Below are 72,089 nucleotides of genomic sequence, written 5' to 3' on the forward strand. Positions count from 1 at the left end.
ATATAAGTAAAGCTGAGTTTCTAAATCAAATAATAATGCACAAATTTTTTATACTGGTTCACTCGTTCTAAGCTACGTCCAGTCTCCTTCAACTGAAGGGTTCCACTAATCACAACAGATTACAAGTATTCTTAACCACTTCTGGCTTGTCAACTCCACTCATTGACGCTAGTATTCTTAAACCATTTCTGGTTGCCCGAGTATTCTCAACAACTCCTAGTTCGTCAACTTCACTTGTTGACGCTAGTATTCTTAGACCACTTCTGGTTATCCAAGTATTATTTTACTAGCCTCTTCAGGATTTACAGACGATAGATGTTTTGAGTGTGTATATGACTCTCATAGAGAGGATGGAATGGTTTCCACACTCACTGAGGTATTCAAACTTAGTTTTACAAGAATGTGTTTAGAGTGTGTATGTAACTCTCATAAAGAGGATGGGGTAGTTTCTACACTCACTAAGATAAACTATCTTAATTTTACACGGATATTCAAATATGAACAAGAAGAGATGTGAGATTATTTTGACACTTGCTTTTGCTTATTACTTGTTGCTTTCTCAGGTCTTGATATTTATGGCCTTGTGATAAATCTGCCCGTTGTTTGAATTTGAATGTTTTCGTTAAGGCGAAGCTTTCCGTTGGTGTAGATGATTGCTTGTTCATGGCTACACAGATCTTTTTCATTTAATGTGTTTGATTTTGCATTAAATATTTTGCTTGCTAAATCTATGTTACGTGAAGTCCTTTGCATAATTTGTTCCCTTTTATTTATGACTTCAATCATGACCTAGGTATGTTTGTCTTTTTTCCGTCATTATAGCTGTAGAGGCGTTGCCTTTCTTTGAAAAGTAGGTGTACTTGTCCTGACACACGCAACTTTGACTTGTGAATTCGCGCTCTTGAATTTTTCTTCTTTCTTTTCATGTCTTTGATAACTCCGTGTGCTTTTCTTATGAATGGAGATTGTAACGTAGTAAATTATTTTAGAAGGCCCAAAGCCTAGTATGGGTGATTTAGTAGTCCAGAACGGGCCGTTCCCAAACTAGAACGGGCCGTTCCAAACTACTGAATTGACCTATAAAATGTAGTTGAGAACGGGGCGTTTCAAACCCTAGAACGAGCCGTTCTGAATGGAGAACGGGCCGTTCTGGATGGAGTATTGGTCGTTTTGGAGGGAGTACGGGCTGTTCTGCTTGGAGAACAGGCCGTTTTGGATGAGTCCTAGAACGGGCCATTTTGATTTTAGAACGGGCCGTTCTGCATGTGATTTTTACACATGATGAACAGGTGCAGGATGGGCCGTTCCAGATTCAGAACAGGCCATTCTGGCCACTCCTGAACTTCTATAAATAAAGTTGGGTTGTTGAGGAGAAGAGGAGGTTTTTAGAGAGAAGTTTTAGAGAGAAGGACTCTGGACTAAGAAGCTTGCTTTGGGTGGATTGAAGTTTCAGGTTGAGCTTCAGAAAGGGAATTCCGCTTCTTGGCTATTCTGAGCCAATCTTCAGGTAAGGGAAGCTAGATTGTAAAGTTGTTGGTTGTATGTGAGTTGGGAACTCCTTTAGGTACTTAGGTTGATTAGTATGAGTTGTGTTATGTGATGAAAATATTGTGGGTTGCTAATATATGATTAAATATTTATTAATGATGTTGTTGGTGATACTTTCATGATGAAAATGGAATTGAAATGAGATGTTGTGTTGTTAAAACGTGTTGTTAAATAATGTTGATGAGTTGTTGTGCTGATATACCATGTTGTTTAAGTTGAAAGTTGATTAAGATGATGAGTTGAAAAGTTGCTATGTTTTTTTAAAGTTGTTAAAGTTGAGATTGATGACTATAGTTATTTATTGCTATAAAATTGTTAAGTTGCTTATTGTTGTAAAGTTGTTAATTTGCTTATTGTTGTAAAGTTGTTAAGATGCCTATTGCTGTAAAGTTATGTTGTTGAGTTGTAAGTTGATTAAGCTGTGATGATAAGTTGTTGATCACTAGGACTAGGGGAGATGTTTTCGAAGTTGCTCATCCCATTGTGTGGATTGAGATAGTTGTGGTGTTCTGAGAGCCCAATTTGTTGAAAAACCCTCCTTGGGAAGTTGTCCCTTGGAGTGGTCGTTGTGTTGTTCTCCTCTAGGACTTAGTTGATCCCGTGCGTGGGCAAGGTCAAGGCACATGTGTACAAAGCGACCACGGTATAGGGGCAAGGTCTAGCTGTACCGATTATAAAGCGACCACGGTATAGGGGCAAGGTTAAGCTATACCAATTATAAAGCGACCACGGTATAGGGGCAAGGTCGAGCTATACCGATTACAAAGCGACCACGGTATAGGGGCAAGGTCGAGTTATACCGATTATAAAACAACCACGATATAGGGGTCAGGTCGACCTATATCGATTACAAGTGGTCAATTTGAGTAAAGTACGAAGTCTGGAACTTAATTCCTAACCGAGTACTATACTTCCTTGTTTAAGTGGCAAAGTCTGAGAAACCATTATCGTGTTGTGGATTGATATCCAAATGTGTTGTGTTGTCGGTTTGGTAGGACCTAGCCACTTAGACTACTTATCATGTTCTAGGAGATCTCCGAGTTGAAATGCGTGACGACGCATAAGTTGTTAATGATTTGATTTGTTGTTGATATGAGTAGTACATACGTTGTTGTGTTGTTAAGTTGTAATTGTGTTGTATGTAGACCTTGTTGAGGATGATGATAGTGCTGTTATATTGTAAGTTGCTTATTTGTTTACAAGTTTTGTGTTGATCTATGATATTGTTGAAGCTAGTTGAAATTAAGTTGATAAGGTTGCTATATGCCATGTGTTGAAAAGATATTATTTTATGATGATTTAGTTGTAAATTATGAGTTGAGCTAATAAGATGTTGAGTTGATTGTGTTGTTTAAAGTTGAAATAATGTTTAGATGTATAGTTGTTATGTTGCATATTAAATTATTATTAGTTGTTTATTGTCTCTAGCTTATCCTTGCATGTTTCCATGTGGTTTGGACTGCGATGATCATACGTTGTATGGGAGCAAGGCAGGGATAGACTAGAGATAGCTGCTAGAGGCCACAGGAGGTGCCTGGAGATGGATATTTTTTTGTAGGCTACCTTGTAGTAGCATATTTTGTTGTATATAACTGATTGATGTTGGTTGCTTGATTATCAACTTGTGTTGTAAATATTTATATATATATATATATATATATATATATATATATATATATATATATTTCAGTAGTGTTTAGTGTTGTTCGTAGTGTGACGGCCATGGCGAGTCGTTACACTGATGATATATGATCTTCTTCATTGTGACTAGTGGACTTCAGACGTTTTTTCACCATGTTTTGTTTGCGTATGGAAATTTGAGTCTGCGTCTAAGAGTTAGACTTTGACTTTGTCATTTCGTCTAATCAGTCTTAAAGGTGAATGACTTTTATTCCGTTTGGAATGTTTCTTCGTCTTGTGTTATCCAACAATTGATGATTATTTTGTTGACCTGTATGTTGTTGACCATTGAGCTTCATTTGATGTTTATTTGGTTCTGAGCCAACTTTGTTTTGATCTTGTTTTGCTTTTGTTTCTGATTTCTTATATTGCGCTCTGGATTGTTCTTGGCATATCTTTGTTTGGTATTCGTTGTCGTCTGGTGCGCAAGTCATGATCTTTCTATCATTTGGCTTGATTTGTCTGATCTTTATTTTGCTCGACCCTGCTTCATGCTTTAGTTTTGCCTGTTCTTATGCATATCTAAAACACTACTACACAGGTTAGTAATAACAATATGTATTATATTTGTTATATTCAAAACCTTGCTGGGAATTGCTTCGTCTGACTTAACATTAATGGATACAGATAGATTGTATGCTTCGTCTAATTTTCTTCATCTTACAGATGATATATATATTTTTTCCATATTTAGTTTGATAAAGTATATCTTTGTAGATATTTAACTTTGCTTAAAAATAAAATCTTTTGTTTGTTATCATTAAAACTTGAGGAATCCAAAATCATCTTTTGACTTAATAGTATATTTATTTTACTTAATAACTCATGGTTCTACATCAAATTTCAACAATCCAATTATATGATCAAGTCTACAAATTTTTAAAAATTTGAAAAGCATATGATACTTCATTATATAAATTTAAATCAATGTATAAAATATTTTCAAAAATTTTTCATATTTTTTTAAAATTTGTAAACTTAATCTATGCATTAAATTTTTTTAATTCAACATACGGATAAATCGTTAAAATTTGATGTAGAACATAAATTAATGAATAGAGCAAGTGGATCCCTCCTCATTTTATATATAGTGTAGGTGAAAATAATTTTTAATGATAAGTAGTATGTCACTATAAAGTATGTATCACTACATGACAATTTTTTTTAGTATTAAAACTATTCCAAAACTAATAAGAAAAACTAGGGTATTTTAAAATAATGAATTAATTTTTAAAATTTCTTATTATTTTAATTTAATTCAAAATGAGTTTTACATAAATAAAAAATATTTGGATTCTGTTCTTACCGGAAATCGGTCGTAGGGACGATCCACTGGGCAAGATAGGTGAGCCTCATTCACTGGTATGCTGGTGGTTCGAGATGCGGGGGTGGTACGTGCAAAAGAGACTCCGATGCTAAAGTTAGGGTTTGTATGAGTATGAGTCTCGTATAAGTAATGCACGTACCTTAGTGTGAGTTAGGGTTGCGTTGGGCCTTGGGCCTAAGATAAGATATGATATGATTAGATAACAGATCTCATCTGGAGCGAGATCCCCTAAGATCGGTTATAATCTATTTAAGTGCCGAGCTGACGTCGTGCAATGCGCGTCCGAGGTCATTCTCCGCTACAATGCCGAGCTCGAGCTCGGCGTGGCGGTATGAATAGTACACTAGCCCCCCGAGCTCCGAAGACCGTAGGTCGAGGAGTTTAAGACCGAGCTCGTTAGGGAGCAGTGACCTTTCGCGTACGCCTGCTTGTTGAGGTGCCATGTGTCATAGCTAGTCATTTCCCGAAAACGTGCAGGTGGCGCGTTTATGAGGATGACGGTTATGCAATGATGGTTTCCAATTAATATGTCGTCAGATGTGCCATTTGGCTGACACGTGCCGTGACCGTTTTGAATTTGGGGAGAAACCCTTTTCTTTCTCTCTCCCGCGTCTCTTCTTATTCACTTTACTTTCTTCCACTCTTTGGCTTCTCGAGTACGATAGTTCTCTTTGCTTTCTTTCTTTCGTTCGTTCTCCGTCTCCATTTTCACAGTCCCCGTCGTCGTTTTCGGTAACCCAGTCATTGTTAGGGTTATTTTCTGAGGAAGAGTACCAGGTACTTTCTTTCTGCAGTTTTCTTTTTCTTTCTTCCTCACTCTTCTTTGGGTCTTTCTTGTTGTCTTTATGGCTGGAGGGAGTGGTGCTGGTTCCTCCGCGCCTGCCAAGGGCAAGGCATAGGGTAAGGCGGCGGCTGTCGGAGCATCCGCCGCCACGAAAAAGAAGGAGGTGGCTCCGCCATCGGACATCGTTCCAGGCATTCCTGGGTATGACTAGGTTCGGTGCGAGATGGCGGAGGCCCAAAGCATTTTCCGGTCCTTTCGTGAAGTCAATGCGGTTTTGAGATCGCTCAGAATCTGTGACCCTTCTGTGTCCCGAATGATCCGTCTTGAACCGTGTCAGGCCGGAGAGGGCGTGTATATGGGGAAGTCCACTGACTCTCCCCATTTCTATATGTACCATTGTTTTTTTTAGGGATTTAGGTGTCTGCCTTCCCTTCACCCAATTTGAGTGTGATTTTTTGAATTTTGTCAACTCGGCCCCTTGCCAGTTGGACCCCAATAGTTGGGGTTTTTTGAGGGCTTTTCAAGTCCTCTGTTCAGTGCTAGGGGTAGAGGTGTCCCTTCCCGTTTTTCTTCATTTTTATCAGTTGAAGATAGGCGTTCCGCCTTATGGCATACTGTCCCTCAGCGGGAGTAGGGATGGGGGTTTGTTTACCCTATACGCCTACTCATACAAGAATTTCAAGCAAGAGTTTTTCCGGGTCGCTCTTGTGGGTGTCGACCCATTGGAGGATGGGGCGTTTTACTTCGGCGGGCTGCCGAAGTTCCCTTTCTATTGGTGCTCCGAACCGTCCAGGTTTCATGGGGTTGGCCAATTCAAATTGACGGCTTCGGAGGCGACCGCCGTTGAGAATCTCGCAGCGCTTTCTCGTCCGCTGGATTGCAAGCTCGTTCTGTCGCTTGCGAACTCAGCATATAGGGAGAGGGGCCTGGAGAGTGAGTATTTCGCCCTCTTTTTAGATTATTAGGGTTTGTGAAAATCCTTTTTCTGATGTGCTTTGGTATGCTTTGTTTGTAGGCATAATGGGTAGGAATAAGTGGCGCGAGCTGAAGCACCGCTACAACGTGACCGAGCTCGAGGTCCCTGAGCCTCCAGAGGAGGAGGTTTCCCCCCTTAAGGTCAACCGAAAAAGAAAGAGGGGCGATAAAGAGGTCGGGGGGACCTCTGCCCTTCGCGGAATGAAGGAGGTGACCTCCAAGGCTGCAGATGCCGATGCAGTCGATCTCACTGGGAGCCCTTCGCCTGGGGAGGTTCCCCAAGTGGCTGTTGCAGGGACTTCTGAGCAAGCTGATCCCTCTGCCGAGGTAGGTGTTTTGTGCATTAATTTATTTTCTATGTTGATTTGGCTTGGTTTGTTGAGGTGATGTCTCTCTTTGCAGGCTGGGGTAGTTGCCGAGGTGGAGGTCCTGGTTGCTGAGCAGGTCACCCAGGCTGCCAAGGTGAGTACCTTGCTTTTCGCTTTTCCCTCTGTCTTGTATGTTAGATTCTTGTTTCTTGACATGAGGTCGATTTTTGCAGGAAGGGGGCGCTGTCGAGACCCCGGCGCCTCCGAGGTCGGAGGTGCCAGACGTGGACCCCCCTGTTGCCGAGCGGGGACGTTGTCTTCTGCTTCTGTTACGGCTCGCGGCAAGGGGCCAAGTTCCGAGGTCCCTCCGGCTACGCCCGTGGCCTCTGCACCATCGTCAGGGTCGTCATAGGGGGCTTCCCGGAGCTGATATATTGCTCACCGATTCGGGAAGGGTCGCTCTGATATGCGCCTGGACCATGTGAGCGCCTCGGCTGACATGAACTCGCTGTGGAGCGCTGGGGTGACCGCCGAGATTCTTCCCCGAGGGCACGCTGAGCTCGGAGGATCAGGGGATGATCGAGGAGGCCGGGCCTGTGGAAGGCTTTGACACTGCTCAAGTCTTCTTTCAGAGGACTATGGCTATTGTGGACCACTGGAAGCACAAGTGGTCCAAGCAGCAGGAGGACCTGGCCAGGCTGAAGGGCCGAGTTAAGCCCTTGAAGGAAGAAGCCAAGGCCCTAAGGGAGGGGAGCAAAGCTTTGAAGGACGAGAACCGGGCCTTGGCAGGTGCTCTCAGGGAGGCTAAGCTGCGTAACGAAGCCGAGCTTCAAGCTACTCGAATGGAGGTGGAGAGGCTTCGGAAGTCTCTGGAGATTTCCCTGCGGTCGAACGAGATCTATGCTACTCAGGTTCGTGACTTGCAGGAGCTCTCCAGTTCCTCCCGAGTTCGTATGCATGCCTTAGAGGATGAGGTCACTGCGCAGAAGGCTGAGCTGGTGGCGGCGACCGAGAAACGTCTCTGTGACGAGGTGGTTCTTGGCGGCCAAGTGGAGGAGAATGCCGCTTTGAGGGTGGACCTCGCGAAGCTGGAGGAGGCCAAAGCGGGGCTGGAGAGGAAACTCGAGGAGACCGAGCACTCTGTTGTGGTAGAGCATAAGAGGGGTTTCCTCGAGGCCGCTCGCCAGGCCAGGCTTCTTGCGCCGGGGTTTGTCTTCTCCGCTATGCATGTGGAGAAGGTCATCTGCTTTGGGAAGCTGGTAAGGGAGGATGATGTCGAGGACAGCTCTAGCGAGAAAGCCTCTGCGTAGGCCAATTTTATAATGGCTTAGCTAAATTTTTTCTGCTTTATCTTTCTGTTTCGAATTCGAGTGTAGAACTCTGGAAACATCACTTGTATATATATATTTTTGTCTTGTTGTTGCGTTTTTCTTTTGTTTAAGCCTGATTTTTCTTTTTTGCGCGTTTTGAGAGATATACCCAGTGTCTATTGTATCTTTGTGAAGGTTCGAACTCGACCTCCGATATTTTGTTAACTAATTCTTGTGAGGGTTCGAATTTGACCTTAAGTCGATCATGCCGAGGTCCTCGGAAATTGGAGTAAAATGATTTTATTAAGGTTCGAACTCGACCTTGGATAAGAGTATTGAGGTTCGTATTCAACCTCAAACTTTAACGAGGTTCGGACTCGACCTCGGATAAGCGTGCTTAAGGTTCATACTCGACCTTAAATTGGAGCGAAATGATTTTATTAAGGTTCGAACTCGACCTTGGATAAGAGTATTGAGGTTCGTATTCGACCTGAAACTTTAACGAGGTTCGGACTCGACCTCGGATAAGCGTGCTTAAGGTTCGTACTCGACCTTAAATCGGAGCGAAATGATTTTATTAAGGTTCTAACTCGACCTTGGATAAGAGTATTGAGGTTCGTATTCGACCTCAAACTTTAACGAGGTTCGGACTCGACCTCGGATAAGCGTGCTTAAGGTTCGTACTCGACCTTAAATTGGAGTGAAATGATTTTATTAAGGTTCGAACTCGACCTTGGATAAGAGTATTGAGGTTTGTATTCGACCTCAAACTTTAACGAGGTTCGGACTCAACATCGGATAAGCGTGCTTAAGGTTCGTACTCGACCTTAAATTGGAGTAAAATGATTTTATTAAGGTTCGAACTCGACCTTGGATAGGAGTATTGAGGTTCGTATTCGACCTCAAACTATAACGAGGTTCGGACTCGACCTCGATAAAAACATAAAATAAGAATATGGATTGAACAGAATGAGTCATTTTATTGATTATGTCTGTGTGCCTCGTTAAAAACCCTCTCAGTCAAAACAAAGACTGAGGCGGGAAAAGAGTGCACAACTCATTCATGCAAAATTAGTTGAAATGGAACTTAAGGTGCGTAGCGTTTCGAGTTCGCGACATTGGCTCTTCACCGTGTTCTAGTAGTCGGGGAGCTCCGGTTTCTTGAGCTTTGTCTTCGGGCTTGCTAGCGGGGCTCGGTTTTTCACTACAAGGATCGGTCTTTCGGCCAAGGTCAGTGGCTTCCCTGTGGGTGATGTGAGCTACGGTGGGGGGATCTCCCTTGCTTTGCTTGCTGGACGAGGAGATCTTCAAACTCTCGGCGTTGCACTGCCGGGCCGTCTTCTGATTTGCTTTGACAGAGATGATTTTACCATCGCTTCCTGGGAACTTCATGGTGAGGTGCGGAGTGGATACCACTGCCCCAAGCTGGTTCAATGTCGGCCTCCCAATGATGATGTTATAGGAGGTGTTTGCCTCCACAAGGAGGTATCGAACCATGATTCTCCTTGTATCCGGGGAACTTCCGAAGGTGGTCAGTAGGTCCACGTATCCTCGAGTGTGCACTCGCTCTCCTGCAAAACCGACTAGGGGCTCTGTGTGAGGTTGGATGAGAGAATGGGGGACGTCTAACTTGAGGAATGTCGACCAGTACAGGACGTCAGCCGAACTCCCTTGGTCAATGAGTGTCTTCTGCACCTCCTAGTTGGCTACTTCTACAACGATGATCATGGGATCATCTTGGTTAGGGCTGACGCCTGCGTAGTCCTCGTCAGAGAAAGAGATCGGTGGTGAGCTCTGGTGCGAAGCCGAGGTGGTAGAGTGGACGCAATTGATGTTCCGTAGGTGTCTCCTCCAGGCCGAGCTGCTGGCGCCTCCCCCAGCAAAACCACCTGCAATTGTGTTGATTACTCCCCGTAAGGGAGCTGACCCTGTTTCCTGGCTTATCTCGGCTTGTACTGCGCCGCTGGAATTTTTTTGGGAGCCCGAGGGTTGGTCCGTGCGAGCTCCTGAACCACGACCTCTGCCCCGTCCTCGTCCACCATAGCCCCCTCGGTGACCCTGCTGTCGCTGGACATACTGGCCAAGGTGACCTGCCTGGATGAGTTCTTCGATACGGTCCCGGAGCGTGCGGCACTCCTTCGTGGTGTGACCGTGGTTCTTGTGGTACCGTCAGTGTTTGGACTTGTCGGCACTGTTAGGAGTGTGACCTGGTGGTGTAAGGGTGAGTAGGTTGTTGTTGCTGGCTTCCTCCAGGATGTGGACTCTGGGTGCGTTCAGGGGAGTGTAGAAGTCATATCTCTCTCCTCTATTTGCCTTAGTCGACTTCTTGAACTGGCTTTCGTTATTGACTTTGATTTTATCCTTGTGCCCCTATTCTGGCTTCGCTGGTCCTTTTTCGCGAACCTGGTCACGGAAAGCGGAGTGTTCCTCCATCTGGATGTAGCCCGTCGCGCGAGCGCGAAGCTCGTCCATGTCGCGAGGAGACTCACGACATAGGCTGTCGATGAATGGTCCGGGCTTGAGTGTCATAAGCATGGCATGCAGGGCGACCTCGGGGTTCAGGTTTCTGATCTTAACCGAGGTGGCGGCAAATCGCTCCATGAACGCCCAGAGTGGTTCATCGTCGTTTTGCCTGAGACTGGCCAGGGCGGCTGAAGTGACATGGTGAGGTCGGCTCGTCGCATACTACGCTGTGAACCTTCTGACTAGGGTGTCGAAACTATCAATGGACTCGGCAGGCAGCTGGGTATACCAGTTGAGCACGACCCCCTTGAGGGAGGTTGGAAAAATCCTACACAAGATAGCGTCATTGTTAGTGTAGAGGTTTACCTGTGTCGTACACAAGTCGATGTGCTCATCTGGGTCCGTCGTGCCATCATAGCGATCAAGGTGGAGAGGCTTCCACCCATGAGGGAGTGGTGTCTCCATGATGCCATCCACAAAAGGGTGGCGGTGGAAGGTTGCCTGATCCCCTGGGACATGAGTAGGGGCCTTGCTGACTTCATGGCCCGACTTGTGCGTCGGTGCATGAGACCGATGCGTGGAAGGTCGTTGAGTCGGTGCCCTAGTCGCGGTCCGGGGTTGAGAGACTGAGTGCTCCTCCTCCTCATTGTGGTTGCTCGTGTGAGGAGGATGATCAGAGTGTCGCCAAGGGAGTTGGGCACGAATCCGCTCGTTTTCCGCGCGTAGCGCCGCTAGGTCAGCCTCATTAGTGGTATGCATTGCGGCTAGGTCGGTTACGTGCTTGGCGCGCATGTTCTGCAGATCGGCGTCGTGTTGTTGCCGCATCTGTTCGACCTGATCGATCAACCTCGTCAATGCTGCTTCGCTATCCATGGCAGATGGATGATCTAGGTCGTCTGTTGCACGTCTGCTATGGCTTCTGGTGCAAACCATAAGCGTGGCCGATAAGAGCTGTCTTGATCGGCCCCACGGTGGGCGCCAAATGTTCTTACCGGAAATCGGTCGTAGGGACGATTCGTTGGGCAAGATAGGTGAGCCTCCTTCACTGGTACACTGGTGCTTCGAGATGCGGGGGTGGTACCTGCAAAAGAGACTCCGATGCTAAAGTTAGGGTTTGTATGAGTATGAGTGTCGTATAAGTAATGCACGTACCTTAGTGTGAGTTAAGGTTGCGTTGGGCCTTGGGCCTAAGATAAGATATGATATGATTAGATAACGGATCTCATCTGGAGTGAGATCCCCTGAGATCGGTTATGATCTATTTAAGTGCCAAGCTGACGTCGTGCAATGCGCGTCCGAGGTCATTCTCCGCTGCAATGCCGAGCTCGAGCTCGGCGTGGCGGTACGGATAGTACAGATTCTATTTGTTTAATGTTGTCTTTCTTTCCAAATTAGTGATAAATTAGACAAAAGAATAACATTACATATTTTTTTAAAATTAGATGACCAAATTAAAATTTTTAAAAATAAAAGGATAAATTGAATAATATAAATAAAAGAGAGACAACAAAATAATTTAGCATATATATATATATATATATATATATATATATATATTTTGGTAATATCTTCTCGTAGTTTATTTGTAAAAAACGTATGCTTTACAAAATTTTATTACAAACATAATTTTGGTAGATTAAAAGTTTCTTATTAATTTATAAATAAATGTGTGATAAATAAGGACAAAATTTTATTTCAAACATAATTTTGATAGATTAAAAATTTCTTACTAATTTATAAATAATTGTTTGATAAACAAGGACTTAATTAGTAGTAAGGAAAGGATAATATTTATAAACAAAATAAAAATATGATAGGATAAGAGCATGATAAGCTTTAGAGTTTGTTTGAATATAAGTTTAAAATTATTTTTGAGAGCTTTTTTAAAGAAAAATACTCTTTATATTTAATAGAGAATCTCTCAAAAACATTTCTAATTTGTATTCAAACAGACTCTTAATCAAATTCAATATTCAATGTACACCAAAAAAAATACTATTGTGTCATCTTGTCTTGTATTCTAGATGATCCAAATAATGAAAAGTGGTGGTGGTGGTAGCAATAATATAATGATAGTGTTGGTGACAATGGCAATGGTAACATTGATAGTTGTAATGGTAATGACAATAATGCTATTGGTGGTTACAATAATTATAATAATGACAATAGTGGAAGTAGTAACAACAAAAATTAGAGTTGTTAATTTCAGCTCGACCCAACCAACCTAGAAATAAGGTCATGTTAGACTTAAAAAGGATGACCAAAATAGAGTTAAGCCATTTAGGTCCATCCTTCTAAGCTCGATAGGCCAAATAGGCTCAAGCTAAGATGACCCATAGGTTTACGAACTAGTTTGTTAATATAATAAGTAAAATAATTTGAAACATCATCATTGTTAACCTATAATATATAACAAAATAATATAATAAAATTAATATGATAATAGTAATACTTTTTCACTTTTTTGTGTTTACTTACAAAGTTATGGTTACAAGCTTAAAGTTAGGATTAACTATTGTGAGAGGTTATTCGCTCCCATTTTCGGTATTAATTATTTAAGATGTCATATTATTAAATGTATTGGATCTTCTAAGTAGTAAAATGTTGGAGTCATGTTGGATAACAAGATTAGTTTACTAAAGCAATGAAAATTTGATCCTAATACTTATAGAGATGCACTTGCTAGGTGTATTATCATGTATGATCTTACACATAACTATCATGAATTTGAAAGGGCTTGGATGGTGAATAAAATGTTAAATCCTAATTTTAACTAATTTTAAATCCAATTGCAAAAATACTTCAATAGTTGATCACAATAAAGTATTTTTAACAGAACAGGAAAAGGTAAAGAATGTATTAACTACTATTCTAGGTAGAATATATTTGACTTCTGATACATGAACATCTATAACTATCTAAGACTATATGATTGTGAATGGTTGACTACTCATTTGTAACTATTATATAGTATCAATTAATTATATTATAATAATTTTTTTTTCATTGTAAAAAAATAAATTTAATTTTTTTTAATTAAGTCATTTTGACCCCGTGGTTTGATGACCCAACGTGAGTTAGATTGAACAACAAAATGTCAACCCGAAGAAAATATAGGTTAGATCAACCTAATCTAAAATAACATTTGACCCATATATATTAGGTTGGATTAAGTCAACCTGCCTTATTTGACACCTCTAACAATAGTGCCAATGAAACTAGTGTCACATTGTTGGTGGAGGGGGTTATGATGGGAGTAGGGACAAAAATTATGACAATGACGACGAGGATAGTGAGAACAAAGGGGGAAGGAAGGAAAGAGACCAATTATCATATCTTTCTTGTCCAACTTCTCTTTTAAATAATAAATACATTGCACTAACCAAATATAATAGGCAATTGAATAAACAAATGATATCTATTGGAGACACCAAATAATTAAGTACAATAGAATATGAAATTACCCTATCATATTTTTTTACCACCAAACAAGCCTCAATGACATACAAAATTAACTGTGTTTATTTTTAGATTGTATTCTTTCTAATGCAACTTTAAATAAAAAAAAGAGGAAATGTTGGATTAGTGATGAACTAGGGTTTATACATGAAAACAAATACAATGAGAAGTTAAAAATAATATAAAAACTTGTTTGACACAAAAACTTTTATTAATGGCTTCTAAATTATTTTCTTTCGTTACTTTAATCATATTGTATTTGGTAAGTTATTCTAATAGCCTATAAACTTTTTTATGACAAGGTTAGCTACTAGTGTTTTTCTTTTTTCATTTTTATCCTACCTAATTTTCATTATATCCATTTTACCACCCCCTCCCTCTTTTTTCACATTTTACATTTACATTTATCAACTATCTTTTGAATGTTTTTTATTATTCGTCAAAACTTTACTGATGACGAGATCCTAAATATTACGTGAATCCCCACTAACTAGTTTTTTTCAGTTAAGCTCACAAAATATTCTTAATTCAATCAACTAACGTATAAAATTTCAATTAACTTATTAGTTTTCAACTTCCTTATAAAATACTTTTATCAAATACACACGCTAAACTTTTATTAAATTTTAATTGAAGTAGCTTTAAAAAGAAAGTCAATCATAGCCTAAATAACAATATACGTGTTCATTTTGTTTTTCATATAAATATAGCTTATCAGCCAAACCTTCATTAAAAGTTTAGAACTAATTGAAAGAAATTGTTAATATATATATATAGAGAGAAATAGATAGATAGATATATTAATATAACTGGCTAATGGAGATGAAAAGTGTGATGAATAAGAGCATAATCGTTTCGAGAAATTAAATGAATATATTTTGAAAAGAAAATATTATTCAAAATTGTGACGACAATAACAAACTACCTCATTTTAATTTTTTTTTCATTACCAATTTTTTTATTTAGAAATGACGTTTTATTATCTGTTGTTATTTTATTTTTCTTCTCTAAACAACAATATAATCCATTTATATTAAAAAAATAGTGATAATGAAATAAAATTAGTTGTAAAAAAATATAATAAGATTGTAACACCATTATTTTACATAAACAATAATAAAATATCAATACTAAAATTTATATAATTATACTAAATTTATTATTATATAACTAACAATAATAAATTAAAATTAAAATAATAATAAAATAATAATAATAATAATAATAATAATTATTATTATTATTATTATATTAGGTTAAAAATAAATAATATGGAAATTGTATATCTATAATATATCATTTTATTAAATGTAAGAAATATATTATTATAATTATAATACAATATATAGGTGAATTAATTCTCATAATTATTTTATTATGTTTTAGTTAAATACAATTTATTAGAGTTTGAATAAATCCTCTCATAAAACTAAAATAATTGTGTAAGCTCCCACATATCACTGGACACTTGGGTTTATATCTAGTGTTATTTATAATTCGATCCAGATTCAATTATTCTGTTAGGCATTACAACTAATAAACCAACTATTTGCCACGTCAGCAAAATCTCAACTAACTACCTGAAACTTTAACAAAAATGGTAAGGGAAAAATAAAAGGAATTGCCGTTGTATTATATTGCAATACGAGTCTGTTTCGAAAAACTTCTCATAATAATTTTGGAATTTTTTATTTATTATAAACTAAAATTAACTTATTCAAAAACTAATTTATAGAATATCACTTATTTGTGTTCGGATTGAATGACACAACTTTTATAGTTTTATAGTTTTGGGAGTAAAGGTAGAGAAGTTCATTGTATTTTGAGTAGCAAGTCCCACAAGACCCAAAAACTGAAGCTCTTGATTCAAGAAACCTAAAACGAAAGAAATTGTTATCTTACAAATACAGTCACTACACTAAAGTTGTAAAGTCATGAACCTTTTCTTGTTTTTTTCTTTTTTTTTTTTAAGGATTTAGTGATAAGTAGGTAGCTAGTACTCCATTCCTTCTACAAAAGTTTGGTGCCTTACGGTTTCATTCTCTCAACATAATCCCTGCATAACTCAACAGTTGTATGGTACTTTTAGGTACCACACACCTTTCCCTGTCCTCTTGAGAAGGAAAAGGGAGGTGCAAAGAACAGATTCCAATGTGTAAAGGAGTACTATAGGTATTATTTACTATATTCATTCATTTATACACTCGGGTTAAGCACCAAGGCTTTCTGTTCTGGGAACATTTTTTCATTTCTGACTCAGCTGTCCTTATATTTTCAATAATGAGTTGAATTTTTGTGGACAGTTCCACTGTTTCCTCCTCAACATTGCTTATGAAGCTGAGCAGTTTTTCTCGATATGCAGCACACAGTTGATCTTGGCGCTCTAACTCCATAGTAAGTTCTGCAATTTTCTTATCTTTATCACCCTACAAGCAGAGGAAAAGATATCTTTTGAAACGGTATTGATGCAAAGATCTAGTAAAATTGGAATAGAACATGGAAGATAATATCAAAAAAGAAACCAAAAAATAAAAAGGAAGTCACAAAAAAGTTTCTCTTTACAAGCATTAATTCCAGAGAGACCAAAAAGTCGAGTTCACATGCTTAGCTTTATTTCCACCCATATACATGGAGATTTTTGATAACTGTATGTACTTCGCATCTAACGTAATGCAATAAAGCATCAAAATCCACCTATAACACCATAACTACATCCGTTACTTCCCAATTGAATTATCCAATTCTTGGCATTTGATATAAGGGATTTAGAGTAGAGATACAAATTGGTTTCGCGAACTTCCTTATTTGATTATTTACCTTTCATTGTTGTTAGAGTAAATTGCATTGATACACCCTGAAGCTTCATAAGATTACATATAACTCCCCTCCTTTTTCTACTCCTACACTAACTTTCATTGTTTGAAATATATTGCATTGACACCCCTTAGACAATTGTTTGAAAAACATTTCACCATGCCCTCCTATAAGAGATGTTGATGTAAACATTAAAAGAGTAAGGGGCTATCTGCAATCCCACAAAATTCAAGGGGTGTTAGCGTAATTTACTTTTGTTATTATTGTTTGTTCACAAGAAAGGCAAACAATCTCTGACTACTTGCACATGTAACACCAAGAACAAATATGAACACTAACTGCGCATCCTGTCCTCCAAGATATGTATTATGTACCAGAAAAATCCAACAAATATGATAGATAACAGACCTCTGTTACAAATGAGTATGTTTTATAGTATCCATAGGTAGTATTAATGTTCAATCCAGACAATTATAAGTTACACAAGTGCATAATTTACCCACCACCAAGTATTCCAGTAATGAAAAACTTCATGGTGAATGATGTTACACACAACTAACTGAATTTCTAGAGAGAGGAGAGGGAAACAATACTCAAGTATGATCTGGAGAAGCAAAAAAAGACAAATACTATAGAAGGGTGTAAAGGTAAGATAGCACTATAGTTCAAGAACAACAACCTCGTTGCTCATTTCCCAGGGGAATCAATTGGTAACAGTCAAGAATAAGTGCAACCAAAATTGAATGTCTAATCATTTGGTCAAGGAGGCGGCTATGACCATATCAAGATCCAATCCAACTTAAAAGCTTAAATTGTTAGGAGGAAGCATATCATTGGTAAGATTTCTATTAGGAATCAAAACTCAAAATCGTATAATAGCAGGTCAATGGAAAGATCAATGAAGGTAAAAAACTGTTTTATTGCTGAAAAAGATAGTAAATGCAGAAGGGAGAATAACTCTAATGCCCACAGAGCTCAACTCCTACAGAGAAAAGAGAATTCTCTGCTTGACAGAAAATGATTCTCAGAATCATATCCTCCCTCTCACTCCAAACCTTCCTATAACCATATTCCACTCGGGACAATAACATCACTTTCTCTCTGCCACCTCATCATTCCATCCTTGCTTCCTTTTATTCTTTCTTCCTGACATAGACTCTCCAAACAGTTGGCCTATTCTGCTGATGTGCAAGCTGATCAATAGGGCATTCATTCTCTAAATGGGTTCTAATTCTATCAATTTCCACCACTGATCTTTGTGAAAATTCCTTGTGGGGTCACACCACAGGGCTTCAGGTAGGGCACCAAGTGTATTTTTCTTACCCAAAAATAGAACACGGGTTAATCTCTTATTCTCTCACTGTCATATCAATCTTGATTTCAATTGAAAGCCTCAGAATCAAGCATGACATCTAAAATTATTAATTAAAAAATTTGGTATTGAAACATAGTTTCCTTTTCAAGTGGCACAAACTACGTTAGATTTTGGAAGAACGGGCAACTAACATAATACCATTCCCTATATTTGATTACAACAACCAAGCTTTTTCCCATTAGGTGGGGTAGGCTATAAATTTATGGATCAAATGATGCATAGTTTTCTAAAATAAATCAAGTTTGTAGGCAAAACAGTAGCCTCTAAAATCTAAATCTTAATGATTTTGCCTATAGTTTGAGTCTCCCTCTCCCTCTAGTGATAGCACTAGCCTCTATCTAGCATCTGCTCTACCTTCCTTTATAGTGTTTTTACAAGTGTTCTTCACACATGCCCAAACTACTTATTCGACATTCTACCATTTTTTCTAAAGTAGATGCTACCTGATCTTTCTCTAATACATTCATTCCTAATCCTATCTTGGATGGGATTAGGAAAAAATACATTAGAAAGAACCCTAAACCCTAAATATTACCTAAATCTGACTATTAATGAAAATTTCATATATATTCCACCCCTATTATGCAATTTAAAATCAGAATTAGTTATGATTCTTATGAATAAAAGACACCAAGAAAAAAATACTCCTAAAGTTATTCTTCTTTATCTCATACTATCATTAAGTAGTTTGTAACATAATAACATTTATAGACTTTAGAAATTCTTCAAAACATCTGCTCAGGTTATGACAGATATTAACAAAATAAACTGAAATGCTTATATTCAGCAATTAATTTTATCGTCAGTTAAAACCTGGGGTCATATATGCACAATTCACAGATTCAACAACAAAGCAGATCCCAAAATGTTTTATAAAAAAAAAAGAGAGAAAGAGACTATTATCACTTACAAATTGTATGAAATAAGTTTACACCTAATGAACAACGAATAATGCAGAATTATTTAAACAAGCAGAAACCTCACCGCTGTGCTGAACCCATTAGCTGTGGCAATTAGGGGATGGTTGTGATCCTTTATAAATCTTGAGACAACCCATTTTCCTGATTTTTCCAACTTCACCAAAATTGTTGCCTTGCAACCTTCTCGCGCACTAGGTCTTGGCTTTTTCTCTGGTCCCAATGTTCCCTTGTTATTTGGTGAGAATCCTTGTTTGTTACATCCAAGCCGGCGAGCAAGAGTCCTCCCATCTATTCCAGAACGTCGTCGTTGCATTATGCGTACAACAAATCCTACCCGTCTAGCATATTCAACATAAAATTTCCTAGCATCTTCTTCAGAATCAAATTCCAAGCCCACATATGGCTCTTGAACGTCAACTCCTTCAAATATACTTGTACTCTCTTCTAGACAGCTATGTTCTGCTTCATTTCCCTTGTCCGAATCCACTATCACAAAATCCATAAAAGTCTGCTCATTGTGTCATTAAGATAAATAATTTCAAATATCCATGGTATTTGATATATAAATGTTCAGTGCTTTTGAATTAGTCAATGCATTATCAATTCCCTCAAAGCGTGTCCAACAAGTTTAGAGAAAAATAGAGAATGAGCCTCAAAGTAGATATATTTCATGTTTATTGAGTTTACTGGTGTCTCCAGACTTTTGAGAAATTTACTTTCAGCTAGACCACAGGCAACAGAACCTGAGAGACAGCTTGCTCTGAAGGACCAAAGCAAATGAGAAATGGAAGGAAGGGTGAAACAGTAAAATGAACTGAGTCATGTATGTTCATATATAATACGACTAGTGTATTATATAGCCATGTTTTTGGCTGGGAATTGGGATTATTTGGGGGGAAATAATAGCATTGTTTTTCAGAAGCTCCCTCAAGAAGATGGAAAAGATATAAAAATGGAAAATGATTATTTCTATAAATAAGTACAACCAAACAAGCACAAGATAACAATTGTACCATGGCAAGATTAAATGACTAAAACTACTGTATCATAATCGTATTAGAGACATGATTAGCTAGGAGTTTGTTAGTATAGTTTGTTGCCTGTACATAGGCCTTTTGTAATCCATTTGTACTTAACGTTTTTCACTAACAATCCTATTTTCAGTTTTACTTTTTCCCAATTCTCTCTTCTTTCAGAACTGAAACATGTATTCTAATAAGATAATATCAGAGTGATACCATGCACCATGAAAATTTGGTTCCACTGCATCTTATTTTTCTTTCATTTCTTTGTTCTTCTTTTTGTGATTCAAGGTTCATTTTTTTTTTTTTGGCAATTTCATAGAAGTTGTCTTTATTAGTTTATGTTATCTAAGCAGACAATGATTACAATTTGATGCTTGTGTTTTTCATTTTTTTTTCTTCAAAACTTTTGGGAAATTTTTCTTGATATGCTTCAGCTTATGAGCTTTTCATTCTATTGGTACTTCTGCCTCAGATCTGAAAAATAAGGAGTTGATTGTATTATTAAATATTAACTAGTCACTGAGCAAATTATTCCAACATAAATGCTGCCGGCTAAGCCCTGGGCTGACATCCAGCTGAACCAGTGTTACTATAATGGGCAGTTATGGGGTCACATCAAGGTTAGACAAGATCACAAACCTGTCTACATTCCTTCAACTAAGAATCTATAGATTAGAAACCCTGTATTTGCCATATCAGTTATGATTGACAGCTATGAATTGGAAGGGAATGACAAATTTCTTCTCTTTCAACCTACTTATGTTATGATTCTTTTCATGCCAATGCTCATACATAAAGGATACTATTATATGAAACATTTAAAGCCATAATTGATTATGGACCAATATGCCCAGCAAAATACCAAGATATTTTGAAAGTCTTATAACCATATACCAAAAAAACACATTACTCACTTTTGTCGATTCATACCAACCAAATTATGGGAAATCAAACAGGTATTTTTAATTAGAAACATATTTTATACTTTTCATGCATGTGGATTTATTCAATTCGAAATGAATAAATGATAAGGGCACAGATCACTCTATGTTTGCACCTTCATGGAGTTGACATTGAAATGATACATGTCATAGTAAGGTGGATGAACTTAGAAATCTTCAAAGTATACTTGTGTCAATACTCTTTCTTGAAAAAATATGACATGGTTATCCCAGAAAACATCACTTATAGATAATCACTTAATTCAATAAAGTTGAGAAAACAGTTACAACTGTGTTCATGCAGGCCAAGGCTGAAATTTGACCTGATAAACTGAATTCAATATACATTATGAGTTTAAATCTATACTTGATTGTAACAAGAACAAAAGTCCATAGTTACAGTCTTGTATTTTGAGAAAAGACCCAAAAGAATAGCTATGGAACAAGAAAAATTGATGTCGAGGAGATATTTTATTTTACATATTTTTATAAAAGAACAGATTCAATAGAAAAAGCTAAGAAAATACAATAAAATTGGAGGATAAGGGGTCTTCCATTACAGAAAAAGAAAAATCTAAAGCAAAGGAAAAGGCATCAATGGAGCTAAGCTGTTCAATCACTCTGCTTATCTATTATAAAATTCCACTAGAAAAGGAAATGACCAAAAACCCTAAACTCAACTTCATACAATAACCAAGTCCAACTTAATCATTAAATTGCTTGGATTGGCTCTATCCAACACATAATTCTTCAAAATCTTCCACATTTCACCTTCTAGTCTGGTATTTTCACCAATTACCAAATTCCACAAGCCCCATAGTCATTTTGTTCAAGTATTGACCATTTGAGCTTAAAATCCATAGCCCGCCACACTCATACCCCATCATCTTCTAAGATGCACTCACACTCTGCTTCTATTATAAGACATACCACAATCTCATGTTCTTTACAAACCCAATTCTTTTCCAAAACCCAATTCTAAGATCTCAAGAGAGTGCGAGAAAAATCATTTTGACAAAGAAATAAGAAAACTTGCATAAAACTCTCTATCACACACATGGACATGGTTGGTAAAGTGCAGAAGGTGCAAAAGTAAGATCTGAACAAGTACTTGTTTGTGTTTTTCAGAAAGAAAGACTGTGCTGGGAAAAAAAACAAAAGCATAAAACAAACACGGCGTAACTTACTGTGAAACTGCTGAGGGTGCAAAACTGAGATCTTTTCACCGTGTCACGTTTTGTCGATAGGTTGGAGCTGTTTAAGAAATTGAAGAAATCGGGATAACTACGAAAAGGGAACGAACGATCTTCCTTGTTGTATTGTATGCGTATTGTTGGAAGAGTGAACGAGGTTTTGGGTGTTCCGTTTTACGGTTTTGGTGTTTTTGTTTTCTCAAGTAACCCTCGCATATTTTTGCACCTCTGGTTCACCTTATTTTACTTTTTTACATTATGGGTGTATATTTATGTTAATTTGTGAATTGGTCCTCCGTCTCGTATTGGTTTGGTCGGGTGCACAGATTTGACTTTGTTCAATGTTCATCACTCTCCCTTGGTCGAGGCTCTTCAAGATGCAAGAGTTTCCAGTCGTTTTATGAAAGGTCAAGATGAAAAAACAAAGAAATAGCATTTTTAATCTTCAATGATATTTAATTTATAATTTTATTCTCAGTTTTTAATTTGGTAATTTGATCTTTTAATTTTATAAAATTTAAAATTATAAAATATGATTGAGCGTTAAAATTATAATATTAGTTATGACTTTACATTAAGTTGATGATATTATAATTAATATTTAAGAATATTTATATAAAAAAATAATTTTAGATCTTATTTTTGTCTCATTTTATTATTTTTATCAACTAAAATTGAGATGAAACCTAAATAATAAAATCTATAAAATTGATGACTAAATTGTGAAATTTGTCACATTCTTCTACCGCTAACCTTCTTATTACTATAATAAGATATGACATTATAAATAAAAACTCATATACAAAAGTAAAATAATTTTTACATGGCTTAGTTCAATGTATAAAACTCAGATATTTATATAATAAATAAAATATGCTTTTAATTTGACTTTACAATTTCTCAAAGAAAATTCAAAACTAAAAATATGATAAAAAGAAACTTTAAAATAAAATATGGTTCTTATAAGCAACATGAACAAAAGGAAAATAAATTAGTCCTTTAAACTTTGGTATTATACTAATCAAAGTAGTCTCATCAAAATAAAAAAGAAGCCTAAGATCTATCTCTCCCAAGCTCAACTCATCTATATGATTTGCCCATTCAACCTAAGTAAGAAAACCAACATAACATAGAAGTGTGAGAATATATCTCACACAAGTATAAACACATACAAAAATATAGATAATGCTTAAACACATATAGTAATAACTTAGGCTTATAGTCATACATATAACAATCAATCAATAATAAACATATATCCACCAAATGCAATGCAACAAAAACCTAAAGAGGCCTAGGGATTGCCTTACTACCCATAGTCACTATACATGCCCACATGAAAAATTAATCTCACTCCCCTTTTTACCTCGAACGATGATCTCCGGTGCGTACAGTGTGATCTCATGCCTTCGAATGTTTCTCCTTTAGGTTCTCCCTGCAAGTTTTCTTTGATCGTCAGAAACTCTAAATCTCTAAATTAACTTATGTGACCTAACCCTTCCTCCTCTCTATATTAATAAGCTAGACTCTGGGTTGGGCTTCTTAGACTCATAGAGAGGATATTAAGCTTAAGTACACTTAAGAAGGTCACTTGCTAAAGTAAAGATAGTCTAATATAAGCTTTTCTTTTGTTTTGTCTACTGGAAAGTTACAAGACTTATAGAATGATAAACAAAGTTTTGAAACAACGAATTTAGATGATGGAATCATGCCTAGGAAGGCAAGGGGTGACACATTGAAAGAGCCAAGAGGAATGGGCTAGACATGAAGATTTGGGCCAGTCAAGGCCCAATGGGCCCGATGGGCTTGAAAGGCCCAAGATGAGCTTCTCATGGGCCATATTTGGTTTTAGCTATTTTCCTTACATCTTGTATATATCATGTTAATATAGGTTTCATCTATTTTGGGTCTTGTATTTTGGACCATCTAGGATAGCATTTTAGGCTATAGGCTTATTGGGCCTAGTTTTGGGCTTCATGGGCCTTTGGGCTTTTGGTACCCAATATTGGGCTCATTTCAATTCTTGTAATTTTTCCTTTCCATTGTATTTGCTTGGCCATTATATTTAGGCCATTAGATTAGGATTATTGAAGGATTACTTAAATAGGTTCATTAGGCTAAACTAGATTTAATTTAGAAGGCATTTAAGTTGAATTTGGGATCACATGGATGGTGCCACTTGTGGCTGAACATGTGCTTAGCCAAATCAACCCTAAATGCTTCCTAAATCAAATTAAGATGCATGAGGGCACCTAGATTCACGGACTTGCACATGGGAGTAAAGATTTGAATTCAAATTTCAAATTTGAATTCAAATCTTGGCGCCACATGTGGTGTTTGAATCTTGGCACCAAATGCTTCCCTAGCCGATCCTATATATGCATGATCCTTCATAACTTGTATTCACTTTTGATGAATGAGAATTTATGAATTTTACTTCAGCCCAAATTCTCTCAAAGGTCACCGAAATCTCCCTTTCCCAAGTTCTAGGAAAACCTCCATTCCTAAACTTGAAAGTGAGCTTTCCTTTGGATCTTTAGCTTGGATGCTTCCATCCTTAGCTTAGGGATTCTTCTACCATTCCAATCATCTTCTTCCATCATTTGAACCGTGACAAGCTCAAGGAAAAGGTCTTCACATTCGGAGAAGGTCAAAAGGAGCAAGACTACTTCACTCGCTTCAACCATACTCCATAAAGTGGTATCATGAGCAAGGTTGCTTCCTTGAGCTAAGTAATCCTTTTCCACCGAATATTTTTGTGTCTTTGTATTCTCCTATGTCTCTTATTGGTTTTGCTGTTTGGATCTAAATTCTTGTTCAAAAATTTTGAGAGATCCAATTGGTGTGATTGTATTTGAAAATCCGGCAATCACATTGAGTCTAGGAATTCTACCTTGTCCGGTTTTCAATTTGTTTGAGTCACTTCTTATTTCATTGTTTTGATTCGGCTAATTTTTGAGTATGCATGTGTTTTGATCTTGTTTTTTTGAATCTTGGTTTTGTCAAGTCATGTTAGTCATTTAAATTGTCAAAATATTTAAGATGTACTTGTGTGTTCACTTGTTGCAAAATTTTTGAGTCTTTTGGAATTTGGCCGAGATTCATTTCTATTCATATGTGCCTTGCTTGTTTGCTTTTCTATTTGCATAATTGAGTTCATGTTCATCATTAGATCATTGGTGAACTCTTAGTGTTAGGTTTCCATTGTGTACTTGAGTTGTCAAATTTACTTTCCATATCAAATATTGAATCATTCATTTGTGTCTTGAAATTTTAAGTGAACTATTCTATTTCTAGTGCACTATTTGTATTGGATTCAATTCTTAAAAGATTTTTTGCTAGAAAACAGAGAAAATACAGAGCATATAAAATCAAAATAGTTAAAAAAAAAGAGAACAAAAGAATCTAACAAAGTTTCAAATTATAGTGCACTAGTTCTTCAAGTTTCACTTGAATTGATCATTCTAGTAGATCCGGTTTCTATACATTGGATTTGTGAAATTTTTGAAACAAAAAGGCAAATGTCTTCTCTGGAAAAGAAATTTGAATTCAGAAAAACAAATGGATTAAAAAAAGAAATATAAAAAAAATTATAGCAAGAAAAGTAGAGAAGAACAATTAGAAGAAAATACACTTTATTTCACAAAGTAATTGGTCTACTAGTTTGCTTTCACTTTTCTAATTGCTTCCCAAATTTTTTTAGTTTTGTTAATCTACTCTAGTGCCTATCTAGGAATGTTCCTAATTGAGTGCTAGCTTGTTTTGAGTCTTAATTTTTGCTTTAATTTCTTGGCTTTCTTTGAGTCTTGTCATAAACACTTAACTCTTCAATTTTGGTATAAGCTTTCTAAATTGTGCTTTTGTTGCTTGTCTAAGTTTTCCTTGAATAAAATTCTGTGCTGGAAGTGGCATCAAATCCTTGCTAAAGAACCAAACATTACTCAACAAGGATAGGAAAGGAGTTTTGAAACAAGGACCTTAAAATTTGACCTAAATTTGGTGACCTAAAACTCCTAAAACTACCTTCACAAGAGTGATCAATCCATTCATCTTGTGAGCAACCTTCTTTCACCTATTTGTTGTGTTCACTGTGCAGGTTCAAGGAGCATCAAAGGACCAAGGTTGGAGGTGGATTAAAGTATTCAAACAAGTGATGGAAAAATGTGGCTGAAAATCCGTCACTAAAGTGGCCACAAAACCGTCACAACTTTGTTTTAGGATTAGTTTAATTTCTTGCATTTTTCTTGTAAATTCAATCAATTTGTAATAGATTGGAGGGAGTATTAAGAAGCTGGTCAGGTATATCTAATCCCTTATAGTCACTCACGTGTAGTACTAGTGGAAGTGGCTTGGAAACTTCATATGTTTCAAGCTTCCACTTAGGGAAAATCCGACTAGTTGCTTAATATTGTTTCCTTTGAGTTGTTTGTTCTTAGTTTGTTTACTTTGCTTTATTAATTCGACTAGCATGTGTAGAATTTAAATTGCTCACGTTTAGTTGTAATAAAAAACACTTGTGAAAATCATCAATCATTAAAAATTTGTGAAAACAATTTGTGGAATTGAGAATACCACAAGGAAGTTTGGTGATTTCCACTTGAAAATGCTTGGTTATTAAGTGGCTCTTAGTAGCTCACCTCCCTTGATAGTGCAATTTGTACACTTAAACTTCCAAGTGTTAGTCTTGTTCCTAGAAAAGACCAAAAAAATATTTTCTTTTGCATAGCATATAAAACTCTTTTTGTTTAATCATGAGAAAACATTCCTTAGGTATTAGTGAATCAAGCTCTTCAAAACATTTTTCGCAATCTACTCAAGAGCTTAAGCCACTAACACCTTGGACAAAGCAAGAAGTGTTAAAAAGAGAAAAAGAAAAACTTGAAAGAGAAGCACAACTTGCAATTTTGGAGGAAGAAATTCTCATTCTTAAACAAAAGGAAGAAAAACTTTTAGCAAAAGAAAAATTGAGAAAAACAAGAGAAAAAGAAAGAAAAAAGGCATTTCTCTTAGGGAAGAGTAAGGAGGAAAATATATCCTCTAAAGGACTTGTGAGTGAAGAAAGTTGTTCTATCATTCAAAACCATTTGCAAAATACTCTCTTCATACATAAAGACCTTAACTCTTACCCTTATACTACCACTAGTCATGAAGTAGAGATTTTAGAACAAAATATTTTAAAGAAAAATGAATCTCAACTTCAAGATGTAGTGAAGAAGGAGTGGACTACACTTAGTTCTACTTCTTGTGCTACTTCCTTGGAGGTGCCCAAGGAAGATAACCTTCCTCTCTTTAGGACTCCTTCTACCATAGTTGTTCTAATAAAGCACCCAAATTTTGGAATATATTGTTTGATAGATACATCTTGTTATATTTCATATTCTATTTTTGATCTTATGGGAAGTTCATTTTTATTTGAACTTAATTTGCACCCTTCCCTACAAGACAAAAATAGTTTATATAAGTTTTCATTATTTCACAAGACATTATCTTTTTATCTACCAAACAATATGTTTCAAAATTTTTTAGGATTTCCTTCTAGGTTATGCTTAGAAGAGGATCCTATTTCCACTTGTAGGGATTTTAATTTCAAAAGTTTAGTTTTCTTTGTTGGGATAGATGGAAGGATTCTTCTTAGGATCCACAGTCCATTTTCTTCACATTTCACCTCTTACACATGGTATGGTATGCATGTAGGTGATGATTCTTATTCCATGGATCCTCATGATTTGAGGACAAATCCTTTTCAAGAGGTGTAGACCCCTAAAATTGTCCGGGTCGGAAATAAGACTCAAAGACTCTCGAAGACCGAAGGAAAGTCAGCCGGAAGGACTCCTGGAAGACCCTAGGATGATTCTTTGTAGGTCTAGAAGTCTTAGAGTAGCTTAGAATAAGGGTGTGTGAGGATTGGAGCTCAATACACCCTCCTAGAGGTTCAGTACGGCCGTACTGAGCCATTTGAACTACAATACGGCCATAATGAAATCAATACGGCCGTACTGAAGTTTTTGAACTTCAGTACGGCCGTACTGTAGTTCAAAAACTCAGTACGGGCCGTATTGACTCCTTAGGCCGTACTGCGCCTCAATCCTATAAATAGGACGTCATTGGCTCGTCCTTCCACACATTTGGAGCATTTCTCCACCCTCTGGCTGAGTATTCTTGGGTTTTTGAGCTATTCTCTGCCCTAGAAATCTCTCCGAGAGCTGATCCGACTAAGTTCTTGAGTTCATGAGCCTTTAGCTTGAGACTCGAACAAGTCGAAGGGAAATCTCTTTGATTTCCATAGTAAATATTATTTTTAGGGAAAGGAGCGAGCGAACGTGTAGTGGGAAGAAGCGCCAAAAAGCCTCCTAACTCCTTTTCAAATATATAAAAGCACGCTTCGAAGGTTTCTTTCCAAATCCTTTCTTTTACCGCTTTTTGATTGTTGCATTGCACGTTTAAAGCTTTCATCATGTAGATAGTTTACTTATAATCGTTCTAATAAATAGGTGTAGTTTAGTAATTTTACGCTATTATTTATGAAATAATCCGTCATAGGGAACCCGAAAGGGGCGTTGTGGGGTGCTAACACCTTCCCCACACGTAATCGACTCCCTTACCCAACTCTGGTTGTAATGGCCAAAGTTGATTTGCGAAAATCAATTGCCTTATGTCTTTTTCCAATGTTTTGAGTAAAACATTGGTGGCGACTCCAAGAACCCCCTTTTTGCGAAAACCATTAATCCATGGAGGGTCCCGTTTGGGATTAACACGGGTTGGTGAGAATCATTTAACAAAATTGTTAGTTCGATGAGGTCTCAGTTTGAGAATAAGTCGTTCTAACAATCCATCATTTTTCAAAACCAAAAAGAGTCCGACCATCGTCGCGAATGCCAATGTCCGTTTCGGCGGGTGGCGACAGATGGCGACTCCACTGGGGAAGCCTCGAGAGTCAGTCCCATTTAGTGATAGATTATTTCTAAAATGATAGTTTAAAATTACTTCATTACCCCTCGCTTATATGATAAAATGTTTTACCTAATTGGCTTTAATAATTGTTGGGTGTTTAAATTTTCGCAATTGTTTGAAATATAAACTGCACACAAACCTTTGCACACAACAGTTCCCTCTATACCCGGGGGCATGAGTGGAAAGCCATAGGGAGTGGATGCTAGTACGGCCGGTTGTCGAATGGGTCTATAGGTGCCCGTAGACCGTTTTCGGAAAGCATCACTCAAGGTGAAAACCATGAACTCAAGTCCGACAGTGCGTTGGAGCTTTCCATCGATTTACGACGAAAGGGATTGGGTCCCTATAATGGGGGCACCTTGGGGGCCTTAGACCGGTGAGAACAGTTAGAACCTCCTTGAATATGCACTTGTCTGCAGGATACCCCTACCTCATGATTCGCTCGTGACTGTTCGTGGATGAGTGAATTGTTTGTGCATTGTTTATGTGACATTGTTTGAGCATACATTGCATTCTTTAAACATACAACATTCCCCTTTTAGAATAAGAATAAATAGGAATAAGAATCTTCCATTACATGGTGTTAACATCTACCCTCATCACATTCATGTAGGTAGTTTCCCTTTTCACCCAAAAAATACAAAAAATAAAATACCCAAAAAAAGTTATTTATCCAAACCAAGCAATATCATGCATCATTCTAGGAGCATCCTGAAAACATGATAATGCTTAGTTGAATAAACACAATGCATGCATATTCAACGCCATCATCTCATATCATGCATTCTTATCGAAGATCATGGAGGGATCTAGGGGAGTGCAAGGGCAGTTGAAGAAAGTGGACTTCTTGTTATACCGTGCCGAGAGGTTGGACCACCTCTGTTCTTTGATGCCACATGAGGCTCGTGTTGAGTTCGAGAAATCATATGGACGAGTCCTCGATTTGATGAAGATATGTGTGGATCTGGCCTTTCTGAGAGCATTGGTTCACTTTTGGAGTCTCGATCTGCATTGCTTCGAGTTCCCCCAGTTTGACTTAGTTCCTACTCTCGAGGAGTACGAGCTCATGCTGCGATGGCCCAAATCAGCAGGAGTCTATGTTTTTCATGGTAATTATGTGGCCGTGGAGAGGGTCGCTACTCAAGTCAAACTACCATCACGATCATCTACCTTAGTGGGGAACGACAGTATCAAAGGTTGGAAGCTCGCTATGATTGAGGATCACCTTTCTTCCTTAGCTGGTGAGGGAGATTGGTTAGCTTTCAACAAGACTCTAGCGTTAGCCGTGTTTGGGACAGTCCTATTCCCCTTTCACGCTAACACAGTGGACCATGCCGCTATGGATGCTTTCTTCGCATGGGACGTGCACATGAAGAGTCCCGTGCCTGCCATTCTTGCCGACACCTTGCTTTCTGTCAACATATCTCAGCAGAAGCAAGGGAAGATTATCCGATGCTGCACCTCCTTGTTATATGTGTGGAGCATCACACACTTCTACGCCTCTAGTCACATGGGGACTTTCCCCGATCCATTGAGGAGCTTTTCGAAGATCCCCGTATGCCGCCGTTATGCTTCCGAATGGAAGGAAGATATGGAACAGTGGAGCATTGAGCACTTCACATGGGTTTGTCCTTTGTTCCGTCCGAGCAACGTAATGATGAGATGCGGCAGTTACCCAAGCGTACCTTTGATGGGCCTCAGAGGTTGCATAGCTTATTCACCTAGATTGGCTATGAGGCAACTTATGAGGACTCAGATTGTTCCTACTAAAGAGGAGCTTGGAGGATTGTGTTTCTCCTTTGATTCCGAGCATCAATGGGACATGCACGCTGTCGTTAGAGCGTGGGAGAGACCAATCTACGAGGGAGATCGAGAGCTTGGAAAGCCTCGGGTATCCGTCTCCACCGACTACGAGACTTGGAGGAGCGAGAGGGGAGTGCCCCAACCATCCACCTCTTGCGCAACCGCAGTTACGAGGAGGTTGCTGCAAGAACAAGTCGATGCCTTGACCAAGAAGCTAGAAATCATGGGAGCTCAGATGAGAGTTCTTGAGGAGAAAAGCGAAGAATCCAGTTTCGCCATTGACGGTCTACAAAGGCAGTGCAAGAAAAAAGACCATGAGATAGAGCGGCTCAAGGACGAGTGTGCTAACCTTAATGAGAAGGCTATTCGGGCATCCAAAATGCCAAAGGTCGAACCGAGTAGTCAACTCCGAGATGTCAACGCAAAGATAGCACGCCTTGAAGCCGAGTACACAAGGCAGGCACAGTTGATCAAGGATATGCAAGATGATCTACTCTTGACTCGATCCGATGCACAGCAATGGCGGGAAGTTGCTCAACAACAAACCGCAAGCCTTTCCGATTTTCGCAAGAAGGAAAGGGAAGGATTAGCACATATGGCTAAGCTCCGAGAGGAGAAGGATCGAGCCGAAGACGAGCTTAATGAGATGCAAGCCATGATCAACTACCATATTCAAAAGGCGAAGGACGCTCAAAAGATTAGTGATAATATGAGCCAAGCGGTCCATACGCAAGCCGAAGCAATGGCCCGTCATGTAGAGGAAGCCGAAGTTGAATGGAGAAGAAACATGAACCCGCCTGTGGGTTTCTATCGGCTTTTCTCATTTTGTAAAAATTTGCTTCGAAGCATTGTATAATGAGTTGTACAATTTCTTTGATTAATAAATCGAATTTTTGAGATCTATGAAATCTTTCAATTGCCTTTGCATTTCATAGTCATTCATTTGCATACATCTCTCCTAGTAATTCATTAATAACATTAATAAAAAGAAAGGATTAATCGATGCGTATGTTCAGAATGGATCGCACGCCGTTTGTTATTAAGTGTAAGCCAACAACCGCGCCAAGCGAACACACATCAACTCCGTTGTTGGTAATCAAGACAAATAAAGGGGAAGGTCCGACACCGTTGAAGATCACTGCTCCAAGACCTTTCCCCTACGAATCGAATAAAGCTGTCCCATGGATATACGACATCCATTCTTCTGCCGACAGCGATATCTCTAACATCGCTGGACTTGGGGGCATGACTAGGAGTGTCAGGATCTACACTCCCGAAGATCCTCATGATAAAGCTCCCAAGAATAAAGGAAAGGAAAAAGAAAAAGGGAAAACCGAGGAAAATAAAGAATCCGAGGAGGAGACTGACGAGCTGTTAAAATATATCCGACAGAGCGACTACTCCATCGTGGATCAACTTCATAGGACGCCAGCAAAGATTACTCTGTTGTCGTTGATCCTAAGCTCCGAATCGCACCGGCAAGCTCTGTTGAAAGTCTTGAACGAGGCGTATGTGTCGCACACTATCTCCCAAGACAAGTTTGAGGGGATTGTTAGTCACATCACGGCTAATGATCACCTCACTTTCACCGATGAAGAAATCCCCGCTGGGGGACCGAATCACAACAAGCCCTTGAACATCTCTGTAAAGTGCAAGGAATATCACATCGCTAAAGTCTTGGTGGATAATGGATCTTCCTTGAATTTGATGCCAAAAAGAACGTTTGATCAAGTGGCAATCAAGGGAATCCAAATGCGCCCGAGCAACATGATCGTCCGAGCTTTCGACGGTTCTAAAAGAGAAGTGGTGGGAGAAATCAATCTTCCAATCCAAATTGGACCCACCATCTTTAATGTCGAATTTCAAGTGATGGACATTACTCCCGCGTATAGCTGTCTCCTCGGCCGACCTTGGATTCATGATGCGAAAGCTGTTCCCTCTACGCTCCACCAGAAAGTCAAATTCATAGTGGGTGACAAGCTGGTGACCGTACAAGCCGAAGATGACATACTCATCAGCAAGCCATCTGCCATACCTTACGTGGATGCAACAGAGGAAGCTCTAGAGACCGCCTTCCAAGCATTGGAGATTGCCAATGTCGAAACATTTCCCCGAGAAATGAAGAAGGTAGCCTACATGCTCACCAAGAACGGATACTTGCCTGGACAAGGACTTGGCAAGGATTCCCAAGGAATTCCCGAGCTACCCATTATTAAGGATAATCCGGGGAAACAAGGGTTAGGATACAACCCTAATAAAGATCAAAGGACGAAGAGGAACCAAGATCCTTCTCGACGTTCTTTAAGCCAGATCTTTAGGAAGGTCGGTTCACAAGTGTCAAGGCCGGTCGTCGTCATCAAGTGCTCTTCTTCTTCCGATAGGGATGTATAGACCTGATGACTGTTAGAGATCACTCCTCGGGGACAGCCCGACCCCCGAGCCTCGATAGGGCACATGTTTCCGCTAGAATTATAATAAAATCGTTCTTTATTAGTTCTTATTGCTTCTTTTCTTGCTTGAAATAAATTTCTAGACCACATTATTTTTTAACCCTGTTTGAATAAGCATGAATGAGGTTAAAATCGTCTTAATAACAATAAACCCGCATCATTTTTATGTGGAAGTATGTGTGACAACTTGGAGCACCTTTCCTTGGCCTCGACAAGTGCCATCATGGATAAAAAAGAAATCCTTTAAGGACAAAATCCTAAAAACAAAAAAAAGCTCGGCAGGAAACCCGAAAAAGGGGGCTGCGCAAAAATAAGAGCAAAGAACCCGCTAGGAATCCCACAAAAGGGTGACCTAGGCAAAAATTAGGGTTGCAAAAATGAACAAAAACAAAGGTCCGCTGAGATGCCACAAAGGGGTGTTTTAGGCAAAAACAAGGACAATCAAAAAGCAAAAGAAATCCATGATGGTACCATGAGCTGAATTCAAAAAGAAAGGTTCAAGGGAAGCTATCTAAGTTGTCGAATCACAACGTCAATAACAAGACTTTCTTAACTTCATAAGTGTTTAATCAAACAAGCCTAAACACATGAGCCTACCTTGGCCAGCCATTCTTACAAAAACCGTTTTCAAAACAATAATAATCCCCTCTAAAACACAAACTTTTGAACAAAAATATCTTTCCTTTCTTTTCTCTTGTCCCAAACGATTTTAGAATAATCTAGTGGAAACATGGAGATATAGTGGTCAATAGGAGGGTTGATACGTCTTCTAAAGGAAGGGAAGGATCACTGGGTTGATGACACCAATCTCGATATAACACGCATCATTCCTCGGTTACAGAAATCGGCAGCGCATAGCCTGTCTAGAGGAATGGCAAAAATCCAAGCAAAGAAACGCATCGGTTAATTCTTTTGAAAAATAAATCAAATAGAATTAGGTGCATCATACCACATACATGCATACAGATGATAGGTGTACTGGAAGATCACTTATTCTCTATTTATTGAAAAAAAAAAATGAACTTCAGAAAAAACAATGCGCCCGTACCATGTTCAGTATGCCCGTACTAAAATTAGGGTTATGAACAAATTTTCAACTCAATACGGGCGTACTGAAATGAATACGGCCGTATTGGCCATAACGTCCACACCAATACGGGCGTATTGAATTCAATACGACCCGTATTGGCCCATTCTTTTGTACATCAACAGTAAGATCAGTACAGTCGTACTGAATTCAGTATGGGCCGTACTGACCTAATTTTTTCTATAAATACGCCACCTCCCTCACGTCGACGACAGAAATTCCTCCAAGAAGAGGAGGATAGGGAGAACCATTCATTTTTCTAAAAACATTAACAAAATGATTAAACTTGCATTTTGTGCATCACACACACATTAGTTGCACATTCAAAGACCTTATCATGAGGCAGTCGTATAAAATAGAAAAATAGGAAAAATTTCTTGTGTATGACAGCAGCCAACAGAAAAAGCCGAAAAATCGACAAAAAAGGCAAAAATTCAGAAAATCCAACAATCGTACAAAATAACTGAGCCTGGAGAGGCTTGCCGAAATAATACTCCCCAGAGACATCTCAGCTTGCACTCTTGGGCCGAATTCCCAGTGAAAGCTATCAGAGCAAGATCAGCAAGATTCCCCAATGGAAGCATGATCATCCAAACAAAATATCCGAGTCAAAGGACTTAGACTTCCTCAGTGGAAGGTAGCTTTCCAACTCGAGCGACGAGTGAAGCTAAGCCTGAAGAGGCTTTCTAAATAATACTCTGGGATACATAAGATCCTCAATCCCCATTCGCCTACTCAGAGGCACTCCTTCAAAAAGAGAAAATCTGAAAAGATCAATAACCATTCCCCAAGCGGAATTCGGTATTCAGCTAAACACCGAACGTCAAGATAATCCGCCTAACAGAAGAGGCCAATCAAGATCAATACGACAGAATCCCCCAGCGGATAACAGCCTACGCAGAGGCAACAAAACCAGAAAATCAAAAAAGTCAACCGAATAAGGATAACCGGGATACTCCACCAACGTCGAAAGGACGTCAGCCAACCATAAGGCATCACTCACCTCAGAAAGAGCATCTTTGTGTCTGCATCCCCAAGGAATCAGAATTTCCCCAGTGGGCACCAACTATGCAATGGAAAGTTGGGACACAAGAACCTATGAGTAACTGCACATCCCCTAGACGGATCCCTGCGTTATCCAGCCCTCAGCGACACCAAAATCAAAAACAACCGTCGAAGCAGCATCGTGGACTGTGGAGACAAAATCATCACAAATCCCTGGAGAGGGCAAACTCACGCTACCAAAGTGACCAGAAGCACGGAGGTATGCAACCCTGGGGAGGGCAAACCACAGACCCTGGAGAGGGAAAACTCACGCTACCGAGGTCGTCAGAAACACCGAGGTATGCACGAGCCTGGAGAGGCGACGACTAATACTCAGCTACTGACGTCGTCAGAAACACGGAGGTATGCAGCTGCCAACGTCGTCAGAAACACGGAGGGATGCAGACCCTGGAGAGGGAAAACTCACGCTACCGAGGTCGTCAGAAACACCGAGGTATGCACGAGCCTGGAGAGGCGACGACTAATACTCAGCTACCGACGTCGTCAGAAACACGGAGGTATGCAGCTGCCAACTTCGTCAGAAACACGGAGGCATGCAGACCCTGGAGAGGGCAAACTCACGCTACCGAGGTCGTCAGAAACACCGAGGTATGCACGAGCCTGGAGAGGCGACGACTAATACTCAGCTACCGACGTCGTCAGAAACACGGAGGTATGCAGCTGCCAACGTCGTCAGAAACACGGAGGCATGCAGACCCTGGAGAGGGCAAACTCACGCTACCGAGGTCGTCAGAAACACCGAGGTATGCACGAGCCTGGAGAGGTGACGACTAATACTCAGCTACCGACGTCGTCAGAAACACGGAGGTATGCAGCTGCCAACGTCGTCAGAAACACGGAGGCATGCAGACCCTGGAGAAGGCAAACTCACGCTATCGAAGTCGTTAGAAACACCGAGGTATGCACGAGCCTGGAGAGGCGACGACTAATACTCACCCTGGAGAAGGCAAACTCAACCTGGAGAGGCTACTCAACAATTTTCCCACCTGAAGACACTACAAGTCGGAAGGATGGCTTACTCCCCGGACAATTGGGTCAACTCCTTTACTTGTCAACCGGTACACAAAAATGTTGAAGATTGAAGAATCTACATCTGGAAGATGTTCCCTAGAAGTTTTAGTTTTGATGTTTTGCTCATGTTGCTTTTTATTTTAAGCCTATGTCAAAAGGATAATGTATTGTTTGTTTAAAAGATTAGGCTTGTATGTGTTTGTTTGTTATGTGTTAAAAATTAGTAATTAACATGAAGGTGAAAATATCATAATACTCATTTTTCTTATTTCATTCATTGTTGAGAACATGAAGTATTAATTTACTGAGTGTTTGAGACTTTAAATGAAAACTTGAAAACATCAGAAATTTTCTGAGTTAAGGAATAGATTACCTGAACTGGTAATAGATTACCTGACTCATGTTGAAAAACTGATTGATACTGGAATAATCGATTACCATGTGTGGTAATAGATTACCAAACTGATTCTGATGATTTCAAGAGGAAAAAGGATCGTGTTAATCGATTACCTCTTTAAAGTAATCGATTACCTCTGTTCAAAATGTGAGTTTTGTGTTATTTTGGCATCGTGTTAATCGATTACCATGTTAGGTAATAGATTAAAACAGGAGCTGAAACAATTAGTTCAGTTATTCTAACTCGTGGTAATAGATTACCATCACAGGTAATAGATTATCTCTGTTATGAATATAACTGAAATAACTGTTTCCTTGCACATAAAAATTATCTTTAAATAAGATTAAAACTGAAGTTTTTTTTCCAAGAAAAGAAGAGAAAAAAAAGAATTTTCACACACAGAAAAAAGAGAGATACTTACACGAACAAGAAAATTTTTTTTTAATACACATTACTGCAAAAGAGAAAAAGATTTTCTGAAAAAGAAAGAAAGAACATATCTGCTGAAAATCAACTTTTGGAAAAAGAAGTGTGCAAGATCAATTCAAGAAGATGAAGTTCATATAGAAAATTCATTCTAAACTGGTTTACGTTGTTGAAGATCATATCTACACGAACAGGTGTACTCGTTTCTGATCTTTTGTTATTGTTTGAATGGTTTTAACTCTTGAGATTAGAGAATCTCTGGAAGAGTTGTGTAAAGAGAAATCTTGAGATAGGTTTTTCTCAAGTAGGATATTGTGGGATCAATATTCTTGGGTTATATGTTTCTTGTGGAGTCAAGAAATGGTTTGTTAATCTTGTAGGTGTCAAGATTTGCTTGTTAAATTCATTGATTGGATATTGCTTGTGCAGGGTGCTTGTAAAGAATATCAATAGTGGATTTGACTGGATTTAGAGGTGTATCTAAATCTGAAACTGGATGTAGGCCTTTGGATGGCTGAACCAGTATATATCTTGGTGCATGATTTTCTTAACTCTTACACTCTTTACATTCTGTATAAGTTTCTTGATTAATGTTGTATGAAGAAAAACATTATCTGCAGAAACTGTACTTTAAAGATTCTTGGTAATTGATAAATTCAATCTTTACATATCTTGTTATTCAAATCTTGTTGGATAAGCTGTGCATATATAACTCTGAATTACTTTTTATGTTTAAAGGTTTGTTTTAAATCAAGATTTGTTTGGTAAAGATTTAGAAAGCAAAGAAGAAAAGGAAAACTAACATAGAATCTATTCAACCCCCCCTTCTAGATTCTAACCGTAGGGACCAACAATTGGTACCAGAGCTGTATCTTGTAAAACATTCAAGACTAGATCTTTAGAAAGGTTAGATGGCTGGTAATCAATTACCGTTTGCTGAAGGTGCTTCTATAAACAGACCCCCATTGTTTTGTGGAGATAACTATCCCTTTTGGAAAGTTAGAATGAAAATTTTCATGGAATCTGTTCATAGAAATATTTGGCAGGCTGTAATCACAGATTACAAAATACCCACTAAGATAGAGGGAGGAAAAGAAATTGAGAAACCATATGATAGCTGGGATCAAAGTGAAATTAGAAGAGCAGAGAATGATGCAAAAGCTTTAAATATCATACATTCTGCACTAAATTCTGATGAATTTTTTAGAATTTCAGCTTGTTCTACAGCAAAGGAAGCTTGGGATTTAATCCAAGTAACACATGAAGGAACTCCAGAAGTGAGAAGAGCTAGAAAGAACACACTCATTCAGGAATATGAAACCTTCAGAATGAATCAAGGTGAAACTGTCATGGATATGCAAAAGAGGTTCATTCACATAATAAATCACCTAAAAGGATTAGGGAAAGACTTCGTGGAAGAAGAAGTAAATGTCAAAATCCTGAAGTCACTAAACAGAAGATGGCAACCAACTGTCACAGCAATTACAGAGTCAAAGAACTTAGCTCAGATGACAAGTGCTGAGTTATTTGGAAAGCTAAGAGAATATGAGATGGATCTGTCAAGGATTGCTGATGAAGAACAAAAAGATAAAAAGGCAAAAGGTCTGGCCTTAAAGGTAAAAGAATCCTCAAGTGATGAAGAGGATAGCAGCAATGAAAGTTCTGAACAAGAAGAATTAAATCTAATGGTGAAGAATTTCAGAAAATTCATGAGAAGGAAGAACAACAATAAGAGATTCTCCAGTCAGAAGAAATCCTTCAAGAAGAATGAAAACTCATCTCCAAAGTTCAAATGTTTTGAATGTGGAAAAGCTGGACACATGAGAGCTGACTGTCCAAGCCTGAAAAAGAATGAGGAGACGAAACAAAAGTTCAGATCAAAGAAAAAGAAAGCATACATAGCATGGGAAGATAATGCCTCAACAACTTCAAGTAATAGTGATGAGGATCAGGAAGCAAATCTCTGTCTCATGACCAAACATAATTCAGATTATGAGGTATATGATTCTGACTCATCTATTGACTCGTATGATGAATTGCAAAATGCATTTGCTGAACTGTATGCTGAAGCAAAGAAATTAGAAAAATCAAATAATGTTTACAAAAAGAAAATGACACACATGAGAGATAAAATTTCTGATTTAGAGAATGATAACAGGAAACTACTTTCAGATATCTCTAAACTAAAGTCACCATGTGAGAACTGTGAAACATTGTATGCTGCATTAAAAGCAAAGGATAAAGAAAAACAGAATGTTAATGTTATGAAATCCATTAATTCCCACTCATGTAACTATTGTATGAAATCTGGTCATAACTACTACAGATGCATGATAAGGAAATTTGGCATTCCTAGTGGAAAATATAAATGGATTAAGAAATTAGATTATGTACTCACTGATTCTCCAGGACCCAAGATCCATTGGGTACCAAAATCAAATTGAATAACTTGTGCTGCAGGTGTGCTTGAGAGCAAAGCAATCAATGTGGTACTTAGACAGCGGCTGCTCAAGACACATGACAGGAGATAAAAGCAAATTTATCTCATTACAGGAAAAAGAAGGAGGATCTGTAACATATGGAGATAACAACAAAGGCAGAATACTAGGCTCAGGCAGTGTTGGTAACAATTCCAATACTCTCATTGAAAATGTCCTGTATGTAGAAGGTCTCAAATATAACCTGCTTAGTATTAGCCAGCTTTGTGACAAAAATTACAATATCTCTTTTAATAATCAATGTTGTATGGTTTGTGATAAGGAATCAAATGAAGTCCTGCTTATAGGAAAAAGAGTCAATAACATATACATCTTAGACTTAGAGCATTCATCATCCAATTCTTGTCTCACATCACATGATAATGTAACATGGTTATGGCATAGACGCATTGCACATATAAATGCAGATCAGTTAAATAGACTTGCATCTAAAGATCTTGTTAGTGGTCTTCCAAAGATCAAGTTCTCTAAACAAGGACTTTGTGATGCATGTCAAAAGGGAAAGCAGACTAGAGCTTCTTTTAAATCAAAGAAAGTTATGTCAACCTCTAGACCGCTGGAACTTTTGCACATGGATCTCTTTGGACCATCAAGAACCAAAAGTCTAGGTGGAAACACTTATGCTTTAGTTCTCATTGATGACTACTCCAGATTCACATGGGTTGCATTTATATCCCATAAAGACAATGCTTTTAAAGCCTTTAGAATCATTTCAAAAAGAATTCAGAATGAAAAGGACTTGAAAATTAAATCTTTGCGAAGTGATCATGGTGGTGAATTTCAAAATGAATCTTTTCAAACTTTTTGTGAAGAAAATGGTATTAATCACAATTTTTCTGTCCCTAGAACTCCTCAACAAAATGGAGTTGTAGAGAGGAAAAATAGATCTCTAATAGAGCTAGCAAGAGCCATGTTAAATGAAAATGGTTTACCAAAATACTTTTGGGCTGATGCAGTAAACACTGCATGCTATGTTCTAAATAGAATCTTGATTAGACCTATTTTAAAGAAAACACCATATGAGCTTTACAAAGGAAGAAAGCCTGACATTTCACATTTTAAAGTGTTTGGCTGTAAGTGTTTTGTTCTGAATAATGGAAAAGACACTCTTGGAAAATTTGATGCTAAGGCTGATGAAGGAGTTTTTATTGGATATTCTGCAATTAGCAAAGCATATAGAGTCTTTAACAAAAGTACCTTATCTGTTGAAGAATCTATACATGTTACTTTTGATGAAACTAACATCCTTGAAAAAGGAAAATCTCTTAATGATGAAGATGAGATAGGTGACAGTATTACACAAGAAGAAGAAAAACTGGAACTACAGCAGAAAACACCATCTGAAGACACATCACTACCCAAAGAATGGAGGAAACCCAAAGATCTATCTCTGGATAACATTCTTGGAGATATAAATAAGGGAGTTTCTACTAGACACTCTTTTAATCTTCTAAGTGATGATATGGCATTTGTTTCTCAAATTGAACCATTATGTGTGGAACATGCATTAAAAGATGAATTCTGGATAATGGCCATGCATGATGAACTGAATCAATTCAAAAGAAATGATGTTTGGATTTTAGTTCCTTTCAATAAGAATATGAATGTCATTGGTACAAAATGGGTTTTCAGAAACAAACTAAATGAAGAAGGTGTTATAGTTAAAAATAAAGCTAGATTAGTAGCCAAAGGATACAATCAACAGGAAGGTATAGACTTTGGTGAAACATATGCTCCAGTTGCTAGATTAGAAGCTGTTAGGCTTTTACTTGCATTTGCTTGTGTGTTTGATTTCAAACTATATCAAATGGATGTGAAAAGTGCATTTTTAAATGGTTTAATTGATGAAGAAGTTTATGTAGATCAACCACCTGGTTTTGTTGACTGCAAATTACCTAAGCATGTTTACAAGCTCAAGAAAGCTTTGTATGGACTGAAACAAGCTCCAAGGAAATGGTATGAAAGGCTGAGTAAGTTTCTACTAACTCATGACTTTCAAAGAGGTAATGTTGATAAAACTCTTTTCATAAAGAGAAAATCAAAAGATATTCTGCTGATTCAGATTTATGTTGATGATATAATATTTGGATCTACTAACCAATCTCTTTGTGGAGAATTTGTTTCCAATATGCAGAAGGAGTTTGATATGTCTATGATGGGAGAATTAAGCTTCTTCCTAGGACTACAAGTCAAACAAATGGAAAATGGAATTTTTCTACATCAAACTAAATATAGCAAAGAACTGTTAAAGAAATTTGATATGGAGAATTCTAGCAGACCTGACATCATGTACAGTGTATGTGTATGTGCTAGATTCCAATCAAAACCAAAGGAATCACATCTGAAGGCTGTAAAGAAAATACTGAAGTATTTGAAAGGCACAATCAATGTTGGATTGTGGTATCCTAAAGGTACTTCTCCATCTTTAACTGGTTACTCTGACTCCGATTTTGCTGGTTGTAAATTGGATAGGAAAAGTACAAGTGGAACGTGCCACATGTTTGGAGAATGTCTCATATCGTGGCAGAGCAAGAAACAAGCTTGTGTAGCACTCTCAACTGCTGAAGCTGAGTATATAGCTGCTGGAAGCTGCTGTGCTCAGTCAATTTGGTTTAAACATCAACTTCAAGACTTTGGTTTGAAGATTGATCACATACCACTGAAGTGTGACAACACAAGTGCAATTAACATTTCAAGGAATCCTATTCTACACTCAAGAACTAAGCACATTGAAGTTAGACATCACTTTATCAGAGATCATGTAGAGAAAGGAGACTGTGACATCAAATTCATAATGTCAGAAGATCAACTTGCTGACATCTTTACAAAGCCTCTACCAAAGGAAAGATTTTTCAAGCTAAGAACCAATCTTGGTATCATTAGTGAGTCCAATCTATCCTAAATCTCATAATTAAAGTATGATTGTGTGAATATGCATGAAATTGCTAAGCACTTATAGGTTTAAACTTGATGTATGTGCACTCATAATAGGAAATCACACAAAACACAGTATGCCCTGTATCTGCACACATTTCACTGTGATAATCGATTACCTATCGGGTTAATCGATTACCACTCACTCACTTGCATAATTACCCTGTTTCAGTTGCGAGATAATCGATTACCAACTGGGTTAATCGATTACCTGACGCGAACCCCTGTTTTTTTGTACTCAAAAACCCTCTTTAAATCTGTTTCGAATTCAAATTAATTCAAAACTCTCTCCATTTTTACTTCAAACTAAAACGAACGAAACCCCTGGTTCCCTTTTCTATCTCAAAATCTATTTCAAAACCTAACCCTAAGCCCCATTCATGGAAAGTCTTGGCAAAGGAAAGCGTGTAAAGCACATAGCCAACAGAGATTACCCTCGTCCTACTACTCAAGGTCAAGGTACATCTAAAAAGAAGAAACAAGAGTCCTCTCGTCCAGAACCTGAAGAAGAATATTCTCATTCGTGGTTCACAAGGAAGTCTCAAGAGGAAACTTTCAATGAGTCTTTTGCTTGCAAAGACATTGTAGCTCCAAAGGTACTCTACTCGTCTTGGCTTATAGAGCAAGGTTTTACATTTCCTACTCTGTTATCTTGTCAAGGAGTTAGCAAATTTGTTGGGTTAAGTGGACTGTACTACCCTGATCTTGTTAGGGTCTTTTACTCAAATTTGGGAAGAGATGAAAATGGTGCTTTGGTTTCAGAAGTTAAAGGAATAAAAGTTACTCTATCTGCTGATGTATTTTTGAAGATTGGTGGATTAACCAGAAATGGTATTAAACCTACCTTCAATGAATTAAAGATGAAAAATTTCTCAATAGATAAAGATACGTTTTTTATGAGTATGCTGAGGGATGTTTCAGCCTGGGAGGCTAATAAAGAATACAAAAGAAAAGAAAAGAGGAAAATTACATATAATGCTGGAGGTCTACGAATGGAAGATAGACTCCTACATTATGTAATTGTCTGGATTCTGGCAGCAAGGGGGAGCAATCACGCACAAATCAGTGAAGAAGATATGGCACTGCTCGCAGCTTTTAAGAACAACATTCAAGTTGATTGGGTATATGTGGTAGAAGACATAATGCTAAAGACAAGGAGGTTAATGGACTGCAAGTGTCCATATGCTGTGTTCATAAGCAAGGTATTGGTGTTCTATAAAGTTCCCTTAACTGGTGAAGCAAGAGAGGTCACCAGAGATGTTCATGATATCAAGGATAGAGCTCTGAAAATGATGAAGCTAGTGAAAACAGATGCTGGTTGGATAGCAAAGGAAGATGTTCCTACTGCTGAGACTACAGAGCCGTCTCAACCTGAAGTTCAAACTGAAGAAGAGGAAGGTGCTGAAGAGCCCAAGCCTCTTTCTACTTTTGAGCTATCTGTTCTGGCAAAGCTAGATGACATCAGAGAAACTCAGAGAAGAGATTATCAAGAGCTGAAGGCTTGTTTTGAATCTATATCTGAACGACTGGATGCGATGAACATACCCTACCCTGAAGAACTTTAGTTATGCATTACATTTTAGGCACTGCATTTTAATTTGTTCTGCATAAATACTTTGATTTATATTTCAGACTTAAAGTTTGTAATAGTTGTAGTATTTGTATGCTTCTGAACATTTTTAATGCTTATATGATGAAAGTCTTATTAAGTGCTTGTTGTTTTTGTTGCATAAGTATCATGTTATTTCTCTGTTTACTCTGTTTTTTTTGGTTTGGTTAAGCCAAACAGGGGGAGAAATTCATGAGAAACTGATTAAATGTTTATATGGTTGTTTATGTATTGTATAAGAAAGAAATGGAAATAGAATTGCATAATGCTTTGTATGGAAGTTTTTGTTCTAGACATATGCAGGTTCAAATTCAAGTTCAAATTTCAAACAAACAAGTGAAACAAAACAACATGATGATCGTGAAAGTCAACATGAAGAGTTTGGCTCATCAAAACCAAAAAGGGGGAGATTGTTGAAGATTGAAGAATCTACATCTGGAAGATGTTCCCTAGAAGTTTTAGTTTTGATGTTTTGCTCATGTTGCTTTTTATTTTAAGCCTATGTCAAAAGGATAATGTATTGTTTGTTTAAAAGATTAGGCTTGTATGTGTTTGTTTGTTATGTGTTAAAAATTAGTAATTAACATGAAGGTGAAAATATCATAATACTCATTTTTCTTATTTCATTCATTGTTGAGAACATGAAGTATTAATTTACTGAGTGTTTGAGACTTTAAATGAAAACTTGAAAACATCAGAAATTTTCTGAGTTAAGGAATAGATTACCTGAACTGGTAATAGATTACCTGACTCATGTTGAAAAACTGATTGATACTGGAATAATCGATTACCATGTGTGGTAATAGATTAGCAAACTGATTCTGATGATTTCAAGAGGAAAAAGGATCGTGTTAATCGATTACCTCTTTAAAGTAATCGATTACCTCTGTTCAAAATGTGAGTTTTGTGTTATTTTGGCATCGTGTTAATCGATTACCATGTTAGGTAATAGATTAAAACAGGAGCTGAAACAATTAGTTCAGTTATTCTAACTCGTGGTAATAGATTACCATCACAGGTAATAGATTATCTCTGTTATGAATATAACTGAAATAACTGTTTCCTTGCACATAAAAATTATCTTTAAATAAGATTAAAACTGAAGTTTTTTTTCCAAGAAAAGAAGAGAAAAAAAAGAATTTTCACACACAGAAAAAAGAGAGATACTTACACGAACAAGAAAATTTTTTTTTTAATACACATTACTGCAAAAGAGAAAAAGATTTTCTGAAAAAGAAAGAAAGAACATATCTGCTGAAAATCAACTTTTGGAAAAAGAAGTGTGCAAGATCAATTCAAGAAGATGAAGTTCATATAGAAAATTCATTCTAAACTGGTTTACGTTGTTGAAGATCATATCTACACGAACAGGTGTACTCGTTTCTGATCTTTTGTTATTGTTTGAATGGTTTTAACTCTTGAGATTAGAGAATCTCTGGAAGAGTTGTGTAAAGAGAAATCTTGAGATAGGTTTTTCTCAAGTAGGATATTGTGGGATCAATATTCTTGGGTTATATGTTTCTTGTGGAGTCAAGAAATGGTTTGTTAATCTTGTAGGTGTCAAGATTTGCTTGTTAAATTCATTGATTGGATATTGCTTGTGCAGGGTGCTTGTAAAGAATATCAATAGTGGATTTGACTGGATTTAGAGGTGTATCTAAATCTGAAACTGGATGTAGGCCTTTGGATGGCTGAACCAGTATATATCTTGGTGCATGATTTTCTTAACTCTTACACTCTTTACATTCTGTATAAGTTTCTTGATTAATGTTGTATGAAGAAAAACATTATCTGCAGAAACTGAACTTTAAAGATTCTTGGTAATTGATAAATTCAATCTTTACATATCTTGTTATTCAAATCTTGTTGGATAAGCTGTGCATATATAACTCTGAATTACTTTTTATGTTTAAAGGTTTGTTTTAAATCAAGATTTGTTTGGTAAAGATTTAGAAAGCAAAGAAGAAAAGGAAAACTAACATAGAATCTATTCAACCCCCCCTTCTAGATTCTAACCGTAGGGACCAACAAAAAAGCCGATCGACTAAGTAAAGGGGGGGCAGCTGTAGACCCCTAAAATTGTCCGGGTCGGAAATAAGACTCAAAGACTCTCGAAGACCGAAGGAAAGTCAGCCGGAAGGACTCCTGGAAGACCCTAGGATGATTCTTTGTAGGTCTAGAAGTCTTAGAGTAGCTTAGAATAAGGGTGTGTGAGGATTGGAGCTCAATACACCCTCCTAGAGGTTCAGTACGGCCGTACTGAGCCATTTGAACTACAATACGGCCATAATGAAATCAATACGGCCATAATGAAATCAATACGGCCGTACTGTAGTTCAAAAACTCAGTACGGGCCGTATTGACTCCTTAGGCCGTACTGCGACTCAATCCTATAAATAGGACGTCATTGGCTCGTCCTTCCACACATTTGGAGCATTTCTCCACCATTTGGCTGAGTATTCTTGGGTTTTTGAGCTATTCTCTGCCCTAGAAATCTCTCCGAGAGCTGATCCGACTAAGTTCTTGAGTTCATGAGCCTTTAGCTTGAGACTCGAACAAGTCGAAGGGAAATCTCTTTGATTTCCATAGTAAATATTATTTTTAGGGAAAGGAGCGAGCGAACGTGTAGTGGGAAGGAGCGCCAAAAAGCCTCCTAACTCCTTTTCAAATATATAAAAGCACGCTTCGAAGGTTTCTTTCCAAATCCTTTCTTTTACCGCTTTTTGATTGTTGCATTGCACGTTTAAAGCTTTCATCATGTAGATAGTTTACTTATAATCGTTCTAATAAATAGGGGTAGTTTAGTAATTTTACGCTATTATTTATGAAATAATCCGTCATAGGGAACCCGAAAGGGGCGTTGTGGGGTGCTAACACCTTCCCCACACGTAATCGACTCCCTTAGCCAACTCTGGTTGTAATGGCCAAAGTTGATTTGCGAAAATCAATTGCCTTATGTCTTTTTCCAATGTTTTGAGTAAAACATTGGTGGCGACTCCAAGAACCCCTTTTTTGCGAAAACCACTAATCCATGGAGGGTCCCGTTTGGGATTAACATGGGTTGGTGAGAATCATTTAACAAAATTGTTAGTCCGATGAGGTCTCAGTTTGAGAATAAGTCGTTCTAACAATCCATCATTTTTCAAAACCAAAAAGAGTCCGACCATCGTCGCGAATGCCAATGTCCGTTTCGGCGGGTGGCGACAAGAGGGAGGGAATTATGGAATCATGCCTAGGAAGGCAAGGGGTGACACATTGAAAGAGCCAAGAGGAATGGGCTAGACATGAAGATTTGGGCCAGTCAAGGCCCAATGGGCCCGATGGGCTTGAAAGGCCCAAGATGAGCTTCTCATGGGCCATATTTGGTTTTAGCTATTTTCCTTACATCTTGTATATATCATGTTAATATAGGTTTCATCTATTTTGGGTCTTGTATTTTGGACCATCTAGGATAGCAGTTTAGGCTATAGGCTTATTGGGCCTAGTTTTGGGCTTCATGGGCCTTTGGGCTTTTGGTACCCAATATTGGGCTCATTTCAATTCTTGTAATTTTTCCTTTCCATTGTATTTGCTTGGCCATTATATTTAGGCCATTAGATTAGGATTATTGAAGGATTACTTAAATAGGTTCATTAGGCTAAACTAGATTTAATTTAGAAGGCATTTAAGTTGAATTTGGGATCACATGGATGGTGCCACTTGTGGCTGAACATGTGCTTAGCCAAATCAACCCTAAATGCTTCCTAAATCAAATTAAGATGCATGAGGGCACCTAGATTCACGGACTTGCACATGGGAGTAAAGATTTGAATTCAAATTTCAAATTTGAATTCAAATCTTGGCGCCACATGTGGTGTTTGAATCTTGGCACCAAATGCTTCCCTAGCCGATCCTATATATGCATGATCCTTCATAACTTGTATTCACTTTTGATGAATGAGAATTTATGAATTTTACTTCAGCCCAAATTCTCTCAAAGGTCACCGAAATCTCCCTTTCCCAAGTTCTAGGAAAACCTCCATTCCTAAACTTGAAAGTGAGCTTTCCTTTGGATCTTTAGCTTGGATGCTTCCATCCTTAGCTTAGGGATTCTTCTACCATTCCAATCATCTTCTTCCATCATTTGAACCGTGACAAGCTCAAGGAAAAGGTCTTCACATTCGGAGAAGGTCAAAAGGAGCAAGACTACTTCACTCGCTTCAACCATACTCCATAAAGTGGTATCATGAGCAAGGTTGCTTCCTTGAGCTATGTAATCCTTTTCCACCGAATATTTTTGTGTCTTTGTATTCTCCTATGTCTCTTATTGGTTTTGCTGTTTGCATCTAAATTCTTGTTCAAAAATTTTGAGAGATCCAATTGGTGTGATTGTATTTGAAAATCCGGCAATCACATTGAGTCTAGGAATTCTACCTTGTCCGGTTTTCAATTTGTTTGAGTCACTTCTTATTTCATTGTTTTGATTCAGCTAATTTTTGAGTATGCATGTGTTTTGATCTTGTTTTTTTGAATCTTGGTTTTGTCAAGTCATGTTAGTCCTTTAAATTGTCAAAATATTTAAGATGTACTTGTATGTTCACTTGTTGCAAAATTTTTGAGTCTTTTGGAATTTGGCCGAGATTCATTTCTATTCATATGTGCCTTGCTTGTTTGCTTTTCTATTTGCATAATTGAGTTCATGTTCATCATTAGATCATTGGTGAACTCTTAGTGTTAGGTTTCCATTGTGTACTTGAGTTGTCAAATTTACTTTCCATATCAAATATTGAATGATTCATTTGTGTCTTGAAATTTTAAGTGAACTATTCTATTTCTAGTGCACTATTTGTATTGGATTCAATTCTTAAAAGATTTTTTGCTGGAAAACAGAGAAAATACAGAGCATATAAAATCAAAATAGTTAAAAAAAAAGAGAACAAAAGAATCTAACAAAGTTTCAAATTATAGTGCACTAGTTCTTCAAGTTTCACTTGAATTGATCATTCTAGTAGATCCGGTTTCTATACATTGGATTTGTGAAATTTTTGAAACAAAAAGGCAAATGTCTTCTCTGGAAAAGAAATTTGAATTCAGAAAAACAAATGGATTAAAAAAAGAAATATAAAAAAAATTATAGCAAGAAAAGTAGAGAAGAACAATTAGAAGAAAATACACTTTATTTCACAAAGTAATTGGTCTACTAGTTTGCTTTCACTTTTCTAATTGCTTCCCAAATTTTTTTAGTTTTGCTAATCTACTCTAGTGCCTATCTAGGAATGTTCCTATTTGAGTGCTAGCTTGTTTTGAGTCTTAATTTTTGCTTTAATTTCTTGGCTTTCTTTGAGTCTTGTCATAAACACTTAACTCTTCAATTTTGGTATAAGCTTTCTAAATTGTGCTTTTGTTGCTTGTCTAAGTTTTCCTTGAATAAAATTCTGTGCTGGAAGTGGCATCAAATCCTTGCTAAAGAACCAAACATTACTCAACAAGGATAGGAAAGGAGTTTTGAAACAAGGACCTTAAAATTTGACCTAAATTTGGTGACCTAAAACTCCTAAAACTACCTTCACAAGAGTGATCAATCCATTCATCTTGTGAGCAACCTTCTTTCACCTATTTGTTGTGTTCACTGTGCAGGTTCAAGGAGCATCAAAGGACCAAGGTTGGAGGTGGATTAAAGCATTCAAACAAGTGATGGAAAAATGTGGCTGAAAATCCGTCACTAAAGTGGCCACAAAACCGTCACAACTTTGTTTTAGGATTAGTTTAATTTCTTGCATTTTTCTTGTAAATTCAATCAATTTGTAATAGATTGGAGGGAGTATTAAGAAGCTGGTCAGGTATATCTAATCCCTTATAGTCACTCACGTGTAGTACTAGTGGAAGTGGCTTGGAAACTTCATATGTTTCAAGCTTCCACTTAGGGAAAATCCGACTAGTTGCTTAATATTGTTTCCTTTGAGTTGTTTGTTCTTAGTTTGTTTACTTTGCTTTATTAATTCGACTAGCATGTGTAGAATTTAAATTGCTCACGTTTAGTTGTAATAAAAAACACTTGTGAAAATCATCAATCATTAAAAATTTGTGAAAACAATTTGTGGAATTGAGAATACCACAAGGAAGTTTGGTGATTTCCACTTGAAAATGCTTGGTTATTAAGTGGCTCTTAGTAGCTCACCTCCCTTGATAGTGCAATTTGTACACTTAAACTTCCAAGTGTTAGTCTTGTTCCTAGAAAAGACCAAAAAAATATTTTCTTTTGCATAGCATATAAAACTCTTTTTGTTTAATCATGAGAAAACATTCCTTAGGTATTAGTGAATCAAGCTCTTCAAAACATTTTTCGCAATCTACTCAAGAGCTTAAGCCACTAACACCTTGGACAAAGCAAGAAGTGTTAAAAAGAGAAAAAGAAAAACTTGAAAGAGAAGCACAACTTGCAATTTTGGAGGAAGAAATTCTCATTCTTAAACAAAAGGAAGAAAAACTTTTAGCAAAAGAAAAATTGAGAAAAACAAGAGAAAAAGAAAGAAAAAAGGCATTTCTCTTAGGGAAGAGTAAGGAGGAAAATATATCCTCTAAAGGACTTGTGAGTGAAGAAAGTTGTTCTATCATTCAAAACCATTTGCAAAATACTCTCTTCATACATAAAGACCTTAACTCTTACCCTTATACTACCACTAGTCATGAAGTAGAGATTTTAGAACAAAATATTTTAAAGAAAAATGAATCTCAACTTCAAGATGTAGTGAAGAAGGAGTGGACTACACTTAGTTCTACTTCTTGTGCTACTTCCTTGGAGGTGCCCAAGGAAGATAGCCTTCCTCTCTTTAGGACTCCTTCTACCATAGTTGTTCTAATAAAGCACCCAAATTTTGGAATATATTGTTTGATAGATACATCTTGTTATATTTCATATTCTATTTTTGATCTTATGGGAAGTTCATTTTTATTTGAACTTAATTTGCACCCTTCCCTACAAGACAAAAATAGTTTATATAAGTTTTCATGATTTCACAAGACATTATCTTTTTATCTACCAAACAATATGTTTCAAAATTTTTTAGGATTTCCTTCTAGGTTATGCTTAGAAGAGGATCCTATTTCCACTTGTAGGGATTTTAATTTCAAAAGTTTAGTTTTCTTTGTTGGGATAGATGGAAGGATTCTTCTTAGGATCCACAGTCCATTTTCTTCACATTTCACCTCTTACACATGGTATGGTATGCATGTAGGTGATGATTCTTATTCCATGGATCCTCATGATTTGAGGACAAATCCTTTTCAAGAGGGAGGGAATTATGGAATCATGCCTAGGAAGGCAAGGGGTGACACATTGAAAGAGCCAAGAGGAATGGGCTAGACATGAAGATTTGGGCCAGTCAAGGCCCAATGGGCCCGATGGGCTTGAAAGGCCCAAGATGAGCTTCTCATGGGCCATATTTGGTTTTAGCTATTTTCCTTACATCTTGTATATATCATGTTAATATAGGTTTCATCTATTTTGGGTCTTGTATTTTGGACCATCTAGGATAGCATTTTAGGCTATAGGCTTATTGGGCCTAGTTTTGGGCTTCATGGGCCTTTGGGCTTTTGGTACCCAATATTGGGCTCATTTCAATTCTTGTAATTTTTCCTTTCCATTGTATTTGCTTGGCCATTATATTTAGGCCATTAGATTAGGATTATTGAAGGATTACTTAAATAGGTTCATTAGGCTAAACTAGATTTAATTTAGAAGGCATTTAAGTTGAATTTGGGATCACATGGATGGTGCCACTTGTGGCTGAACATGTGCTTAGCCAAATCAACCCTAAATGCTTCCTAAATCAAATTAAGATGCATGAGGGCACCTAGATTCACGGACTTGCACATGGGAGTAAAGATTTGAATTCAAATTTCAAATTTGAATTCAAATCTTGGCGCCACATGTGGTGTTTGAATCTTGGCACCAAATGCTTCCCTAGCCGAGCCTATATATGCATGATCCTTCATAACTTGTATTCACTTTTGATGAATGAGAATTTCTGAATTTTACTTCAGCCCAAATTCTCTCAAAGGTCACCGAAATCTCCCTTTCCCAAGTTCTAGGAAAACCTCCATTCCTAAACTTGAAAGTGAGCTTTCCTTTGGATCTTTAGCTTGGATGCTTCCATCCTTAGCTTAGGTGTTATTCTACCATTCTAATCATCTTCTTCCATCATTTGAACCGTGGCAAGCTCAAGGAAAAGGTCTTCACATTCGGAGAAGGTCAAAAGGAGCAAGACTACTTCACTTGCTTCAACCATACTCCATCATTAGAGCTTCTTGTTCCTCTCTTAAAGCCTTTTTATGTTTATAGGCTTCTTGAGAAAGTATTTGTTAAGTAGTGTAAAGATTTTCAAGATCATTCTAACTTGTATTAAATGCATGGTTGATATAGTCGTTTAACATATGCGTCTTTAGGTTTAGAGATATTAAAAGCCTTCAACTTGAATAAGGTATAAAACATTGTTGACTTGTTTGTTGGAACACACTTTTGTTGGTAGTACAAATTTCCTTTGTAGATACTTTCCTTTTCTGAACACTATGTTGGGACTGTTGTGACACCTTTTTACCTCAAATTTTTTTAATAAAGTATAATAAGAAAATAAGACGTGTTGTAAATAAAACCTACATATATAGGTAAAATGATTAACATTATACAAGATATTGATATGGTTGTTTAACATATGCACCTTTTGGTTCAGGGTCATTAAAAGCCTTCAACTTGTATAAGGTATAAAACATTGTTGACTTGTCATTAGGGGTGACAAATGAATATACTTATCCTTCATCCATCTAATCTATCTACAAGTAAATCCATTTAATCCATCCATTACAATAAAAATAAATAATGGATTGGATCCAATCCATTAATTTAATTTTAAAATATTATATAAGAATGTAATGACTTATAAAGAAAAGAGAGAGAAACAAAATATTTCAAAAATAAAAATTGTTTAATTGTTAAAACATTACTTTTACAAATAGATTGGATATCCATCCATGAAAAAATGTTAATGGATGGATTGGATGGATTTTTTTCTTTAAAGATTGGAAAGATTGGATTTTTATGTGAATTTTTAATGGATCTGAATTGATTAATGGATTATTTTTTTTCGATCCATTATGATCCACCTAAGAAATTATCCGATCCATCCATCTGCCACCCTACTTGTCAGAACTCACTTTTGTTAGGACTACAAATTTCCTTTGTATATAACTTTTCTTATTTTGACACTATGTTGGTACTATTGTAAAACCTTTCTACTTCAAAACATTTTAATGAAGTATAATAATAAAATAAGATGTGTTGTAAAAAAAAACCCTCATATAAAGGTAAAATGATTCAAATAATACAAGATATTGAATAAAATTGTTGCATTTTTATAATAAGATAAAATGAGTTCTAGAAAATAGAAGATAAACAGGTATAAAATCACCTTTAGAAGTACTCAAAAGTAGCCTTAAAACTAAAACATGATAAAAAAAGAAACTTTAAATCTAAAATAAGGTTCTCATAAGAAAACATAAAAAAAAAAGAAACATAAATTATCCCTCTCAACCTCGATGTCACGCTAATCAAACTAGTCCCATCAACATAAAATTAAAGGCTCACCTTCATCTTTCTTAGACTCAAACTCGTTTATTTGATTTGCATTTGAAACTGACATTCAACCCAAACAAGAAAACATATCACATCATAAAGGAGTTAGAATGCATCTCACACATGTATAGACACAACAGTAACTCCAACTCATATAAATTAGGATCTCAATAAATAGGAGAATGATGAGGACTCGTGCTCTTAATTCTATATGCATGCGATGTCAATCATACTTTGCACAAGGCGCACACATATGAAGCATTCTAGGAGTATGTGGACAAGAAAAATGACTTTTGCAATAATAACTCCAACTCATATATACATTCTAATCTCAAAAAACAAGAGAATATAGATAATATATATGCGCACACATGTATAGACACATACAAAAAATATAGATAATATCTAAACACATACAATAATACTCCAACTCATATACATTTGATCTCAAGTAATAGGAAAATCATAAGGACTTATGTTCTTAATTCTATATGCATGCGATGTCAATCGCACATCACACAAGGCGCACATATATGAAGCATTCCAAGAGTATGTAGACAAGAAAAATGAATTTTACAGAATGAGTAATCAACATGCAATCCATTCTCACTAGAATGAAATATATCAAGAGCTAATCAGGGTATCATAGTTGGCTATAGTTGCCTCTCATACCACTCAAATAAGATGTTTCCCACTATAATATCCATGGGACCAAGGTAGAAGTCCATGGAGGCCATCCCACATAGACTTGCAACCCACCTTCAAAAAAATATGCATGAATGCATGGACTCCAAACACACCGCATCAACACACAAAATACACAACGTATCCATCATACTTGTCATGTAGCTAAGCCAAGCCTAGACTTTCACCATGCTATACCACTATTGAAGTTTAACGGAAAAACACATAGAAGGGGGGTTGAGTATGTGTATGTGTGAACAAGGGAATTTTGAAAGCGTTTTCGCAAGGGACTCATTCTTCGTCCAATAAAAATATTACTTTGAATGCTTAACTAAAACTATACAAAATTGGTTCAGTAAATAGATTTTTGCATCTGAGATTTTATCATCTGCACACAAGAAACGTTTCTTAGACGAAAACTTATTACTTAAAGGTAAAATTATTTCTTCAAATAATAGTTTAAATAAAAGTGTTTTTTGTCTAAGGGTAGTCTCATTGAAGAATAAATAGTGGACGTAGTTTTCAGTATGATTTAACAAGTAGGTAAAATTTCATCTGAAATGTAAATAGATAGTGCAAAGATTTTATACTGGTTCGCTCAGACTGAGCTACATCCAGTCTCCTTCAAAATGAAGGGTTCCACTAGATATTCAATGAAGTACAAGTATTATTTATTTAGCCTCTTTAGGCTCGCAGTAAGTATTATAGACCACCCAGGTTACGACCACTCCTGGTCATCCAACTTCACTCATTGGTCCTAGTATTCTTTAATCAACCCCTTCAGGCTAGCAGTGAGTATTCTAGACCACCCAAGTTACGACCACTCCTGGTCTCAAGTATTTTCAACCACTCCTGATTCGTCAACCTCACTTGTCGACGCTATTATTCTTTGCTCCGCCAATTCTGGCTCTCAGTAAGTATTATCGACCAATTTCTAGCCCGCTAACTTCACCATTAGCACTAGTATTCTTTGTTCAGCCACTTCTGGCTCTCAATGAGTATTGTCGACCAACTCCTGGCTCGCTAACTTCACCATTAGCGCTAATATTCTTTGTTCAACCACTTCTGGCTTTCAATGAGTATTGTCGACCAACTCCTAGCTCGCTAGCTTCACCAATAACGTTATTATTCTTTAATCAGCCACTTCTGGCTCTTAGTGAGTATTCTTAGTGAGGTTGAGTGTTTGGTTTACTCTCATAGAGAGGATACATATGTTTGTACACTCATTAATGTATGTAACCTTAGTCTTACAAGGATTGAGTTGGTTTACTCTCATAGAGAGGATACAAAGATTTCTACACTCACTAAGGTTCATGTTCCTAAGTTGAACTTGGAACTCATTAGTCTACAAAGATGACTACATTATGGTAGATTTGACGGTATACGCTCTATCTCTGGTTTCATTGCTTCATGGGCTTGATATCACTTTTTGCTTGTCTACTCAAAAACCAATCATTCAAGGTTTGAAGTAGTGATGTATATATGGTCTTGTAGAATTTTCCCGTTGCAAGTGTTCGTTGAAGCAAATGTAGTCGTTCATGACTAATTTGATCTTTCATTTAATGCTCAAGATCTTGCATTAAATGTTGCTTCCTGTTCATAGACATTGCGTGTAGTTTTCTTCGTTTATTGGTTGTTGTGTCTGAGTTTAGCAGAGACCTAGGAATCTTTTTGTCCTTTTTCGGTCACGTAGCTGTAGAGTGTTGTCCTTATCTGAAAAAGTAGTGTACTTTTTCTGACACATGCATGCTTTTACTTTTGCAAGCTTTTCTTCTTCTTCTTCTCTTCTCTTCGTCAGTGTCTGTTGATTTTGTGCCTCAGGTCTTGTCCTACATCTGAGTTTTTGACCTTGATGCTTTGAATTTCTCTATGGTCTGGTCACCATTGTAGATGGATCGACTTTGTTTTCGTCTGGAATATCTTTTAGTCTGTGCTGTCCTTCGTCTGATATGTTGTTGACTTTCTTTTGATATTTGACCAACCTTCATCTGATATTTGATTTGTTACCATCTGGAGCTTGTGTCATTCTTCATCTATCATATGGCTTGCTTTGTCTGATCTTCATGATGTGCCTTGCCTTGACTATTCTTCATCTGATTTGACCATTGGGCTTTATTTGATTTTTAACCCATTTTTGTCTTGTTCTTAATTTAGCCTTGTTTTGCCATTTCATTTGATACTTTAAGACTTCGAATGGTAGTAAGCTTCTTCTTATATTTGCTATCTTTTTGTCTGGCTTGAAGCTTTTCTTCCTTTCTCTTGGCACATGCACATTCTCTATTCCTTTAACTTTCCTGTACTTATATTTTTCTGAAACACTCACACACTTGTTAGAAATAACAACATTGTATCATATTTGTCCCATTCAAAATCTTGCTGGGAATCGCTTTGTCTGACTTAACAATCTCTCCCTTTTTGATGATGACAAATATAATTGATCAAATAGTTTCAGATAAAACTAACACAAAGCAGTTCGTAGTTCATATATTACATCTCTCCCCTGACTAAATTATCTCTTAGCTGTTTCTTAGGCATCATGATTAGGTGACATATTTGATTAATATTTGATATATATTTGATTAATTTTGTTCCTATTTCTCCCCCTTTTGTAATCATCAAAGAGAAATAGATGAATTTTGAATTGGAAAAAAATATGACAGGCGAGATTAGACATCATAATTTTTATTAGAACATAGATATCAAAACGTTGAATAGAGCATTTCATATATCAGGACAAAAATTATGAATAAAAGGTGTATATTGCATGAATTTAAATTACAAATGTAAAAAAAAGGATTATTCTCCCCCTAACTTAGTTATTCCTACACTAGTCTCCTAGAATGATCAAGAAGATGGAGGTGGATCCTTGGAAAGCTTAGAAGCCATTAAGTCGAACAAGCGGTCCAACTTTTTGTCCAGATCTTCTTTGAACTTGTTGAATGTCTCAATGGAGACATATTACTGTTCTGGTTCAGATGCAGCTGGAAGTTCCTCAAAAGGGGCAGAAGCTAAGATTGGCTCAGTAGAGATAGGCTCAAACAATTCAGCCTGTGCAATTTCAGAAGAAACATCCTAGGGCATAGGCATGCTAGGTTTCTATGGGGGAATGTCCTTGCACCAGTTGAGGACATGAGTTTTGTACCATGAGTCTGTGAAAGTCTTCCATTCATCTTTGTAGAGATCCAGATTGAAGAGCGCGAAATGAATGAAGTATTTCTTGCTGAGAGCGTCAAGGTTTGGCTCACCTCTTCTTCTTCTTCTAAGAAAGGCAGCAGAGGTGTCAGAGAAATGTATCACTTTGCATGGGGTCATCCAGCAATATCCACGCACCATGAGCGTCTTTGCCTTTTCTTCGTCTAAGAATCCAGACGCACTTGCCTCTTGACCGCACTTGTGCATGAAATTTTGATAGAACTTTTCAGCATCATTTTTAGTGCATTGTAGTGCATTGGCAAGGTTTTGTTGCTTCTCCAAGCTGGCCCCAGGGAAATGAAGAACCTCAACCCTTGATGGTTTGGGCATCGGTCCAAGATGAAGTGCAGGGTCCTTCATCTTGTTCTGATCAATTGAAGGAAGAATAAGGTAGATGCGGACAGGGTAGATGAATATTTCAGTATCTTTGGTAGTGTACAAGGAAGGATGCATGTATAGTTGTATGGTGGTGTCCATGCATAGGCGCAGATGGCCGAGTATTGTAATCTCGGTTGTAGAGAAAGGGTGATGATGACCTATATTTACAAGGATGAATTTTGAGGGTCTTTGGATAAACTCTACCTTTGGTAGAGGGAATAAAGGCTGTACAGGATGGATGGCTGGGGTGGATGTTGTTTTCTTTTTCTTTTTGGTATGTGAGGAAGAAGGTTGTTGGCGTATGGGAAGAATGAGTTGGGGAGTGCCACATGGTGGAGTCCAGGCAGATGTGGGCTTAATTACTCCACCTGGGTAGATCTTCCTCTTGAAGATTGGAGGAGGAAGTGTAGTGATTGTACCTGGTGGAAGAGCCAGGTAGGCCTCAGATGGAGAAAAGGGAATGTCTAGGTAATAAGGCGAGCACTTGTATTCACCTTCTTCATACTCGTACTCTAGCATTGGATATTCTTGTTGGCACGATGAAGTGGAGTCTTCAGCTGTCTGACCATAAGGGTTAGTGACAGTAAGTGTTGGAAAGTTCTTTAGAAGATAGTATGCAGACACAGGAAGTCTGGACTTATCTTCAGCCTTTTATGGAGAGGATGGAGGAGACTTTTACTTCAGTCTAAAAGCAGGAGGTCGTGCAAGCAATGAGAATGGAGTAGGAGGAGGAGGTTGCTCCAGATAGTAGTACTCTAGTCCAAAAGTTGGCTTTTTGGACAACTTCATACTTGTGAGTGTGCCCTTGCGAGTCTCGTAGAGGGTTCCCTGAAGCATCCAGTATGGTTAAGCCTTCCTCAAGCCAAGAATACACCGGTTTGAAGTGCCCCAGGGCCTGTTTAGTGGGCTTCTGGAAGACATAGTGCCCAACCCAAGTGATGGGGTAAAGCTCTCAAAGTACGCTTATCGTCTTATCTATAATATATAGACGTGGCTTTGAACGCAGACCGATCTTGTTTTTCTTCATTGCGTCCTTGTTGGTGGTGAGTTGAACACTCTAAAGTAGCTCAACTTTTCCTTCTAGGTCAGCTGCACCAGGAAAGATGATGGAATATAGATTAGTCACTAGATGTATCCCTTCTGGAATAAGCGGGTTTATTAGTATCCATTTTGAGGAAGAAGGAAGAGGTTTTGGAGGCAAGATCATACGATCAGCTCTGATTGCCATCTTTCTTTTCCTAAGAGCCAAGGTATTTACAGGAGTGACCTGTGATGATATTGTGGTTAGTGAAGATTTATGAAAAGCTGAAAGGAAAGGGATTCGTAGGAGTGTCACTTACGGGGAAGGAATGTACAGTGACAGGAGGAGAAAGAATGTACATAGTGTTTTCCGTCTGAGCTGAAGGGATGATGACTTCAGCAACAAATTCAACTACCACCTGTTTAGTTTCAGGTGGGGGAGCGTATGCTGACCGCTCTAGTTCAGCAACCACCTTTGATGCCAGCTTTATGATCTTTTTTCTTTTCGGGTGAGGTGGTGCAAGAGGAGGTTGAAGAGCCCTTATTTTCAAAGCCTTCCAAATGGGTTGGCTATCCTCAACATCAGATGCTGAGTCTCTGTCTAATATGAGAATGATTCTTCTCTTGGTTTTTTGTGCAGTAACAACCAAGGTTTCATCCTCCTTTGGAGATGGAAAGGACTGACGCTTCCTGCTGGAGCGTGTCACCGAGGGTTCACCACCGATCTCCTTCTTTATCTTTATGACTACCATGGGGTCAGTGATGGTGTAACTTATAGGCATCTTCCCCAGGTTAGCCTTTCCAAAGACAATGAGGTGTAGTCTTTTATTCCTCCCCATTGTAAAGATCCTCTGCTTCTCACCTTCTTCAAGAGAGAAGAGGGTATGGTAGACATTGTGATCCCAAAAGATTTTGTTGAGAAGCATGGTGTGAACCATGAAGTCCTTGTAATCTTTCAAGCACCCTCTCTAGTGCTGATAGAGTACTTGTGGTAAGTTGAAGGCTCCTCCAATCATCATTTGGAACAAGCAAAATTTGTGCATGTCTAAGATGCTATCCTTGGCGCCTACCTTATGAAGGATTGACTTGTTCAGAATCTACTGAAAGATTTTAGCCTTGTCGTCAAGTTTGTTGTAGACTATGGGTCCTCCTTCGCCCTCCTTGTGAAGGACCTTAATGACCAAAGTCAAACCACCAACGTCAGACATCCACTTTTTGTGGTAGAGGAGGCTTGTTCTTTCTCACCCAATGGCTTGTGCGATGGAGGAAGGACAAATTCTAACCTTCACTCCGAGCACGGTTCCTTCGAGGAATCCTTGATAGGCTCTCAAGGATTCATAGAACATTTTTATCAAGCCAGGGTATACAACCTCTTTAATGTTGAAATACCCAAGATTACCACAGTCAGCAAGATTCCCATAGATGGGTATTCCTCATTCGTTCATCTAGCTGATGTTGAAGTGATGCTCCAAGTATATGATTGGCTTTTCCTTGTCGCAACCCGAAAATTTTCGATCTCGCGACCTATGGTTTAGACATCCTTTTAAAGATCTCATCAATTAAGGAATGCCCAGATACCAGACTAATCCTTAATTAATGGTTTTGAAAAATGAGTTCATGGAGTTGCCAACAATGTTTTACTCAAAACATTGGAAAAAGAAAAGGTTTTTTAAAAATCCAATAATGGCCTTGATAACCAGAATTGGGTTCGGGGGTCGGTTACGTGTATGGAAGGTATTAAGCACCCTTACAACGTCCTCAATCGGTACCCTATGATGAAGTTAACGTGATAAGAATTAATAATTTAAATATTTAATCCCCTTTATTAATATATTTATTTACATGCTTGAAATTTAAATTATACAATTAACTCTAAAATATCTACATGATTGCTTTTATTATAACAATATTTATCAAAGATAACAAAATAAAATATAGAGAAGAAGATTGATTGAAATACCTCTTGAACAAGCTCTATTGAATCTTCAAATATGGAGAAGGTGCTTTGTGGCGACCTTTCACACTACAGTATGCCTAACAGATCTCAAGAAATAAAATAGGAGGGAGAGAAAAGATAGAGATGCGACACAAATCTCAAGAAATACAATAGAAGGGAGAGAGATAGAGAATTTTCGTGCCCAAAAGAGTCTTATTCGAAATTTCTCTAGCCGTCTTGAGAACTGTACCTGAGACTTCTATTTATAGGAATCAGAAGGGGGCCAGAACGGCCCGTTCCGGATTCAAAATAGCCCGTTCTAGGCCAGATGTTATGTGCTAATTACGTGCCCTGGAACGACCCGTTCTGAAATCAGAACGGCCCGTTCCATTGTGGAAATTAACACAAAGTTTCCCTTTCCAGAATGGTCCATTCCAAATTTGACTTGTTTGAAATGGCCCGTTCTGGCATTAGAATGACCCATTCCAGCTTAGGACTTTTTAGATGTCCTGTCTTGTTGTTTGTCTGCTTCAGGAGCTCCTTCCCTTCATAACCGAGGTCTATTTCCCTGTTTGTGTGCCCCCGGACGAAATTGGGTGTCTACATTCCTCTGTAGTGAAGGTATGAGCATAGTCGGTGGCTTTGCGCATTTTTGCAGGGATTATTACAAGTGCAACAGCTCCAGTTGGTGCGACCATTGTAGTGAGTGAAAGAGGTTTGAGAGAAGAAAGATTAGGGTTTGAGGTTCAAAGAGAGAGATTGAGAGTTCGAGGTTTCAAAAGTATGAAGCATAGAGAGTAAGTTAATGAATGTGAGGGAAGATATATGGTTTTTGAAACAAAAAGATATTTCCTGTTTTTATTTTCATCATTATTCGCATGACGTGTCGCCTTTTTGCCATCGTCGTGCAGGGTGACGTATAGCTCACATTAATTTTAGGATAAAGGATCTGTCTTTTTAAATAGAAACCCCAAACGACAGTTTTGTCATTTATTAACTTAAACATTTTAACCTTTAAATGCAGAGAATGTTTGTCTCCGACTGCATTTCGTTTAATGATGAAGGTCATTTATTAAGAATATACTAGACTGAATTCTCATACGCATGAAATGAATATTCAGACGCAGGGAAAAGTACCTAGACACTTCATTCAACAAAGATTCGCAGACACAGTAATTTCTTACTACATTTTGAAAGATATCCAGACTAGTGGTTTACTGCATTTGTGTTCCTAGTGTAACTGACGTGATCTACTTCTATAACATATAAGACATGATTCAATGAAGTAGATGCTTTGATACCTGTTTTACCTGTACCAGTTGTTCGTTTTCCTTGCTCTTTAGCTTCCATTTGTCCTTCTTTCTTCCTTAGATCGTTAGGTACCCCTGCATTGTTAGATGCTCAACCCAAGGGGTTAAGCTCTGATACCAATTGAATTTTAGCGGAAAAACACATACAAGGGGGGTTGAATATGTGTATGTGTGAACAAGGGAATTTTGAAAGCGTTTTCGCAAGGGACTCATTCTTCGTCCAATAAAAATATTACTTTGAATGCTTAACTGAAACTGTGTAGAATTGGTTCAGTGAATAGATTTTTGTGTCTGAGATTTTATCGTTTGCACACACGAAATGTTTCTTAGACGAAAACTTATTTCTTAAAGGTAAAATTGTTTCTTCAGATAATAGTTTAAACAAGAGTGTTTTTCGTCTAAGGGTAGTTTCATTGAAGAATAAATAGTGGACGAAGTTTTTAGTATGATTTAGCAAGTAGGTAAAATTTCGTCTGAAATGTTAATAAATAGTGCAAGGATTTTATACTGGTTCACTCAGACTAAGCTACGCCCAGTCTCCTTCAAATGAAGGGTTCCACTAGATATTCAATGAAGTACAAGTATTATTTATTCAGCCTCTTCAGGCTCGTAGTTAGTATTATAGACCACCTAGGTCACGACCACTCCTAGTCGGCCAACTTCACTCATTGGTCCTAGTATTTTTTAATCAGCCTCTTCAGGCTAGCAATGAGTATTCTAGATAACCTAGGTCACGACCATTCCTGGTCCCAAGTATTCTCAACCACTCCTAATTCGTCAACTTCACTTGTCGACGCTAGTATTCTTTACTCAGCCACTTATGGCTCTTAGTGAGTATTATCGACCAACTCTTGGCCCGCTAACTTCACCATTAGCGCTAGTATTCTTTTTTCAGTCACTTTTGGCTCTCAGTGAGTATTGTCAGCCAACTCTTAGCCCGCTAATGATGTTGTGTATTTTACTCGTATTTTAGCACTTTAATTCACAAGAATTCATAGCATAATCATGCATATCTTTCATGTTTTTAATAAATTTTTATATCATTTTCCTATTTTATGCTTTTCTTGGTATGTGTTGTGTTTTCTCTGAGCAGGATCAAGATTTAAGAATTAAAGAGGAAATGCTGAGCTACAGGGAAAATCACGGCCGTGATTCTAAATCACGCCCGTGATTCACCAGAGAAAATCACGGCCGTGACTCCCAATCACACCCGTGAACGCCACTGACCCTTCATAGATGTGCTCCAGAGAAGATCACGGTCGTGATTCTCAGTCACGGCCGTGATTCACTTCGCGTCCCAGCTTTTTAAGTTTTATGTTTTATTTTTATTTTATCTTTGTAATTTTTATCTTGGTAGTTTTACCTTTTTACCCTTTTAGGTTATAAATTAGATGAGGTTAGCCTAGAACGGGGACTTTTGTTTCAGAGACAGTTTTATTTAGTTTTTGACACTTGGAGAAGGTTGGGCGCCTGTGCCATCGACTCTAAGGTTTGCTTTTCTTTTATTCTTCTTTTCTTGGAGAACTACTATGAACTCCTGTGAGTAGTTTCCCTTTTTCTGGGATCAGGGCTTAGCCTCTGAGAACCTCTTTATTAATGCATTATTCAGTTTCTTAATTTTATTCCAATTCTTGATCTGTTCTTTTATATTTTATATATGAACTTTAATATTATTGTTTTCATAATAACATTAATTAAGGATGAACTGAGAGGAGAACTTGATTATAATTATGATAAACAATTAATCTTAATTTTCATAATCATAGATAATTAGGGATGAACTGAGAGGAGAACCTAATTATCGGAACCTAAAGGAACAAACTTGAGTGTTAAATCACGAGAGTTGATTTAAGCTTTCGAGGAGCAATAGATTAACAAAGATCTTAATGGGTTTAATTGAACGTAATTACTACGAGAGTAGAGATTAATTTTAATTAAACACGTCCTCGTAGCCTGAGAAGGTGCAAGGATTAAATTAGGTTAAGACTACCTTCAAGATGGAATAGAATTAATTAATGAAAATAATAATTCAATATTGTTGGAACTCTTTGTGCGAACCCTAGATTCCCGGAAATCTCCTTATCTTATCTTAAAGTTTTATCTTATTCATTAATTGCATTACTATCTCTTTTACCATCAAATCTGATCTTATCATCTCAAAACAAAAATTCAATCTGTTTTAAAATTCAAATTAAAATACTAGTAATTCTAGGTCAAACACGTAGTCCCTGTGATTCGATATTTATTACTTGACGACAACCGTACACTTGCGGTTTTCCACACATCAAGTTTTTGGCGCCGTTGCCGGGGACTACGTCTCTTGATTTAAATTACAATTATTTTAATTCGAATTTTTTTTAAAAAAAAAAAAAAATTAAATAAATAAATAATTTTTTTTTTGTTTGTTAGTATTTACTTCTCCAATTCAGATTTCACGGGTCACTTTCTTTTTTTTTTTTTTTTGCAGTGCCTTAGGGTTAATGCAAAAGAGATCTCTACGTCTTGGGAAACCAACACCACTTGATCCTGAGATTGAAAGAACTCTCCTGAGAAGGAAAAGAAACCTTTCTAGAGAATTTGACATGGCTGCACAACGAGATAATTTACCGCTTCGGGATTACTCTGCACCCGTAGCTCGTGGGATACCTGGAGGGGAGATGCAAACTGGAGCTACTGTACCAGCTTCTCTGGTGAATATGCTCAAACAGAACACCTTTGGAGGACTACCATCAGAAGATCCTAATGACCACTTAGAGGGGTTCTTGGAAATCTGTGAGACCCAGCAATTTGATGATGAAGTTTCTGATGGAATGCGACTCCGCTTATTCTCACTCACCTTGAGAGATAAGGCAAAGGTGTGGCTAAGAACAGTGCCTAGAGAAAAGATAGCAACTTGGGAATTATGTGAAAGAGCTTTTCTAGAGAAATTATTTCCTCCTTCTAAAACTAAAGAATTGAGGAAGAAAATCACTAATTTCCAACAAGGCACTGGAGAGACTATTTATGAAGCATGGGAGCGGTTCAAAGGATATCTTCAAGCATGCCCACAACATGGCTTCAACCGTTGGCTTACCATCCAATTTTTCTTTGAAGGATTGGACCAACAAAGCACCATGATATTAGACTCAGCAGCTGGAGGATCTTTGATGGGGAAACCTATTAATGACTGCATGATTATTTTGGAAAATGTAGCCTCAAATCACAGCCAATACAGTGAAAGAGAAGTCACAGCAAGGAAAGGAACTCCGGGGCGATATGAAGTGAACAATATTGAGTTACTCTTAGCAAAATTTGATACTCTTAATCAAAGATTAGACAAGATGGAAAAAGCTAAGGTTAATTCAGTGGCTACAAATCAAGTATGTGACCTTTGTAGGGAACAAGGGCACACTACAGTAGATTGTACCTCAATTTTTACTGGAGAAAAAGAAGATACTACTGAACAGGTGGCAGCTTCTCATAATTTCTATGACACTCCTCGAAGAGAGAAGAGTAATCCATATTCCAACACATACAACCCTGGTTGGAAGAATCATCCTAACTTTTCTTGGAAGAATAACCCAGTTCAAGGAACTAGCAATCAGCAACCTAATTTCCGTCCGTCCAATCACTTCATTAATGGGGAAGGAAATCCAGTACAGACACCCTCAATTCAACAAAGTGTTTCAAGATTAGAAAACCTTATGGAGAATTTTGTCACTAATCAAAAACAGACCAATGATTCAATGGCAAATTCTATTCAAAACCTTGCTGTCAAGGTTGAGAATATTACTCTCCACAACAAGATGCTGGAAAATCAAATTGCACAGTTGATGCCTAGTTCAAACAATTCTCCAGGTAAGTTCCCAGGTAAAACAGTTGCAAACCCAGCTGAAAATGTTAATGCTGTTACTTTAAGGAGTGGGAAGAAATTAGACAGACCTGTGTCTAATCAAAATGATAATATTGAGATTGATGAAGACGCTTCTCCTATGGTTGAAAAACCTGAAAAAGAGAGATTAGAAAAAGAAAAAGTATCTTCATCAAAGCCTCAAACTGTTTATCACCCTCCAATTCCTTTTCCTCAAAGGTTAGCAAGGACTAAACTTGATAGACAATTTGAAAAATTTTTAAATATGATCAAACAAGTGTATGTAAACATTCCATTTGTAGAAGCTCTACAACAGATGCCTACATATGCTAAATTTCTTAAGGATCTTTTAGCTAACCGAAGGAAATTGGATGATAGAGAGACTGTTACATTGATCCATCATAATTTGCCCAAAAAACTTAAGGATCCTGGTAGTTTCTCTATACCTTGTCTCATTGGAAATCTAAGGTTTGAAAAAGCCTTATGTGACCTTGGGGCAAGTATCAGTTTAATGCCTTTATCAATTTGCAAGAAATTAGATATGGGAGAATTAAAGCCTACAGCAATGTCAATCCAGTTAGCAGATAGATCTATAAAATATCCCATAGGAATTTTAGAAGATGTTCCAGTTAAGATAGGTAAATTTTTAATTCCGGGAGATTTTGTTGTTTTAGAAATGGAAGAGGACAAACAAATACCAATCATACTAGGTAGACCATTTTTGGCTACAGCAGGCGTGATAGTAGATGTCAAACATGGAAAATTGTCCTTATCCATTAATGATGAAACAATGGAATTTAATATTGCTAAATCTGTTAGACAACCTTCTCTTGAAAATATTTGCTGCAGGGTTGATATATTGCCTAAAGACATGGAGGAAGAAGTCATGAGATCTATTTTGAGGGATCCCTTGGAGAATTTTCTAGTTGGAGGAAAGCACATAGATCTTGAGGGAATTCAACCTAATTATCGGAACCTAAAGGAACAGACTTGAGTGTTAAATCACGAGAGTTGATTTAAGCTTTCGAGGAGCAATAGATTAACAAAGATCTTAATGGGTTTAATTGAACGTAATTACTACGAGAGTAGAGATTAATTTTAATTAAACACGTCCTCGTAGCCTGAGAAGGTGCAAGGATTAAATTAGGTTAAGACTACCTTCAAGATGGAATAGAATTAATTAATGAAAATAATAATTCAATATTGTTGGAACTCTTTGTGCGAACCCTAGATTCCCGGAAATCTCCTTATCTTATCTTAAAGTTTTATCTTATTCATTAATTGCATTACTATCTCTTTTACCATCAAATCTGATCTTATCATCTCAAAACAAAAATTCAATCTGTTTTAAAATTCAAATTAAAATACTAGTAATTCTAGGTCAAACACGTAGTCCCTGTGATTCGATATTTATTACTTGACGACAACCGTACACTTGCTTGATCGATTCAAGTCCCCCGTGTAAAGAAAAAGATCCTCTAGTAGAAAGTCTTCTTGAGTCTTCAACAGATTGGCAAGAAGAAAACTCTCCAAAGTTAGAACTTAAACCACTTCCTTCATCTTTAAGGTATGAGTTTTTGGGGGCTAATTCCACTTATCCAGTCATAGTAAATTCAGCTTTAAATGAAAAAGAAACTGAAAAACTTCTCAATGAGTTGAGAAAATTTAGAAAAGTTATTGGATATACTATGGCTGATATAAAGGGAATTAGTTCTTCATTTTGTATGCATCGCATCTTCTTGGAGGAAGGATCCAAACCTTCTGTTGAAGCTCAAAGAAGACTAAATCCCAAGATAAAAGAAGAGGTAAAGAAAGAAATTTTGAAATTACTGGATGCTAAGGTAATTTATGCTATATCTGATAGTCCTTGGGTAAGTCCAGTTCATGTGGTTCCTAAGAAAGGTGGGATGACAGTAGTTAAAAATGATAATAATGAATTAATTCCCACAAGAACTGTGACTGGGTGGCGTATGTGTGTTGATTATAGAAAATTAAATAATGCCACTAGAAAGGATCACTTTCCCTTACCTTTTATTGATCAAATGCTTGAAAGGTTAGCAATGCATTCATACTTTTGTTATTTGGACGGATACTCCGGTTTTCATCAAATCCCTATTCATCCATTAGACCAAGAGAAAACTACTTTTACATGTCCCTATGGTACTTTTGCTTATAGGAGAATGCCTTTTGGCCTATGTAATGCACCTGCTACCTTTCAAAGATGTATGACTGCAATCTTTAGTGATTTATTAGAAAAAGAGATGGAAGTTTTCATGGATGACTTTTCAGTTTATGGTATTTCCTTTGATGACTGTCTATTAAATCTAACTAAAGTATTGCAGCGTTGCTCTGAAGTGAATTTAGTCTTAAATTGGGAAAAATGTCATTTTATGGTACAAGAAGGAATTGTCTTAGGACACCTAATATCTGGGAGAGGAATTGAGGTAGATAGAGCAAAAATAGAAGTAATTGATAAATTGCCTCTTCCAATTGATGTTAAAGGTGTTAGAAGTTTCTTAGGGCATGCCGGTTTCTACCGAAGGTTTATTAAAGATTTTTCAAAAATCTCTAAACCATTATCTAATCTACTTGTGAAAGAGGTACCTTTTAACTTTGATGTTTCTTGTAAGAATGCATTCTACAGGTTGAAAGAAGCTCTCACTACAGCTCCTATTCTGCAAACTCCTGACTGGAGCCTTCCTTTTGAAATCATGTGTGATGCAAGTGACTATGCTATAGGAGCTGTATTGGGACAAAGAAAGGACAAGAAGGTTCATGCTATATACTATGCCAGCAAGACTCTTGATGAAGCCCAAGCCAATTATGCAACAACAGAAAAAGAATTGTTAGCAGTCGTCTATGCTTTTGAAAAGTTCAGATCTTATCTTGTGGGGTCTAAGGTTATTGTTTACACAGATCACTCTGCCCTAAAGTATCTTTTTAATAAAAAGGATGCTAAACCTAGGCTCCTCAGATGGATTCTCCTTTTACAAGAATTTGATTTAGAGATTGTGGACAGAAAGGGAGTAGAAAATGTAGTAGCTGATCATCTCTCTCGACTTCCACAAGACCAAGCAACAAAGGAGGAACTCCCTATTAATGACAGCTTCCCAGACGAAAAGCTTTTAGCAGTTGTTGTGAAAAACAGTCCCTGGTATGCAGATTATGCGAATTACTTAGCATGTGGAGTCCTTCCTGAAGACTTTAATTATCAACAAAAGAAGAAATTCTTTAGTGACCTTAACAGCTTTATTTGGGATGAACCTTACCTATATAAGAGGTGTAGAGATGGTATCTACAGAAGGTGTATCTCAGAAGAAGCAGCTCCTCACATCATTCACTCATGTCATTCTTCCGCATATGGAGGGCATGCTAGTACGTCAAAAACTGCAGCTAAAATTCTACAATCTGGTTTTTACTGGCCAAACTTATTTAAGGATACCTGGAAGATGGTAAATTCTTGTGACCAATGCCAAAGATCAGGGAATATATCCAGGAAACATGAAATGCCATTAAATGGGATTTTAGAAGTAGAAATTTTTGATGTATGGGGAGTAGATTACATGGGACCATTCCCAAGTTCTAAAGGTTACAAGTTCATATTAGTTGCAGTTGATTATGTGTCCAAGTGGGTAGAAGCGATTCCCGCTCAAACGAGTGATTCAAATACTGTCATTAAACTCTTCAAAAGAATTATATTTCCAAGATTTGGGGTCCCAAGAGCTGTGATCAGTGATGGAGGCTCACATTTTATTGAAAGAAAGTTTGAATCTCTCTTAAAAAAGTATGGAGTCACTCACAAGGTTGGTACACCTTATCACCCTCAAACAAGTGGACAGGTAGAAATATCCAACAGAGAAATCAAAAAGATCCTTGAGAAGACTGTATCTACAACAAGAAAGGACTGGTCTTTAAGATTAGATGAAGCTCTTTGGGCCTACAGGACTGCTTACAAAACACCTATTGGCATGTCTCCATTTAGGCTGATTTATGGCAAATCTTACCATCTTCCTGTAGAGCTAGAACACAAGGCTTTGTGGGCAATAAAATACTTCAACTATGACCTAAAGGATGCTGGAGAAAAAAGGAAATTGGAACTCAATGAGCTTGATGAAATCAGATTAGACTCATATGAAAATGCTAAGATTTACAAAGAAAGAACAAAGAGGTGGCATGACAAGCATATACATAGAAGAGAATTCAAGCAAGGGGACTCGGTGCTATTATTTAATTCCAGACTCAGATTGTTTCCTGGAAAATTGAAGTCAAGATGGTCAGGGCCTTTTACAGTTCAAAAAGTATATCCCTATGGAGCTGTAGAAATCAGAAACGATAAAGGCGACATATTCAAGGTCAATGCACAGAGATTGAAGTTATATTTCCATGGGGAACACTTAGAAAAATTATACTCTATGGTTCTTCAGGAACCTACTCAAGTTTCTTAAAAAAAAAAAAAATGAAAAAATATATATATATATATATATAATAAAATAAAATTTCAGAGTTCTAGAGAGAATCACGACCGTGATTCTAAATCACGGGCGTGATCTTCTCTGGAAAATTTTTGGAAAACCCCAGAGAGAATCACGACCGTGATTATAAATCACGGGCGTGATCTCCTCTGTTTGAATTTTTGAAAACTCACAAAGAGAATCACGGCCGTGATTTCCAATCACGCCCGTGATTCCCTGCTGACGCTCAACAGATACAACCCGTGATTTTTGAAATTCCCCTTTCCCTTATATATTTTTCCCCCTCCTTTTACATTCTCACTTCTCTCAAACTTACGAACTCTGCCCATTCTCTCTTTTCTTCTCTCCCAAACCCTAGCTTCTCACTTCTTCTTCCTCTTCTTCCCTCTTCCTCCCACATTCACTCCTTCCGTTCATCCATGGCTCCCAAGCGCACCCGTACCGTTGGTTCGTCCTCCACCGCTTCCGATACCCACAGTTACGAGGAAGAGGCAAGTGAAATTCCGCACCTTCCTCCGAGGTTCTATCGGAACGATGAACAGCGTGAGCGGAACGAGGTATTACGCGTCCGTACTATCCATCCTACCAGGTATCTCGACTTCCCATTTACTCGTAAGTTGGGTTTACGTGCTGATATCAATTTCATGTTAACTAACATTGGGTGGACAACCTTTGCTACCATGCATAATGATGTTGTTTATCCTCGACTAGTTCTTGAGTTCTTGAGCTCTCTCCACACGGAAATATTATCTGGGCCAAATTGTTCTGAAGGTTTGATTTCTTTCCGTATGTTTAACCAAGAACACGAATTAACCCTGGCTCAGTTCAATAATATTTTTGGATTTCCCACTGGAGGGAGCACGAGAACCCCAAGTTCTTTCAACCCTGGTTCTTTTTGGTATAGTTTGACAGGTACAAGTAATTGGGTCGCTGGAAAATGTAATTCCTCTGCTTTCCGCCATCCCGCCATCCGTATTATGCACCGCTTTATTGCCTCTACTGTTTTGGCCCGAGGTGATTCTGAAGGAAAGGTTCGTTTGAGCGACCTTTTACTTTTATGGGCTATGATGGAAAACAGAGAGGAGCCTATTGATTCTGGCAGTCATTTGGCACGACAGTTCCAGAGTATTTCCAATACCAGCCACGGTGCGATTGTGAACGGCGGCCTCATTACCACTATAGCCAAACACCTTGGCTATCACGCTTGGCTGGACCAGTTAGAACCACTCCCTGGAAGCCGTACTATTAATTTTGCTACCTGCTCTTCTATGAACTGCATTGCGAAAG

General features: G+C 37.6%; 1 protein-coding gene and 1 non-coding gene across 3 annotated transcripts; both read right to left on the bottom strand.

The window, feature by feature from the left end:
• Nucleotides 1–15,695: 15,695 nt before the first annotated feature.
• On the bottom strand, nt 15,696–22,433 carry LOC109791782 (protein FAR-RED IMPAIRED RESPONSE 1). Of its 2 annotated transcripts, none has more exons than XM_020351129.3 (3): nt 22,117–22,433; nt 19,028–19,471; nt 15,696–16,280 (listed from the first exon to the last, which is right to left on the bottom strand). In XM_020351129.3, the coding sequence occupies exons 2-3, from the start codon at nt 19,463–19,465 to the stop codon at nt 16,047–16,049; spliced, it is 672 nt and encodes a 223-aa protein (XP_020206718.1). In that variant the 5' UTR covers nt 19,466–19,471; nt 22,117–22,433; the 3' UTR covers nt 15,696–16,046. The 2 variants fall into 2 exon arrangements, with proteins under 2 accessions (XP_020206718.1, XP_020206717.1); XM_020351128.3 differs by having other exon boundaries at nt 19,028–19,449; nt 22,117–22,427.
• Nucleotides 22,434–65,431: 42,998 nt separating this feature from the next.
• Nucleotides 65,432–65,538, bottom strand: LOC145957645 (small nucleolar RNA R71). Its single transcript, XR_014433688.1, has one exon. It is a non-coding gene; the product is annotated as a small nucleolar RNA R71 (small nucleolar RNA).
• Nucleotides 65,539–72,089: the final 6,551 nt, after the last annotated feature.

The sequence above is a fragment of the Cajanus cajan genome, chromosome 4 (assembly GCF_000230855.2).
Source record: "Cajanus cajan strain Asha chromosome 4, NIPB_CcT2T_4, whole genome shotgun sequence".
Lineage (NCBI taxonomy): Eukaryota > Viridiplantae > Streptophyta > Magnoliopsida > Fabales > Fabaceae > Cajanus > Cajanus cajan.

Bases quoted from the DNA above. Each gene is read 5' to 3' on its own strand.
- LOC109791782 (XM_020351129.3), bottom strand. From the start codon at position 19,465: ATGGATTTTGTGATAGTGGATTCGGACAAGGGAAATGAAGCAGAACAT. The intron at 16,281-19,027 runs GTGAGGTTTCTG...CTCTGCTTGTAG, and splicing joins CTAATGGGTTCAGCACAGCG to GGTGATAAAGATAAGAAAAT.